A 72,089-nucleotide genomic window follows, 5' to 3' on the forward strand; every position below is an offset into this window, starting at 1 on the left:
GCTCATCGTGCTGAGAGGGGACCCAGAGGACCGGTGATGCAGTCTTTTGGTGCCTGCGGTTGCAGGGGGAAGATTCCGTTGACCCACTGGAGATTTCTTTGGAGCTTCTAGTGCAGAGAGGTGGCAGACTACCCCCACAGTATGCACCACCAGGAAAACAGTCGAGAAGGCGGCCGGATCAGCGATACAAGGTTGCAGTAGTCGTCTGTGCTACTTTGTTGCGGTTTTGCAGGCGTCCAGAGCAGTCAGCGGTCGATTCCTTGGCAGAAGGTGAAGAGAGAGATGCAGAGGAACTCTGATGAGCTCTTGCATTCGTTATCTAAAGAATTCCCCAAAGCAGAGATCCTAAATAGCCAGAAAAGGAGGTTTGGCTACTTAGGAAGGAGGATAGGCTAGCAACACAGGTAAGAGCCTATCAGAAGGAGTCTCTGACGTCACCTGCTGGCACTGGCCACTCACAGCAGTCCAGTGTGCCAGCAGCACCTCTGTTTCCAAGATGGCAGAGGTCTGGAGCACACTGGAGGAGCTCTGGGCACCTCCCAGGGGAGGTGCAGGCCAGGGGAGTGGTCACTCCCCTTTTCTTTTGTCCAGTTTCGCGCCAGAGCAGGGCTGTGGGATCCCTGAACTGGTGTAGACTGGCTTATGCAGAGATGGGCACCATCTGTGCCCATCAAAGCATTTCCAGAGGCTGGGGGAGGCTACTCCTCCCCAGCCCTGACACCTTTTTCCAAAGGGAGAGGGTGTAACACCCTCTCTCTGAGGAAGTCCTTTGTTCTGCCTTCCTGGGCCAAGCCTGGCTGGACCCCAGGAGGGCAGAAACCTGTCTGAGGGGTTGGCAGCAGCTACAGTGAAACCCCGGGAAAGGTAGTTTGGCAGTACCCGGGTCTGTGCTAGAGACTCGGGGGATCATGGAATTGTCTCCCCAATGCCAGAACGGCATTGGGGTGACAATTCCATGATCTTAGACATGTTACATGGCCATGTTCGGAGTTACCATTGTGACGCTACACATAGGTAGTGACCTATGTGTAGTGCACGCGTGTAATGGTGTCCCCGGACTCACAAAGTCCGGGGAATTTGCCCTGAACGATGTGGGGGCACCTTGGCTAGTGCCAGGGTGCCCACACACACTAAGTAACTTAGCACCCAACCTTTACCAGGTAAAGGTTAGACATATAGGTGACTTATAAGTTACTTAAGTGCAGTGGTAAATGGCTGTGAAATAACGTAGACGTTATTTCACTCAGGCTGCAGTGGCATGCCTGTGTAAGAATTGTCAGAGCTCCCTATGGGTGGCAAAAGAAATGCTGCAGCCCATAGGGATCTCCTGGAACCCCAATACCCTGGGTACCTCTGTACCATATACTAGGGAATTATAAGGGTGTTCCAGTATGCCAATGTGAATTGGTGAAATTGGTCACTAGCCTGTTAGTGACAATTTGTACAGAGAGAGCATAACCACTGAGGTTCTGGTTAGCAGAACCTCAGTGAGACAGTTAGGCATCACACAGGGAACACATACATATAGGTCACAAACTTATGAGCACTGGGGTCCTGGCTAGCAGGGTCCCAGTGACACATAACAAACATACTGAAAACATAGGGTTTTCACTATGAGCACTGGGCCCTGGCTAGCAGGAGCCCAGTGAGACAGTGAAAACACCCTGACATACACTCACAAACAGGCCAAAAGTGGGGGAACAAGGCTAGAAAGAGGCTACTTTCTCACACATGACCATGCCCATGCACCCACCCATGGATTTTGATGCAAACTCAGATAAACTAAAAGGTCCAAAATAGTGCGTCTACATGAGGTTGGCATAAAGAAGAAAAATATCTTCATTTCTTCTTGTTACTTTCTCTTTTTCAGCACACATAGAATGAGGAATATGCCTTTTAAGAATTGTTTTTTGTCAAGAATATGTCTTCTTGCACAAAAACAATACTGCCCGTCTGCAGATAGCCTTAGAGCATGGTCCAAGAGTGCATGTGTTGGCGCTAGGCTGCCTGAAGTGCATTAGCACTATGAAATAGCACCTTTTTCTCTCCTTTTCTGCTGTTGCTGCGACACTGTCACCTATTATATCCCGTCTCACCCACATATGTATTTGTATTCTTTGATTTTTCTTTTTCTTTATTTGATATATCCAACTTAACTGCTTTCCCTCTATCTGTCTATTTTTTGGTCTTCTTTTTTCCTGTGTAATTGTCAAGAATTCCACTTTGTCTGAACTCTCAATTTGTCCCCTTCACAGCCTCTTTTCTCATTACTCTCACTTCTCCCCTAAAAGCTCAACATTTTCAACCACATGTTCTGAAACCATCTGATATCCCTATTTTTCTCTCTCTTTTTGTCCTCTTTTATTCTTTCCCATTTGTAATGGCAATCTACTTTCTTAATTGTGCATCCCATGAGCATTATCAGCTACTGTACCCTTCCCAATCATGATTACCACCGTATTTCCATCACTCATCAGAAATCTTTATCCTCACTCTCCACAGCCCTCCAACTCTCCACCAATTAACCTCTATCACTACCTCTTCAAAGCTCTGTTTTTTTTCCTAAGTAAGCTTTTTATTGTGTTTATGTATTTGTTCTGCCATGGAAATACTTCCCGGCTTTATTTTGCTCTTGATCTCAGTCATAATACTTCAGCACGTCTGTCCCTCCATCTCTCTCTTCTTCTCATTTAAACCTTAATTTAATTTTCAATCTATCTGTGGAAACCATTCATGGCCTCTCCCTCCTACTGTAAGATCTCCTGGTGTATCCATTCATCCTTTAGGATGCCAAGTGCGCTGTCTCTGACTGACAAACACATCTCCAATCCCTTCATTTCTCACTGGTGTCCTATTTGCTCTCATCTCTTCATCTCTCTCTTTGCTCAGTCCCTTATTATTTTTTACATTCTTATTTAACTTGTACTTTTGCTCATGCCATCTCTTTCACTTATCTCTGCCCTTGCTCTCCTCCATCTTTCTTCCTCTCCCGTCATTCCTCAACTCTGTGTACATTGTGCCTACTTTCACACACCCTCATTTTCTTCACTTTTTCCACCTACATTATACCCTACTGTTATTTCATGACAACAGTGTTCTCTCTTCTCTTCTAGCAATATTTACTTTGGGTGGCATCCTCTTATTTCTTCATCTCCATTTGTTCCTATAAATTGGGGTCCTCCTTCTCTATTACCTCTCTTTCTCCACATCTCATTATTTTTCCAGCACTATCATTCTCCATTTCTACCTCAACTATTCCCTTATTCTCTGTGTGTGGAACCCTCCACCTGCCAGCCTAGCAGGCTTCTTTCTGATGCTTCTGCTACTGCTGACTCTATGCTTGCAGCTTTAGTAGATATGGCACATTTCTGCTCTCTCGCTTTCGTGCAACACAGCGCAGCAAGTTGCCTTGCTGTGTTGCAATGTGTTGTTCTGCGTGAAAGGTTTGTAAGTCTGGCCCCTAAGTCTGTATTACATCCACCTTACTATCTGAGATGCAAAATAGCAGTCACCCATTCCATTCTAAGATGGAGGCTGATTACAGCCCTTCACTGGTAATGCAGCTGCAAGAAGAAGGCTTAGAGGGTGAAAGCACGAGATGTAGCCTAAGGGCCAGAGTTGCTGACTTTGGAACTGGGAAACTAAAGTTCGAGTCCAAGACTCAACATCCGATGGTTCTGAGCTAATTACCACGAGACAGAACAATAAGTTAATCTCACTCAGTGTAATACAATACTCATGTAAAGCACTCCAAAGCCTGAGGCTGAGTTTGGCCTACATAAAACGGCTAAAAAAATATTAGCATATACAAATATCTTTTGTTCCACAGCTGACTCCTTCAATGTACATATTTGCTCATTTCAGCTTGAAATATAAACACGTTGGAGGGTACCACGTTATGAAGAGGTGTCTCTAAGGCATCCCCCTCTACTGTTGTATTTGCAAATGCAAGGTTTTAGCAGAGGTTGATTCATGTGTTGTTAAAACCAACGCCGTGAGAGGAGCAAGCAGAGGAGATGAAAGGTCAGGTGAGAGGAAACGAGATGGAGATCTCTCAGGAAAATTGTAGGGAGGAAGAGAAGAACGAGGGGAAGGTGTATCTGAAGAGGAAGATCACGCTGCTGCGGGCCATCTCCCTCACCATCTGCACCATCATCGGCAGCGGCATCTTCATCTCTCCCAAGGGGGTGCTGAAGAACTCGGGGAACATCGGCCTCTCCCTCATCGTCTGGCTGGCCTGCGGGGTCCTCTCTATGTTTGGTAAGTCTTTCTCTTGAAATTTAAAAAAGAAGGAAAACAGCATTCACTTCAAACTTGCCTTCTCCTCAGTAAAGAGAAATTGAGTCTATAAGTGGATCCAAAATGGAGGAAAGGGGGTCTCCTCAGCAGTCAGACACGCTCTGCACCAGCCCTGCATGCTGGCTCAACATGCAGTCTCAAAATCTCGACTTGCTTGTGATATAGGGTTTATATAAAATGTAAAATTGTTTTACCACAATGTAATTAACGTATAACGTCAATCTCTTATGTACAACACACAGCTTTGTTCTCAAGCTTCGTTTTCACGTTGTGTCAGCAAAATTCATGTTTCTCAAGGTCTCACCTATTTGGACCGTGATATGATTCTCATGAGAACTTAACCTCGATTTGTAGAGATATTTGTACTAATTATCAAGGTGTCTCCAGAGCACCTGGGATGGAAACTGTAATATGTGACTCTGGGGCAACTTTGAATAATGTGCTTTTAGAGTCTGTAACATTCATTCTTTAATGTGATTGGTTTAATGTGTGAGATCCTAATGTAGTTGTATTCATGTATAGGTTTCTTTGTATTTTTGAGTTACAGGGAAAGGGCAGAAATCCGCAGTATTTACAAGATACTGTGCATTTCTGTCCTCTCCCGCTGCGCTGGCAAACAAAGGGCTGCCTAGCCCTGACGCAGGCCTGCGTCACAGACAGGATTGTTTTTGTGCATGGAGGGACACCTTCCAGCACAAAAAGAATCCATGGAGGCTTTTTCCTCTTTCTATGTGTGCTGCAGAAGGGCAGGATGCACCACACATAGAAAGAGGAAAAAAACGAGGAGAAACACAGATTTAGGGAGGCGTTAGATGTTGACGCATTCCCAGGTTTACAGATTTTTCCAAATCTGGGAATGCATCAAAACCCATTGTTAATGTGTGGGAACCCCACCGCAGTGCCCACGGACTGCCTCCCAGCTGCACTGTAAGGCAATGCAATGACTTGATCTACATTGCCTTGCACCATATCTACAAGGCCACGCAAAGTGGCTTAGCGTTGCCTTGGAGTTATGGGTCTGCCTATGACCACCAGTGCATCACAAAAAGTGATGCAGATACGGCGCACAGGGTTTGTAAATAAGCCCCACCAATTTTGTATTTTTTCTGAAGCCCAAATTGTGAACATGTTACTGAATTGCAATTTGGGCTTTTGTGCATTAAAAAACAGCCATTTTGTGGTTGCAAAGGCTCAAATATTACCTTTGACATCGTAAAATCACTTGATACAACAAGTTACTAGTCCCTAAACATTAAGGGCCAGATGTAGCAAACTTCCAAATTGTGACTTGCAATTTGCGAGTCCCAGCGACTCGCAAATTGCAACTCGCAATTTGGAATGCAGAAAGGTGTCTCAGACACCTTCTGCGAGTCGCTATGGGGTCGCAAAGACCCACCTCATTAATATTAATGAGGTGGGTCGCAATTTGCGACCCCATCGCGAGTCAGGGCACTCACGGGGATGGTGGCCTGCTGGGAACAGCAGACCACCATGTCCGTGACTGCTTTTAAATAAAGCAGTTTTTTTTTTTCAAAGTGCAACCCGTTTTCCTTAAAGGAAAACGAGCTGCACTTTGAAAAATAAACCGAAACATTTTGTTTCGGTATTTTTCAGGGCAGGTAGTGGTCCATTGGACCACTGCCTGCTCTGAGAAATTATTTTTTGTGCAAGACACAAAGGGGAAGGGGTCCCATGGGGACCCCTTCCTGTTTGCGACTGGTTTACCATCCACTTTAAGTGGATGGTTACTGCGCTTTCATTTGAAAATGCATACCATTGCGACTCGCAAATAGGAAGGGAACACCCTTTCCTATTTGCGACTCGGAAATGCATTTTGCGAGTCGGTTCCGACTCGCAAAATGCATTTCAACATAGCAAAGTGGCTTTAGCGACTCGCAAACGTGTTTTTCGCCGTTTGCGAGTCGCTAAACCTTTGCTACATCTGGCCTTAAATCCCTTCAAAAAGGCTCATAATGCATGACTTTGTAGGTAAACAGGCATAGCTAAGGACCATTTTAGCCTTGCAAGACCCTGTCCTCTGCATTCCTGTATTAGCTATGTGGCCCGCTGATGCCTGATCTTTTTGTGCTACCTCCTCCCATTTCTTAAGATGCTTCTGAGGCATCTTGAAAATGTCACCTAAACTGTTGTGTGCAACAAAGAGCTGTGATAAAGTGGTCTCATGCATATGATCTTTCCCCCACCTTTCTTCAGATGCATCTGAAGCATCTTGAAAATGCCATCTAAAGTGTCCTGTGCAAAAAAGTGCTGTGCTAAAGTGACCACTTGCTTATATACCTAAATTTGCCTCATTACAATGCTAGTCCTTGTTTGTAGGCTTCCCTCTTCCTCTGAAAAGTTAAAATGTCCCATACTGATGTGTTGTACCAGATTAATCACATGCTTCTATACTTGAATTCTCCTACTTCCGCCAAGTATTGTACCAATCCTTCTTTGTGCAGGTGCTTAAATGCCTATATCTCTGTAAAACGTGCTATGTCAAAGTGATTTCATGCTTATATAACTAAATTCTGCTACTTCTTTCCAAAAAATCCATTGACCCTTGTGTGTGAAAGTGCTTGGATGTCAATTTCTCTGTTAACTGATGGTCTTTTCTATATCTCATAGAATAAACTCTACCATTTGCACTCTGGGGATATATTTTGACCATTTCCTTATCCAATCAGAGGTTTTTTACAGCTTACGAAATGCAACCCAAATGTTGTATCTGGTGTGAATTTCTGATCATATTTTGCCTATGGCCTGAATAATAAATGTAAGGCTAGAACAACTGAGGATTGGCTGAAAGGCCATTCCCCAGATATTGTACTAATTCTGCAAATGCATTTTCGGGAAAGGACTGAGCAGAGCTGTACAATGTTTAAGCAATGAGCTGGTTTTGAACGTATATCATGCGCGAAGGCAGCCCACAGGAGAGTTGAAGTAAACATCTTCCATATCATATTAGCTCTTCGCAAACAGAGAAAGAGGGGAGATGGAATTTTGTCTGCGGTTTAATCAGCAATGTTAGAATAACTGTAGCCACAATTTACACTCTGGTAGCAGATGACTGTAGGAAAGTACCATCTTTCCTGGATTGTTACCCCCATTTTTACATGTATGTCAGTTTGTTTTTGCCAGTCTCACTGCGATCCTGCTAGCCAGGACTGCAGTGCTCATAGTTTGTGGCCTGAATGTGTAACCCTGTGCAGTGGCTAACTGTGTCACTGAGGCTCTGCTAATCAGAACCTCAGTGCCTATGCTCTCTCTGCCTTTAAAATGGTCACTGTAGGCTAGTGACCACTTTTACCAATTTAAATTGGCACACTGGAACACCCTTATAATTCCCTAGTATATGGTACCTAGGTACCCAGGGTATTGGTGTTCCAGGAGATCCCTATGGGCTGCAGCATTTCTTTTGCCACCCATAGGGAGCTCAGACAATTCTTACACAGGACTGCCAATGTAGTCTGAGTGAAATAACATCCACGTTATTAAACAGCCATTTTTCACTGCAAATAAGTAACTTATGTCACCTATATGTCTAGCCTTCACTTAGTGAAGGTTAGGTGCAAAGTTACTAAGTGTGAGGGCACCCTGGCACTAGCCAAGGTGCCCCCACATTGTTCGGGGCAATTTCCCCGGACTTTGTGAGTGCGGTGACACCATTACACACGTGCACTACATATAGGTCAATACCTATGTGTAGCTTCCCAATGGTAACTCCGAATATGGCCATGTAACATGTCTAAGATCATGGAATTGTCCCCCCATGCCAAATCTGGTATTGGAGTGCCAATCCCATGCATCCCCGGGGCTCCAATATGGACCCCGGGTACTGCCAAACCAGCTCGCTGGGGTTTTGTCTGCAGCTACGGCTGCTGCCAACCCACAGACAGGGTTCTGCCCTCCTAGGGCCTGGCCAGCACAGTCCCAGGGAGGCAGAACAACGAATTTCCTCTGAGAGAGGGTGTTACACCCTCTCCCTTTGAAAATAGGTGTTAAGGGCTGGGGAAGAGTAGCCTCCCCCAGCCCCTAGAAATGCTTTGAAAGGCACAGATGGTGCCCTCCTTGCATAAGCCAGTCTACACCGGTTCAGCGATCCCCCAGCCCCTGCTCTGGCATGAAACTGGACAAAGGAAAGGGAAGTGACCACTCCCCTGTCCATCACCACCACAGGGGTGGTGCCCAGAGCTCCTCCAGTGTGTCCCAGACCTCTGCCATCTTGAATCCAGTGAGGGCACAACGGAGACCTCTGAGTGGCCAGTACCAGCAGGTGACGTCAGAGACCCCTCACCTCTCTAGATGGCCAATCCTCCTCTGAGGGCTATTTAGGGTCTCTCCTGTGGGCTATTCCTCAGATAACGACCTGCAAGAATTCACCTCTGCATCTCCCTCTTCGACTTCTGCCAAGGATCGACTGCTGACTGCTCCAGGACACCTGCAAAACCTCAACAAAGTAGCAAGAAGACTACCAGCGACATTGTAGCACCTAATCCTGCTGGCTTTCTCGACTTTTTCCTGGTGGTGCATGCTCTGGGAGCTGCCTGCCTTCAAACTGTACTGGAAGCCACAAAGAAATCTCTTGTGGGTTGACGGAGTCTTCCCCCTGCTACTGCAGGCACCAAACTTCTGCTTCACCGGTCCTCTGGGTCCCCTCTCATTTTGACGAGCGTGGTCCCTGGAACACAGGTGGTGGATCCCAGTGACCCCGATAGTCCAGTGGTCCATCTGTCCAAATTTGGAGGTAAGTCCTTGCCTCCCCTCTCCAGACAGTAATCCTGTGTACTGTATGAACTGCCGCTGCTAGGGCTTCTGTGCACTTTTGCAAGGAATCCTTCATGCACAGCATAGCCCAGGTCCCCAGCACTCCATCCTGCATTGCTCAACTCGCTGAGTTGACTACCGGCTTCGTGGGACCCTCTTTTGTAGTGTTGAGACGACCGCCATGCTCAGTTTTCTTGAACCTGTGTTCAAGTACTTCTCCGGGTGCTGTCTTCTTGTGCATGGGCTCTCTGTGATATAGCGCTATATGACATAAGTGCTATAGTAGGAGCTTTGCATGTCTCCTAGTTCAGCCTAAGCTGCTCTGGTATAGCTACCTCTATCAGCCTAAGCTGCTAGAACACTACTAATAACTGGACCTGGCACAAGGTGTAAGTACCATCAGGTACCCACTATAATCCTGGCCAGTCTCCTACAATGACCCAGCCCTGTTGGTAGAGCTCTGCCAGACACTTATATCTATCCCAGGGAAATTGATTCTGGGAGGAGATTTTAATTTTCTCTTAAATCCAGAGCTTGACTCTTCATCTAATACTTTTAACCAAAATAACCCCAAACCGCTAGGTCTATGTTTGAATATATGAAGACTCTAAATTTGGTCAACTTGTGGCATGAAAAGTACATGACTCGGAGTGAGTATTCCTGTGCTTCAGAAAGGTAGAAATCGGCAGCAAGACTAGACTAAGGGGGTCATTACGACCCTGGCGGTCTCCGACCGCCAGGGGTAATGTGGCATCCGTACCGCCAACAGGCTGGCGGTACAGAGACCCGTATTACGACCGCGGCGATAGCGCCGCGGTAGCGCCGCAGTCGCACCGCCGGGGCCGGCAGTTTCCCGCCGTTTTAGCCCCGGCAGTGATAATCCGCCAGGGCAGCGCTGCGCTGCCCTGGGGATTATGACCCCCCTACCGCCAGCCTGTTTCTGGCGGTTTGCACCGCCAGGAAGAGGCTGGCGGTAAGGGGAGTCCTGGGGCCCTGCAGCTAACAGGGCCCCGTGCAGCTTTTCACTGTCTGCATAGCAGACAGTGAAAAGCATGACGGGTGCAACTGCACCCGTCGCACGGCCGCAACACCGTTGGCTCCATTAGGAGCCGGCTTCTATGTTGCGGCCGCATCCCTGCTGGGCCGGCGGGCGTAAACTAGGTTTGCGCCCGCCGGCCCAACGGGGATGTTGTAATGGGCACCGGGGGAGTGTGGTCGCATTGGCGGCCGCTTTGCGGTTACAGCTTGGCGGGCGGCGGAATGTTGGTTTTTACCTTTGTGCAATTGATTATTCTCTGTGATTCCGTGTGCTCTGCAGGTGAAATGTTTTATATTATGAGAAGGAATGTTGTAGGAAGTTGGCTCTGTATATACTATCTCAAAGTTAGAGATCGTGTGCACAGAGTCAAAGGGTTCCCCTTAGAGGTTGACAGTGGCAAAATTAGATAATACTAATGCTCTATTTTGTGGTAGTGTGTTCGAGCAGTAGGCTTATCAGAGGGTAGTGTTAAGCATTTGTTGTACACACACAGGCAATAAATGAGGAACACCCACTCAATGACTCAACTGCAGCCCAATAGTTTTTATATAGAAAAATATATTTTCTTAATTTATTTTAGAACCACAAGATTCAAGATTTGAGGTAAGTACATAAAATGCAAGGTACTTCACACAGGTAAGTAAAGAACTTTGATTTAAAACAGTAGTACACACAGTTTAGGTAAAAATGTCAATAAGCTATTTTAAAAGTGGACACAGTGCAAAAATCAACAGTTCCTTGGGGAGGTAAGTATTGGTTAGTTTCTCAGGTAAGTAAAGCACTTACTAGTTCAGTCTCCTGGGCATAGGCAGCCCACCGTTGGAGGTTCAAGGCAACCCCAAGTCCACCGCACCAGCAACACAGGGCCAGAGGTCAAAGGAGGGCCCAAAACACAAAGGTGCTCTGGTTCCAGTCTTCTACTAAGTAAGTTCCTGTGTCCTCGGGGAGCAGACCATCCTATGCCACTCTACTCTACGGCCTCCACTCTAAGCCACTGCACACCACTCTCATCTATGCCACCTCATTCTACTCTCCTCCACACAGTCACGCTATGCCAATCCACTCTACTCTATTCTACCCCACCCCACTCCACTCTATGCCACTGTACTCTATGCCATTCTACTCTAATCCATCCCACTGTATACCTGTCTACTCTATGGCATGCCTCTTGATGCCACTCCACTCTACACCACTCCAATATACTACACTCAACACAATGCCACATAAGGCACTCAATGCCACTCCACTTTATGTCACTCTACTCCACACCACTCCTCTCTACGTCAGTCTACTGTATGCCACTCTTTGCCACTACCCTATACACCTCTCCACAGCACTCTACTCCACAGCAGTCTACTCCACTCCAACCCACTCTATGCCACTCTATTCAGCACCACTCTGCTATGTGCCGCTACACAGTGCGCAACTCTGTGCCACTCCACTCGATAAGACTGTACTTTATGCCACTCCATTTTGCTCTACCCCATTTCACTCTAAGCCACTTCAATCTATGCCACGCAACTCTACTCTACATCACTCTACTCTACACCACTCTACTTTACACCGCTCCATGGCACCTTACACAACTCCAATCTACCCCACTTTGCATCATTCCAGTTCACTGCACTCCTCTATGCCACTCCACTATACCTCACTGTATGCCCCTCAAAGCCATTAAAATATATGCCACTCTACTCCATGCAATACCAGTTTACATCAATATGCCACTCCACTGCAGTCTACACCACTCCACTTTAGCCCGCTCCACACCACTCTACTATATGCCACTCCACTCTATTCTACTTTACTCTGTCACTCCACTACACTCTACTCCATGTCTTCCTACTCCACGCCAGTTTACTCCACTCCACCTCACTCTATGCCACTCTTCTCTATGCCACTACTCTAGACAGCACACCATTCTACTCAAGGCCACTCCACACAATGCCACTCTACTCCACTCCACTTCACACAATGCCACTCTATGGCACCCTACTCCACTACACTGTACACCACTCCAATCTACTCCTCTATGCTACTCCACTCCATCCCACTCTATGCCACTCTACACCACCTGACTCTACACAACTCTATTCCATACAGTACCACTCTACTCTATGCCACACTACACCACTCTACTCTTTAAGTCACTCTACTGGACTCCACTCTATTCTACCCCACTTTAGACCACTACTCTATGCCACTCCACTCTATGCCAATCTAATCCACGCCACTCTATGTCATTCTATGCCGCTCCACAGCAGTCTACACCACTCCACTCTACACCACTCATCGTAACTCCTCTCCATGCTTTTCTACTCTTTTACACTCTATTTTATTCTATTCCATCCTACTCTACAACATTTCACTTTACACTACTCAACTCTACCCCACATCCGTATACTTTACACCACTCTACTTCATGTCACTCCACTCTACTCTACCCCACTCTAGACAATGCCACTCTATGGCAGTCTATGCCACTTAACTCTATGCCCCTCTATGCTATGCCGCGTAAGGGGTGACCACTCTATGCCACTTAACTCCACGCTACACCAGTCTGCTCTATGGCACTCCTCTCTATGCCACACCACTCTATTCTACTCCACCCCACTCTACACTACCACCCTTTATGCCACTTCTCTACTCCACTCCATGCCAATTTACTCTATACCAATCTGATCTATGCCATTCTACTCTATGCAACTCCACTGCACTCTATGACCCTCCGCTCTGTCACTTTACGCTACTCCATTCCAATTTATATCACTTCACACCACTGTACTGTATGCCACTCTACTCTTTGCCACTCCACTTGAGGCCACTCCACTCTGCTCCAGTCCACACCACTCTACTCTGTGCCACTGTACTGTATGCCGGTCTACTGTATGCCACTGTATGCCTCTCCAGTCTGTGCCACACAATCCTATGCCACTCCACTCTATTCCACTATACTCTATACCACTTCACACCATGAACTTTTAGCCATGCTGAACAGCAGCCACACTTGCCTAGGGCTGACTAAATTATGCAGGAAGACAAGGCAAATTATGTGGTGTAATGCAGCACATTTTTTGATTGTATTACTTCATTATTTTGTCATTTTTGCACATTGTAAAACTGGCTGCGCAAAGTTTCCAACTTATTTGTACCAGTTTATTGCCCAAATAAATCAAAAGGGTAAACTACAAGGGAATGTCCTTTCATGGCATAGTATATTAATTAGTAATATTTGCACCAAACTTCGAGGTTAGGTATACTCCAGCTCGGATTACAAACAGTTTAAACATTCAGTGGTTGCTGCTTGAGCTCCAAGTCAATGGATTTATTTTTGACTGAAAATTCCTGATTGGTGTCTGTCTCGGTTGTTTTCATTAGGTCACGTTTGTGCTAGTCGAGCAGGTTTTGAATAGCCTTATGGTTGCAATTAATTGTACGGCTGCTACCACAAGATGAATTTGTTTCTATCTTCTGAAGAGCGGGGTCTTTCGTGAATCTCAAGTAATTACTGCGGCCCTGGTTGCTGGCTCAATCACGACCCAGCTGGGGGTGTAATTGAAACATCCCCCTATGTCAACAGCACTGCACAGCGCTGCCCACCCTCCACAAAGGGCTGGGCACAGGGGCGGGCCAGGCCCTATGTCTCTTCTTTTCCATTTATAATGGAGGCCTGGGCATCTGGGAGGAGACCAAGGCTGCAGTCCATTGTACTCAGCAGCACTGCTTGAAGTGCTAGCAGACAATCCGATCTCAAGATAAGATCTGTGCTTAGGCTCCGCCTGGTCGTCTGAAAGAGGGCCATGGCCACTGAAAGAAACGCCAAAATGTGCTCATTTAACCTGAGTCAAACAACATCCCCCTCCTCGCCGTGTGTTTATGATCAGTTCTCTGTGGGGGACCACAATAAATAGAAGTTTACACGTACTCACCACACATGTACCTAACATGTATCTTAACCTGAGGAAGATTGAAAAGCAGATCCTGCACCAGGACTCTAACCTTTTTGCTTGGGATCAGCTGAGTCCCGAGTCCCAACATGGCTGCCAGCACTTCCTGATTGAAGTGCTGATAGCCAATCAGATCTCATGATGAGATCTGTGCTTAGGCTCCACCAAGACATCTATATTTCTTTTTTCTTTAATATCTTCAAAACTACTGAACAGGTTTACACCAAATTACAACAAGCATTTGCAATGCAATGGGTCTCGTGTTTGCTCGAGTTAGAGCTATTAGCATTGTAAACTCCTAACCAGACTTTTCTTGCCACATAAATTGAAAATGAAAAGTAAAGCAGTTTCACATAACCAACCGGACTTTTCTTGCCACAAAAATTGAAAAGTAAAAAATTCACATGAGCGAGCCGACGGCTGCCATCAGCGCAAAGCAGACACACAAAAGGAAAGAGAAGTTTGCTTGCAGTGAAACACTTGCAGTGAAACGTATTGGCAAAAGTGCAATTATCCATGTAACCAGCAAAAGTGCAATTATCCATGTTACCGGCAAAAGTGCAAATATCCATGTAACCGGGTCCATGTCATGCAAAGTGCTCGACTACTGCCCAGTGAGATCTCACTGCGAAGTAAGGAGAAAAAGTAGTCCATAAACCATACTGAAAACTTGGAGCTTCGTTTTTTTTCAGTAGTTGGTCGGTGCGCTTGAGGAGGGCTAAACACCGGAAAAGGCATGACGTATGCATGCCTTTCACTAATGAAATCAAGCAAATTTTAAAAGCCAAGCCCGTGAACCAACCAAACTGGGTGTGACATGGGCGTGGCATGAGCGTGGTTACAAGCCCGTGGAGAGATTACAACAGGGACAGAGAGCTTTGTGCTTGACCCTAAGAAAGAGATCAGGGCACACGCCTGATCCACACAGATGCTCAGAGTCCAATATCACCCATTTGCACAGTGCCTCGACATTGCACCATGGTAGTAATCGTTATATAAATCTCCCAAGCCTTTATTGTTTATACCCCTTGCCCAGCATGATGCAGTTGTTGGGTAGCTCCTAATGCACGAAGAGGAGAGCGGCTTAGGATCCAGCACGTGCCGTAGATATCAATGCAATGCAGACAGTTCAGCTTGAGGTCACACCCAGGGGCCTGCAAGTGCCCGGTAGAGACAAGGCACAGGGCTGCACAGACATGCTGTGGTTTCCTTTACCCCAAGCGTGACCGAGCCCAACATTTTTAACCCTGAGGACGTCTCCATGGCAACGCTTCCTGTTTTAGGCTCCAGAAACAAAGTTTGCTACAAGAAGACGCAGGCAATAGTTTCTGCACAGCAAGTCCCTCTCCTCCCCTTGAAAGTCATTCTGCAGGAAAAAAATAAGGCATGTTTCTAAAGGACAAAGGAAGAGGGCAGGCATTGTGAAATAAGGAGACCCGAGATCAATCTCCACATGTGGACATCTATGCTTGTGTGATCTTAGGCAAATCAGTGCACCTCCCTATTTTGAAACATGCTTTTTATACTTTGTAAGGAACTATAAACCTGAAGCGAAACACCGCATCGGATATAGGCAGGCAGCGTTTAAGGGCGCCCTTTACCTGAAGAAGGTGAGAGTTGAGGTACATGGAGGGTCAAAGTGCAGTAACATAAAGTTCACAGCACAGCTTAGAATTACCTGTAGGTACCTTGAATAGTTTACAGTGTGGGACGGATTTGTGGCAGGTGAAATGAGGCAGACAACAGGTACTTTGATGCAGATTTTGAAAGTTCCACTACGTCACACGGAGCACTACTGTGCCTCAAACCAGCTCAGGTGCGTAAAACACCAGTTTAGATGTTATGCCCATTCATTTTACCCCCGCAAAGACTGCCAATAGTAATGTCATTTTCTTTGAAACCTACTTGCCAAAATAGGCGTATTCCTTTTAATAAAATATAGAATGTTTTGCTAAAATAAATGTTTTCGCAACCAAGAAAGATCTGCGCATTTATCTTTATGTATTAATGTGTTATCTCAGTGCTGCCACGGCCAGAAAGTTCTCTGAAGTGTCTTCCAGCCCCTTTTAGCTCTATGCAAAATAATTAACTTTACTCCTATAGCGGCTAGAAACCAAAAAGTGTACAGCGGTCTCTATAAATCACTAAAACTATACCGTGCTGCACAACTGCAGGTTGGAGCAAAGTGTCTGACAGATAAACTGTTTATGCGGTACCATATTACTTGGGCTGTAATCCAGACTAGATCTGTGTGATCCTGGGCAAATCACTTTATCACTGTGGGCTTCAGTGCCCACGCCTGCAGAAGCAAAGTGTTCATCAAAAAAATATTCAACCACTCTGTTGTGTTGGGAACTAAGGGGTGTACCATGACAGAGGGGTGTCTGGAAAGTTATATTGTCACAAGGTGAGGACAACCCTGTGATGCGAGGCGTATTTGGTTAAAACGAGCAGGTTGGCTTGGCGCCAACAGGCAATGAATACTAGTGAGACTGTGTGGTGTTGTTTCTATTGCGTTCGCAAACTACTCCGGCCCAGGGCACATGGTCCGATTTGAGGACGCAACAAATTGGCAACGAGGCGGAGACCCCTAACGTCATCGTACCTGACACGGTTCCCAGATACGCAGCACTTGAAGCTGCGAAGTATCGGCTGGGCGGAGCAGACGCCCGACGCAAGTGCTGATCAGAACACCCACGCGGCTGGTTGTGGCCGCGATCGAGGGCCTGCAGGAAACGAGCCACCTCACTCAACGGTGGTTCCAGCAGCAGCGCTCACGCCGGATAGCCGGTTTAAGAGTCACTGGCTCAGTGCAGGTGGAGACAGTCACGGCCCCACCCTCCGACCAGCGTCTGGTTCCCAGCACATGTGGGACTCAACAGTGGGCCGAACGACAGCTGCGGCGCCGCCCCTGGATGGTATCGGACAGCTGACTCAGGACAAAGTCAGGAAAGTGCACACAGCTACAGGTACACCGGTGAGTGGAGGCACGAAGAGGGCACAGGCAACGCCCAGGCTTCTGTTTCTGCTTTGGGGCACCTGAGGACAGGTCAAGACACATAAAAAAAATTTTTTAAAAAAATGCAGCGCTATGGCCACCTTCCCGGCGTTAGAGCCTTTTGTGATGGAAGGGCCCCCATCAGCTCAAGCGGCAAAATGGAAATCGTGGGTGGAGCGGCTAGAAAACTACTTTGTGGCCATTGCGTTAGACCCTGACAGGCAACGACTGATGCTCCTGCAGGATCAGCAGGTCTGTGGCTGAAGAAGGACCTCCATTCACTTATCAAACCCTTAAACACGCAATTACAGCATATTTTGAACCTCTGGCAAACCCAGACTATGAGCGGTTCCTCCTCCGGCAAGCTAGGCAACCACCGGGTGAGTCAGTAGACACATTCTATGCAAGGCTGAGGAAACTAGCCAGCACATGTACATTACCGGACCCGGAGGATGAAATAAGGGCTCAATTCATTCAAGGGTGTCACTCCACAAAACTAAGGGAACATATTTTACAGATTCCTGGTATGACAATGGCTGACATGTTGACCATGGGCAAATCAAAATAACTCTCCAAAGTAAGGGTAGTACATATGGAATCGGCACTCACACAAACCATTAAGGCAGAGCCGGTAAATGCCATCGCTTCAGGGATCACAGCCAAGACAAAAGACAAGGCAAACACAAACCGATCATGCTACTTGTGTGGAGGGATTTTCCTACATCAAGGCAAATGCCCAGCCATAGGGAAACAATGAACTAACTGTCAGAAACTAAATCATTTGGCCAAGGTGTGTCGTTCCACAACAAGATCCAAGGGAGACAGGCAAAAGATGGGTCATGTTGCCAAGGCAATTCAACAACCTGACGTAATCCCCGACATGGACGATGACGATGGGCCTGAAGGGATGGTATATATCATCCATGCCACAGAACTAGGCAGCCAGATCAGGAAAAAGATTCCCAAATGCAAAGTAAAGGTGGCAGGTCTTCAAGTAACAGCACTAATCGACATTCGGGCCTCGATCAGTATACTTGCTCAATCGGCATTCAATCAACTGCCGCATCGCCCCCCACTTCGCAATACAGCAGTGCAGGTATTTGCATTTGGATCAACAACACTGCTCCCACTTGCAGGAGTCTACATGACAGATATCGCTCATGAAGACACAACCATACAAGCCAATGTATATGTCAACAAGATAGGAACTGCAATGCTACTCAGTTGCCGCGCTGCTGAAGAGCTAAAACTGGTGGTATTTGCATTCAGCATACACATAGGGGCGCTGGAGAGCCTCGAAGAGGAGTATGCTGATATATTCAGAGGAATTGGCTGCCTGAAAGACCGTCAGGTGAAACTGCATATCGACAAGTCCATAGAACCGGTGGCCCTCAAACACAGATGCATAGCTTTTCACCTTCGACCACAGGTGGAGGCAGAATTAAGGAAGCTAGAGGAGGCCAACATCATTGAGAAAGTGGAAGGACCAACACCGTGGGTGTCGCCGATCATGGTCACGAGAAAACCAAAACAACCAGGAGAGGTACGCATATGCTTGGACATGCGCCTACCAAACGTGGCCATCAGGAGGGAACGTCATCTCACACCCATGGTGGATGACATAGTGGCAGAAGTCAGTGGCTCAAGGTGGTTCTCCAAAATGGACTTGCGCGCAGGGTATTATCAACTAATGTTAGCCCCGGAGTCACGCGCAATAACAACTTTTTCTAGCCATGTAGGGCTGAGGAGATACTGGCGCCTGAGTTTCGGGATTGCAAGCACAGCGGATGTGTTTCAAGACACGATAAGAGGTGTTTTGGCTGGTCTAGAGGGGGTCATCAACTTGAGCGACGATATTTTGGTGCACGCTCCGACGGTAGAGACACACTTAAAGAGATTTCGAGCTGTGTTCCAACGTTTGCACCTAAATGGACTAACACTACACCGAGAAAAGTGTGAATGTCAGAGACAGGACATTGCATTTTTTGGATATCACTTTTCGGAGAAGGGTGTTCGGCCTGACCCGGAGAAGGTGGGGGACATAAAATCGGCACCTGCCCCTACGTCAGTCACAGGTGTCCGCAGTTTTTTGGGCATGGTGACATATTGCGGAAGATCCATTCCAAACCTGACCTCTCTCACGGCCCCATTGCGGGAACTCACGAAGGCCCACACTCCGTGGGAATGGAATCTGGCACAGGAGACGGCGTTCCAAGCAACCAAGCAGGCACTATCTGCAGAAACCACATTAGTATACTTTGACCCTGCTAAAGACACAGAACTATCGGTGGACGCCAGCCCGGTAGGGCTCGGGGCTGTTCTGTCCCAAAAAGGAACGGATGGTGAATGGGCACCCGCAGCTTATGCGAGCAGAGCATTGACCGTGGCGGAGCAACGCTATTCCCACATCAAAAAGGAGGCATTGGCGGTAAATTGGGGATGACGTCACTATCATTTGTACATCTATGGTCATCCATTCGTGATATGTACAGATCATAAACCCCCAATACCGTTGTTTAACAAGACAGCGTCACAGCCTCCCCCCAGAATCGAGAAATGGATTCTTCAGTCACTAGGATATCAGTTCTCGGTGGTATACCGTCTGGGCACTCAGAATCCAGCTGATTACCTCTCGCGACACGCCAGACCTGTCACAGCACTAGAAGAAGAAGAAGAAGCAGAAGATATCGAGGAATAGGTACGATTAGTGGTGGAGAGGTCTAGGCCGCTGCCCATGTCATTGAAAGAGATACAGGACGCTACTCAAAAAGATGAGGTCCTACAGATGGCCATGTCATGCGTCAGTGATGGGAGATGGCATCTGTTGAAGGAAAATTTGTTTCTTAGAACCGTGGAGGCAAGTACTGCATTGCAGGCACTATTCCGCGTTCGACATGAGTTGGCAGTGTCTGCTGAAGACTGCCTTCTGCAAGGCCATCGTATTGTCATCCCGAAAGTCTGCGACAAAGAACAATTGATTTGGCTCATGCCATTCATCAGGGCATGGTAAAGACCAAAGCAAGGTTGCGTAGTAAAGTGTGGTTTCCTGATCTAGACGCCAGGGTGGAACAGAGGATACAGCAGTGTTACGTGCGCCAAATGGTGGGGCCGGCGGACCCCCGCCACCTATCATTATGGAGCCCATTCCATCCATTCCATGGCAGCGAGCCAGTGCGGATCTAGGCAGCTTACCGGATAGACGGCACATGTTGGCCGTAATGGACGATTTCTCAAAGTATCCGGAAGTGGAACTGCTGGAATTCACCATCACAGAGAAGGTGATACCATGTATGGAAAAGATCATGGCCACCCACGGGATCATACAGGAATTGAGAACTGACAATGGCCCCGCATTCTCGAGCCATGAGTTTGCCTCCTACTTGGCTTTGCATGCAGTTCATCACCGTAAGATCACTCCGCGGTGGCCCCAAGCCAACGGAGAAGTGGAATGGTTTATGAGGACTTTAAACAAGGTGTTGTGAATTGCAGTAGCACAAGGGAGGAACGTGGACTGTGCCATTTTCGAGTTCCTGAGAGAATACCGTTTGACGCCACACAGCACGACCGGAGGGTCCCCAAGTTCAATTTGAATGAGAAGGTAGGTGAGAGACACCATTCCTCAGGTAGCTGGTTCCATGACAGTCCAGGATCAAGTGGAAATAAGGCTAAGAAATAGACGAGCACAAAATGATTGGATGTCGAAAAAGCAACGAGCTCGTGTGAGAGGCTTGCGAGTGGGAGATTTGAACACATTCATGAGGAATCTTTTACTCCGCTCTTTAGGGTCGAGTTAACCCTTTGTAGTTTCCATCAGTCGTACCTCTGCAGAGGAAACACCAGTCACGGGACCCTAAACAATCATCCGCCAAGACGAAGTGCCCTCGAGACACATTCCAGGAAGTCTTTTTTGTGTTTTTTTTCTGTAGGTAACTGGTGGCTTCCGTGGGCACCATGACCCCTGCGTGCGAACCTCTTCCAGCAGTGCGCAGTGCACTGATGGGGATAACACAAAAGAGACACCCAGCATTTCTGAAACTATGAGCAACATTCCTCCCATCCCAATTGCTGACCTGGAAAGACATCTGGAAAAATGCACTTTGATGTCATTACATGTGTTTGTGGTCACGCGCATTTTCGAGCAGTGAACACGCTTTAGCTAATTGCGCGCCATGTAACCGGAAAAAGTGCAAATATCCATGTAACTGGGTGGATGTCATGCAACACGCTCGACTACTGCCCAGCGAGATCGCACTGTGAAGGAAAGAGAAAAAGTAGCCCAGAAACCATACTGAAAACATGGATCCTCGTATGTTTTCAGTAGTTGGTCGGTGCACTCGAGGAGGGCTACACACCATTAAAGGCATGACGTATGCATGCCTTTCACTAATGAAATCAAGCAATTTTAAAAGGCAAGCCCACGAACCAACCAAACTCATGGGAGTGACATGGACGTGTTTACAAGCCCACAGGGAGATTACACAAGGACATAGCGCTTTGCGCTCGACCCTAAAAAGGACTCTTTCTGACCCAAGATCTAGCTTTCTGCCAACTTTGGTGTAATTCCACCCAGCAGTTCAGGCTGTATTCGTGTCTGAAATCCCTACGGGAGACTGCATGGGGAAAACACGTTTTGGGCCCCCCCTTTTACTCAGCCCCTGCTTGACTGATCACCGAACACTTTCAAGACAGCAGCTGAACTAAGCAAAGTATACATTTTGAAACTTTCATGAAGATTCGTCAAGCGGCACCGAAGTTAGTAACAAAACAAAAAATGCTCTGTCTATGGAAACTATTCCCTAACTATATCTACCTGCTGGCGACTGTCACTAGGTAATGTATATATTACCTAGTAGCGGTCACCAGTAGGTAGTTATAGTTAGGCCCTAGTTTCTATATAAAAAGCATTTTCTATACTTGCCTATATCCTTGGCGCCGCTTGATGAATCTTCACAAAACTTTCCCCAAAAATTCGCCAGTCCCGTCCGCTGCTGCCTGGACAGTTTTGGATTGATCCGTTGGGGGAAGGTTTGAGAAAAAGAGGGAGGTCCCAAAACAAGTTTTCCCCATTTATTTTACCTTTAGGGATTTTGAACAGCAATGGTGCAAAAACTACTGTATGGAATTACACCCAATATGGCAGGAAGGTAGGTCCTAGTCCAAAATTAGTGCTTTTTTTGTTTTGGTGTAATTTCGTTCAGTTGTTTTAGACAAATTAAAGAAAATCCAAATTTGTATATCTAGGGACGCAAAGGATTTGCAACCCCTCCCAGTCTCGTGCAGTGATCTGATTGGCTGATGGCACTACAACAACAGAAAGTTAAAAAAGAAAAGGGGCCCACCATGCACTGCTAATTACCCCACACATTACGCCACTCATTCCATCTTTCATGACATCATTGGTAATATCAATGTAATATTTGCAGTCAAAATGTTGCAGAAAAAACTGTGCGTGGCGAGGGTGCGAGTTATAGTAGTTACCTTAGTGCACAAGTTATAGTTAATTGGGGTAACTCTAACTATAACTGGTGAATTTCCATGGTTTCTATAACTATAAAGTCCCTGGAACCTTTGTTTTTTCAGTGAAGATATATATATATATATATATATATATATATATATATATATATGTAACATATTGTCTAAAAAAATGCAGTTAAAGGTCAGTTATGGTTCAGCAAGCACAAAAAGGCCCTAAAATTAATCTTACAGTTTATCCAGTAACTCACGTCCCTGTCATGTTTTGCTCTTTGTACTATTTTTTTTTTTTTTACATGCCATCAGCTGAGGAGTGAACATTCTGTGCTTTTGCCAGACTCTGTGTTCAACAGCAGATGTTGATCAGAGAGCCTGTCTGGTCTTGCACTGGACTTTGGCCCATATTTATACTTTTTGACGCACAACTGCGCCAACGCAGTTGTGCGTCAAAAATTTTACCGCCGGCTAACGCCATTCCAACGCGCCATGCGGGCGCCTTATTTATGGAAAGACCTTAGCCGGCGCTGCGGACTGGTGTGCGTCAAAAAAAATGACTCACACCAGGCAGCGCCGGCGTATGGGAAAATGGAGGTTGGGCGTCAGAAAATGGGGCAAGTCAGGTCTGAAGCAAAATTCAGGCCTCAAACCGGATTTGCGCCATTTTATTTTACGTCCAACCTCCATTGACATGACTCCTGTCTTAGCAAAGACAGGAGTCATGCCCCCTTGCCCAATGGCCATGCCCAGGTCATGGTCATTGGGCATAGTCATTGGGCATAGTGGCATGTAGGGGGGCCCAAATCAGGCCCCCCTATGCCACAAAAAAAAAAACAAAAAAAAATACTTACCCCAACTTACCTCAACTTCCCTGGGATGGGTCCCTCCATCCTTGGGTGTCCTCCTGGGGTGGGCAAGGGTGGCAGGGGGTGTCCCTGGGGGCATGGGAGGGCACCTCTGGGCTCCTTCTGAGCCCACAGGTCCCTTAACGCCTGCCCTGACCCAGGTGTTAAAAAACGGCGCCCATCAGGCTGTGCGCCGTTTTTTAAGGTCTGCCCCCTCCTGTGCGTCAAAATGACGTCAGAGTATAAATATGGGGCACAGGCCTTAAAGTCATTTTTTGGAAGGGAAGGCCTACCTTGCATATAATTAACGCAAGGCTGGTTCCCCCTTCCAAAAAATGACGCACATGGTGGAATTTTTACGCCCGCAGCGTCAGACGTCAAAGTATAAATATGGGGCAGGGTTTGCGCCGATTGTGCGAAAAAATTTTGACGCACATTCGGCGCAAACAGAGTATAAATATGCCCCTTAGTTTGCTAGTCGCCAAAAATAATGCAGATTCATCAAACAGTGGCATGAAACGGAGCAAATCAAGAATAGACCCAACATACCACATGTGGTGTAGATCAATCAGTGATGCCGAAGTCCTTTCTAAATCAGTCTGCTCTGCATTTTAACTCCCCTATTGTATTTGTACAAAACGTGATATACCTGGACTGGGCGAAACATACTAACGCCTACATTTGATGCAGATTCCTCATACAACACTAAAGTTACAAGCAAATGAAAATGTTATTGCCCTTCCTTTTAAACCCCTCCACCCCACAAATGGATTGTCGCAACACTTGACAGCAATGTAAAACCAATTCTCCAAAATGTCTGTGAAATTTTGCAGATTTGTCACACAGTGCCAATGTTTGTAGTAAATGAACACTTGCTAATAACATTGGCACAGCCATGTTATACATTTATTTAAAGATAAATACAAGACGGAAACAGGAGTATAGGTATTAGCTACATCGGATTCCTATCATAAACCTGCAATCCTAAATCTGATATGTGACCCCTGCTAAAGACCGCAATGTGTCTATCAAAAAGTAATTTTAAAGACACACTAGGACTTCACAAGGGGCATAGGGGTATATCATAGAGTATACAATTTATTTTCCCCATGTTCCTGCTGGCTATGTCTTTTTTTTGTACTCGTATTAATATACTTATGACAAGGCAAGGAAAATTAATGTGGCTCAATAACACTTTATTTATTGCAACTGTACTAGTAAACACACTTTCATCCATTTATTTTTACATTTCAGAGATCACATTCTGTTTTATACCCATTGGGCAGTAGAACTGACATGAGGAAAACTTTTTTTTTCCTCACACATTGCATGTAACAAATATGTTACAAAAGGAAACAACTGGAAGTTGTTTCAATGTGATTTTACTTTACTGCACAAATGTAACTCCTTACAACACAATTTTGGTCAAACACCTTATGTTAAAGCAAGGGAGGGAGGGCCATCTTGACCCACTTAAGGCAGCACCTCCTTTGAATTATGGCTGCTTCCCACACTCAACAATGGTAATAAAGAAATGGAATCTGCGCATCCATATCTGTGTCTGTGTGTGTGTGTATATATATATATCAATCATTGATTTGGTATTTGTAGAGTGCTCACTGTCACCCCCAGGGGTCTCTGGGCACTTAGGTGTTGTTCCAGGTCTTGGTAGCAATGTAGGAGAATGAGCATCCCCCAGTGTGGCTGGGAAGAATGTAGGGGGATGGGGGAGGTCAAGCGAGGCAGAGGGCAGGTGTCTTCCGGAAAAAGGGAAGTTTAGTTGATGTAAGATGGCCCTTGGTTGTGTAGTGCTCTAAATGCATACGTGAGAATCTTGAACTGACATCTTTTCTGGATGGGGAGCCAGTGGAGGTCTCTCAGGTGGGGGTGATGTGGGTCAATTTGGGGAGTTCCAGGATGAGTCTGGCTGCAGTATTCTGGATGGTCTGGAGTCTTTCGCTGAGTTGGGTGGAGATTCCGGCATAAAGAGTGTTGCAGTGGTCTAGGCAGCTGGTGGCGAGGACCTGTGTGTGACGGTCTTTCTGGTGTTGATAGGGATCCATCTGAAGATTCTGCAGGGCATGCGGACGGTTTGGAAGTATGAGGAGCTGACTGCATTGATTTGTTGTTTCATTGTCAGTTGGCTGTTGAGGATGATGATGAGGTTGAGTGCGTGGTCTGTTTGTGTGGGTGTAGGTCCATGTTCTGCTAGCCACCAACTGTGGTCCATACGGAGGTGTTCTTTCCGAAGATCAGTACTTCTGTTTTGTCAGGGTTAAGCTTGAGGCAGCTTCCTCTAGACTATTTGGTTATGTCTGTCATGATGTTGCTGAAGTTGTTTATGACGTTGGTTGGGTCCTCAGTGAGCGAGAGGATGAGTTGAGTGTCATTGGTGTAGGAAATTTTGTTGAGACAGTGGGATCTGACGACCTCTGCGAAGGGGGGTCATGTAAATGTTGAACAGGGTGGGGCTGAGGCAGGATCCAGGTGATGTCCTTGGGTGCAGAGGAGAAAGGAGGCAGTTAGATGCTCTGGGTGTGTCCTGAGCGAAAAGAGGTGATCCATTTGAGGGCATTTTGCTGTATGGCAGCGGTGTGGAGTCTGTCCTGGAGGGTGTGAGGGAGACGGTATCAAACATGGAGAGGTTGAGGAGGATCAGAGCCACGGTTTCTCTGCGGTTGAGGAGAGATCTGATGTCGTCTGTGGTGACAATCAGCACAGTTTTCGTGCTGTGGTTGGCATGGGATCCCGATTGTGAGGTGTCGAGAAGTTGGCTGAGTTTCAGGTATTTGGTGAGCTGTTGGTTGATGGCTTTCTCAAGTACTTTGGCCAGGAAGGGGAGCAGCGACATCTGTCAGTAGTTTTTGAGGTAGCTGGGGTCAACTAAGGGCTTTTTCAGGACGGGTCTGACCTCCGCGTTTTTCCATTCATCTGGAAAGATTGCTGTGGAGATGGAGGTGTACAGGATGTTGGTGAGTTATGTGCTGATAGGCTTGGCTCTGAGGTTGAAGAGATGGTGGGGGCAGGGGTCGGTGGGCGCCCCGGAGTGGATCGACAACATGATGGTAGAGGTGGTGTGCGGAGTGAGTGGCGACCAGATGGTGATCGTTCCTGGGGTGTTTGCTGGTTGATTGAAGATCTCGAGACTGGGGTGGAGGGTTGGGGGTTGAAGTTGTTATAGAATGTGGTTATCACACTGTGGAAGTAGCCTGAGAGGCAGTCGCAAAGTTCTTGAGAAGTTTGGATGGAGTTCTCTGTGGCAGGATGGCTGGCGAACTCCGTGACAATCTTGAATAGTTCCTGTCTATGGTTGGCGGGGTGTTTATGCGGTCGGTGATGGCTCCTCTCTTGGCTTCCTTGATGCACCAGTGATAGTCGCTGAGGGCTGCTTTGTAGAAGGCTGTGTTGGAGGGGTCCTTGGTGGCTCACCATCACTTCTCAAGGCAGTAGTTGCTGCGCTTAGTGGTTCTGAGCTCTGATGTGTACCAGCTGGCTAGTTTTGAGGCTTTCTTGGTTTTTGCTGCTTTCAGCAGGGCACTTTCATCAGCTCAGTTCCAGGCGGCCTGGTTGAGATCTGCTGAGGTTTCTGGTTGTGAAGTGCTGAGGGACTAGATCCATTGCATCTTAGTAATTTTTCCCCAGCTGCAATAGGTGGCCCTGTGGAGCTAGGTGGATGTTTGTTGATCTCTGACTAGGAAGGTAAAGTGGATGTTGACTTAGTTGGTTCAGGTGAGGTCTTTGGTGTGGGTAAATTTGAGTCGGTTGCTGGATGTGAAGAAAGCATCAAGTGTGTGTATGGCTTTGTGCGTGGGTGCAGTGACTAGTTGGGTAAGGTCAATGTTCTCTAGGAGGGAGGCGGTGTTGATGTCATCAATGTGAAAGTTGAGATCACCGAGCAGGGCGTAGTGCTAGGAGTCAATAGCCGGGGACACTGAGGTTCAAGATGGTGTCGCAGAAGGCTGGTTGGGGTCCCTATGGTCTGTAGGTAAGGGTGCCTATTATCGTGGTCTTGGCATATGTTTGAAGCTGGAAATTGAGGTGCTCCATGAAGGGTGTAGGGTCGTCGTTGGTGATGGTACATTGGATGGTTTCCTTGAAGAATATGGCAATGCCTCTACTGTGTCTGTTTGTGCGGTGTCTGTGTATCATCTTGTAGCCAATGGGTGTGACATTGGCGATGTCAGGGTGCGCGATGGGGTTAAGCCATGTTTCTGTGATGAAGGTCACGTCAAGGGAGAGTGTAGTGATGGTGTCCCAGATTTTAATGGAGTTTTTGCAGAGGGAACGGGCTTTGAGCAGGATGCACTGGAGAGGTGTTGGAATCAGTGTAGGCTTGTGCGCATGGGTTCTAGTGCAGGCCAGTGGTCCTGTGTGGCATGAGAAGCAGCAGTGGTGGCAGGTGAAGGGACCTTTGGTTGATCCCTCCTTGTAAAACTCACATTTGATGATGGACCACAGGTTCTCAATGGGGTTCAGATCAGGTGAACAAGGAGGCCATGTCATTAGATTTCCTTCTTTTATACCCTTTCTTGCCAGCCACGCTGTGGAGTACTTGGACGCGTGTGATGGAGCATTGTCCTGCATGAAAATCATGTTTTTCTTGAAGGATGCAGACTTCTTCCTGTACCACTGCTTGAAGAAGGTGTCTTCCAGGAACTGGCAGTAGGACTGGGAGTTGAGCTTGACTCCATCCTCAACCCGAAAAGGCCCCACAAGCTCATCTTTGATGATACCAGCCCAAACCAGTACTCCAACTCCACCTTGCTGGCGTCTGAGTCGGACTGGAGCTCTCTGCCCTTTACCAATCCAGCCACGGGCCCATCCATCTGGCCCATCAAGACTCACTCTCATTTCAACAGTCCATAAAACCTTAGAAAAATCAGTCTTGAGATATTTCTTGGCCCAGTCTTGACGTTTCAGCTTGTGTGTCTTGTTCAGTGGTGGTCGTCTTTCAGCCTTTCTTACCTTGGCCATGTCTCTGAGTATTGCACACCTTGTGCTTTTGGGCACTCCAGTGATGTTGCAGCTCTGAAATATGGCCAAACTGGTGGCAAGTGGCATCGTGGCAGCTGCACGCTTGACTTTTCTCAGTTCATGGGCAGCTATTTTGCGCCTTGGTTTTTCCACACGCTTCTTGCGACCCTGTTGACTATTTTGAATGAAACGCTTGATTGTTCGATGATCACGCTTCAGAAGCTTTGCAATTTTAAGAGTGCTGCATCCCTCTGCAAGATATCTCTCTATTTTTGACTTTTCTGAGCCTGTCAAGTCCTTCTTTTGACCCATTTTGCCAAAGGAAAGGAAGTTGCCTAATAATTATGCACACCTGATATAGAGTGTTGATGTCATTAGACCACACCCCTTCTCATTACAGAGATGCACATCACCTAATATGCTTAATTGGTAGTAGGCTTTCGAGCCTATACAGCTTGGAGTAAGACAACATGCATGAAGAGGATGATGTGGTCAAAATACTCATTTGCCTAATAATTCTGCACTCCCTGTAGACACTGCAATTTTTAACAGTTCCTAGGGGGAGTAAGAGTTTGTTAGTTTTTGCAGGTAAGTAAACCACCTACGGGGTTCAAGTTTGGGTCCAAGGTAGCCCACCGTTGGGGGTTCAGAGCAACCCCAAAGTTACCACACCAGCAGCTCAGGGCCGGTCAGGTGCAGAGGTCAAAGTGGTGCCCAAAACGCATAGGCTTCAATGGAGAAGGGGGTGCCCCGGTTCCAGTCTGCCAGCAGGTAAGTACCCGCGTCTTCGGAGGGCAGACCAGGGGGGTTTTGTAGGGCACCGGGGGGACACAAGTCCACACACAAAGTACACCCTCAGCGGCACGGGGGCGCCAGGGTGCAGTGTGCAAACAAGCGTTGGGTTTTCAATAGAAAGCAAAGGGAGACCAAGGGGTCTCTTCAGCGATGCAGGCAGGCAAGGGGGGGACTCCTCGGGGTAGCCACCACCTGGGCAAGGGAGAGGGCCTCCTGGGGGTCACTTCTGCACTGGAGTTTGGATCCTTCAGGTCCTGGGGGCTGTGGGTGCAGTGTCCCTACCAGGCGTTGAGTTCTTAGAAGCAGGCAGTCGCGGTCAGGGGGAGCCTCGGGATTCCCTCCCTTCGTGGTGGGGGCTCCGGGGTGGGCAACTCTGGCTACTCACGGTCTCGCAGTCGCCGGGGAGTCCTCCATGAAGTGATTGTTCTCCACAAGTCGAGCCGGGGGCGTCGGGTGCAGAGTGTCAAGTCTCACGCTTCCGGCGGGAAACGCAAGTTGTTTCAAAGTTGCTTCTTTGTAGCAAAGTCGCAGTCTTGGGTGAACAGAGCCACTGTCCTCGGGAGTTCTTGGTCCTTCTAGATGCAGGGCAGTCCTCTGAGGATTCAGAGGTCGCTGGTCCCTGGGGAGAGCGTCGCTGGAGCAGTGTCTTTAGAAGTGGGAAGACAGGTCGGTAGAGCTGGGGCCAAAGCAGTTGGTGTCTTCGTCTTCTCTGCAGGGTTTTTCAGCTTAGCAGTCCTCTTCTTCTTAGGTTGCAGGAATCTAGTTTCCTAGGTTCTGAGGAGCCCCTAAATACTGAATTTAGGGGTGTGTTTAGGTCTGGGAGGGCAGTAGCCAATGGCTACTGTCCTTTAGGGTGGCTACACCCTCTTTGTGCCTCCTCCCTGAGGGGAGGGGGGCACATCCCTATTCCTATTGGGGGAATCCTCCATCTGCAAGATGGAGGATTTCTAAAAGTCAGAGTCACCTCAGCTCAGGACACCTTAGGGGCTGTCCTGACTGGCCAGTGACTCCTCCTTGTTTTTCTCATTATCTCTCCTGGACTTGCCGCCAAAAGTGGGGGCTGTGTCCAGGGGGCGGGCATCTCCACTAGCTGGAGTGCCCTGGGGCATTGTAACACGAAGCCTGAGCCTTTGAGGCTCACTGCTAGGTGTTACAGTTCCTGCAGGGGGGAGGTGTGAAGCACCTCCACCCAGAGCAGGCTTTTGATTCTGTCCTCAGAGAGCACAAAGGCCCTCACCACATGGGGTCAGAAACTCGTCTCTCAGCAGCAGGCTGGCACAGACCAGTCAGTCCTGCACTGAACAATTGGGTAAAATACAGGGGGCATCTCTAAGATGCCCTCTGTGTGCATTTTTTTATAAATCCAACACTGGCATCAGTGTGGGTTTATTATTCTGAGAAGTTTGGTACCAAACTTCCCAGTATTCAGTGTAGCCATTATGGAGCTGTGGAGTTCGTTTTTGACAGACTCCCAGACCATATACTCTTATGGCTACCCTGCACTTACAATGTCTAAGGTTTTGCTTAGACACTGTAGGGGCATAGTGCTCATGCACCTATGCCCTCACCTGTGGTATAGTGCACACTGCCTTAGGGCTATAAGGCCTGCTAGAGGAGTGACTTACCTATGACACAGGCAGTGTGAGGTTGGCATGGCACCCTGAGGGGAGTGCCATGTCGACTTAGTCGTTTTCTCCCCACCAACATACACAAGCTGGCAAGCAGTGTGTCTGTGCTGAGTGAGGGGTCCCTAGGGTGGCATAAGACATGCTGCAGCCCTTAGAGACCTTCCCTGGCATCAGGGCCCTTGGTACCAGGTGTACCAGTTACAAGGGACTTACCTGGGTGCCAGAGCTGTGCCAATTGTGGAGACAATGGTACATTTTAGGTAAAAGAACACGTGATGGGGCCTGGTTAGCAGGGTCCCAGCACACTTCTCAGTCAAGACAGCATCAGTATCAGGCAAAAAGTGGGGGGTAAGTGCAACAGGGAGCCATTTCCTTACACAGGGGTCAGGCAAAAATGGGAGCAGGAAGAGGGGGAAACTGCAGGGGAAAACAGCAGCACAACTTGGGTGGACTTAAACTACGTAACTACATAAATTATATTAAGAGATGCCAAAGTAAGTAAAAGCCAAAGTAAAACAAATGTAAAATGCCAGAATTAAAGGCCACCAGGGCAGGAGAGGTGCTAAATTACCACTACAATAGGTGGGCAGAGGGCATAGAGCAGGATCAAGCTGGGGATCTCAAGGACTGGAAGCAGAGTCCAGGTTCTGAGGAGCCAAGCAGGGGGAGCGGCACAGATGCCAGAGATCAATGGGCTACTGTTGGAGCCATGCAGCAGCCTCCATGAGTATATGTATATATATATATATATATATATTTATAAATGTATATATATATATATCTGTATATATATATATATACTGATTACTAATATATAAGGCTGTCAAGACAGCTAAAACGTTCATCAGGAAACAGTCTGTAGGCCAAAGCTACAAAGCTCATCAAAAATTAGAAACAGTGTGCAATGTACTGCTCACCTATCACTTCTTCTCCTCGTTGAATACTTTTTATATGTTGAAGCTTAGCATTCACCTTGTTTATCTACTCTACTGGTGCTTTTATTCTGTCTTCTTTAATTGTCACTCCTTCATTTGTCACCCCAAAGATTTCAACAATTTTGTCATCATTCCTTTTTGATTTTTGTTTTATTAGGTGCTCTTTGTTATGCAGATCTTGGAACAACTTTCAAAAAGTCCGGGGGGCATTATACCTACATCTTGGAAACCCTGGGGCCGCTGCCAGCCTTTCTTAGAGTGTGGGCAGAATTTATCTTGATACGGTAAGAAAATATTAGCACCACATGAGTGCCTAACTGATTTCCATTTCTATAGAAGGAGTGCCAAACAAAGAAACATATGCTGCTAGAGAAGCTAGGATGAATCGCTTTGTGATGAGAATGGGTGAAAAACAGCACCATTTTGTGGGTTTTGTTAGGAAACTAGCTTTCTGAATCCATTCTACCTTTTCTTACTCTACACATTTGCAGAAATCCACCTACACTCCTCATCACGTCAATTTCTGCTCTTTCATGAAACAGATAGCTCATTCTACCTTTCACTATGTACACTTTAGGAAATATTTACCAGATCTCTGTTATGTAATCCTCATTCTTTCCCAAGCTGCACTGTGAACAAACTTCCCAATCCCTGCAGCAAGAAAGATATCTTCTCTTGTCATGTCTGATTAGCTATCTTTCTTCAGCATGATTCCCTCTTCAGGAAAATCAGTTTGTGACATAGCCTTATCTTCTCAACCTCTTGCTCTTTTTAAACTCCATGTTAGCTAATTCCCTCAAGCACACATGTGCCCTACGCCTCTTTTGATTAACTTTCAGACAGGTGTCTTATTTGACCAAAGAACAATGCACACATGATTTTAGTCCCAACACTCTCAATGTTCAATTCATCTTATTCCTTTTCCTCAATAGGGAGTTTCTCTTCCAAAAATATGAACAGACGTATCACTAAGAGCCAAAGGTGCAGACAGACTGATGGCAAAAGTGGCCAAAATTGCACACTAACTTTGTAACTTGATCTGTTTCCTTTATTGCAACAGGTCACAATTCAAATTCGCCGGTCGCAGGGGGTTACAGAATGACCTCTCTAATGAATATTAATTAGGCAGCTCACTATTTGCAACCACCTGTGATTGGTTATAAACACTAGATGGTAGCCTGCAAGGAACAGCAAGCCACCCCTGATTGTGCATTACCGTATGGGAAACATTTGTTTTCCAATCAGCTTAAGGTCATAAAAGAAGCGGGTGCCACAAGGCTAAAAGAGCAGATGATGGACGGAATGCTGAACAAATCTAACATTCATTCCCAGTCACAGATCCGGGTTTAATCCATTGTTATTTTGCTCACAACCAGGCTAACAAAGGGCAGTTAAAGATAATCATAACCTGCCAAATATCACTATGAACAGAAGTGCTGCAAAGCTGAGATCAACTAGGTGTCAGGAAGTTCAAAATGATGTTTAGAAAAGATAAAATAAAAGACTTACCAAATCCACTAAAGATAGTCATCGTATCACAGCACTCAATGAATTGGTTTAAGAAGATACGCCCAGGCTTGTGCTTACAGAGCTGTTCATTCCCGAAGTAGTTTGGCCCCAAAGTTGCTGAGTGGGGCTCAGAATAATTTCACAGGTCTTCAAAGAATAAATATCAGAAAAGTGACTTTCGGAATAGTGAAACTTTTCAGATGGCAGCTAGGAAAGAAGCCACAGTTCCAAATAATGTTAAGGACGATCCTAAGGCTAGCACATCAGAGGACCTTAGAGGAGTGTTGCGTAAACATGATTACCAAGCAGCATCAGAGAGCCTGTTCCTCTCAAAGACAGTAAGTTCCACACTGGTCTACAATGCTTCCGCTTTTCTGAAACCACCACCACCTTTCGATGCTGCCAAAAAACTAAATATTGGCGATAGATAGACTGCTTGGATAGAGACTTTTGATGATTTCATTGATGCATTTGAAGAGACTGATCAGATGAAGATTATCAAATATTTCAAAGATCTTGCTGGTGATGGTGTGAAAGAAGTCATAAAGAAAATGACGAGACCTGGCAGAGAAGTCACATACTATCAGATTAAAACAGAAGAGTTAAATCTCAAATTCAATCCAGTACCAAATGTTGATTATGAAAGAAACACTCATCAAACACAGTAAGTTCAATAAAATTAACGATGAAGAAGTTATGCGTCTTAGAGTTACTGATGGATGTTTGTCAGATTCATTCAGACAACGACTGCTGAGAGAAGCTCTCAGTCTGGAGCGAGGGCTAATGGGTGACAGAGCTGAAGAGCATGCTGAATGACAAACTACTGACATGGATGGCAGAGGTGCCAGAGTGAATCAGTCATGAGTGTGAAAAGTGAGCCAAAGAAAAAGACTGAAGGACATAAATTGATGTCTACATGTAAAAAAGAAGTTATGTTTTAGATGTGGATTATTGTTACTCAAACAGGACATTATGGAGTGTTCTACTTGGGTTTCTCCTATAGTGGTATTGCCCAAAAAGGACAGTTAAGGAGCTGTACGCATATTTGTTGACATACATCAGGCAAACAAGGCAATTGAACGAGAAAGAAAACTAGGTCCACGCATTGCTGACATGAGAACACAATTAAATGGTGCCAAGGTCTTATCGCACCGTGGTTAAAATAAAGGTTATCAAATTGCAGGTACATGAAAACCTTTTCTACACATTTTGGTCTGCTTCGATACAAAAGACTTAGGCCCTCATTATGATGTCGGTCGGTTACCCTGCCGACAGCCGCTCTGAAGGTCGACTTAAGACCGGCAGCGCGGCGAAGCCCCCGCCGGCCCTATAATGATGATCCCGCCGGACCAGAGGTAAACAGGGCCTTTACATTGACGCCGACTCCAAATGGAGCCAGCGCCAATGCGGCAGTGCAGCGGGTGCAGCAGCACCCGTCGCGCATTTCACTGCCTGTAATTCGGACAGTGAAATGCACGACGGGTTGTGCATGTGGGCCCTGCACTGCCAATGCCAAGTGCATGGGCAGAGCAGGAGCCCCCAGGGGGGCCCGAGTCACCCATTCCGCCAGCCTTTCCCTGGCGGTTTAAACCGTCAGGAAAAGGCTGGCGGAATGGGACTCATAATCCGTAGGGCAGCGCTGCATGCAGGTCTGTCCTGTCAGATCTGAAACACCGCCAGGCTGTCTGGTGGCGCACAGCCTGGTTGTGGCGGCGTTTCCACTGTGGCGTTCTCACCATGGTCATAATAGGGTAGTCCGCCTGCCACTACTGCGGCGGTCCGCACGCCACAGTGAGCTTCAGCGGTCCATGGACTGCCAAATTCATAATGAGGGCCTTAGTTTTGGTGTGTCATTGGCTGCAGAACTTTTCCAAGACATCATTTGACATATCATAGAGCCTGTTGTGAATGAGTTCAATTATAGAGATGACATCTTCATTTTTGGAGCTACACAGAAGGAGCACGATAAAGCTCTCACACAAATATGTCATTTACTTACTGATGCAGGTTTGACTCTGAATGCAAACAAATGTGAGTTCCACAAGAGCAAGTTAAAAATCTTTGGCCATATCTTTTCTGATGGAGGTATGATCCTGCAAAAGTATAAGCATTTTCAAATGCTGAACCCCCACATAGTGTTTGTATGGTGCGTTGAAGATACATACAAGAATTTGCTACTATAAATGCTCCATTACGAGAGTTGACGAAAAAAAATGTTTAATTTCATTGGTCACCAGAATGTAAGAGAAGTTTTAAGAGAATCAAACAAGCAATTGAAAAAGCTGCTAAAATTGCATACTTCAATCTGAAGCTTCATACCGAGGTTGTAGATGACTCTAGCTCAGTTGAATACTCAAGGAACTCAAGGCATGTCATCTATGCAACTGTCATCTATCCTACAAGTGTTACTCAACACCCTCTGAATCCCTAAGCATACATGGGAGAGAATAACCATCAACTTTTTCAGTCAACTCGAAAATGGACATCACCTGATGGTGATTGTGAATGAATACTAACGTTTTCCACTTGTTCAAGATCTCTCATCCACAACTTGTGAACTAGTCATTGAGAGATTAGATGGCATCTTTGTGACATGGGGCATTCCAGCCATTTTGAAGCCTGTGAATGACCCACCTTTTAACTGTCAAGAATTCAAAGAATTCCTGGAGCATCTGAATATAAAGCATCAAAAGAGTACACCTTTGTGGCCGCAGTCCAACAAACTTGTTGATGGTTTTATGAGAACACTAAATAAAGCAGTACAGTATGCAACTCTTGAGAAGTTGTTTGAAAACTATATTAAATTCCACCCTACAAGCTTATTGTTCAGCACCTCACTCAACCACAGGCGAAATTCCTGCAACTTTGATGTTAGGGGGAGCAATGACAACCAAGTTACCTCAATGGACTAGAGAGAAGAAATTGAGAACATGATTCGTACAAGAGACTTGGTGAACAAGCAGAAAATGAAAGCCTATGCAGATAAGATGCAACATGCAAAGAATATCACTTTTAAGTGAGGAGATTATGTGATCGTTGGACAGAGGCGAAGAAGAAAATTTGATGCTCCGTCTCCATATGATGCTGTTGTTTTCCACGTGGTGTCCAACAAGAGACAGTTGGTGACTGCCCAGTGCCTTGGGAAGTCTGTTACCAGAGACTCTTCTCACTTTAGGCTTTTGATTCCTTGGTCTTCAAATTGAGATAGTGAAGAAAAGACTGAACCTGAGAAATCAGTGACTGCTGTTACCTTTTCACCATCTTCAAAAATCTCTGACACTGAAGATGACAGCTTCCAGCAACCAGATTGAGTTAACTGATCAAAGCACCAGAAAGGCTGATTGAAGAAATATAGTTGTACATGTTAATATATAAATATGTGTATACAGATTATGTAAAAATTTAATTTTTTATTTAACAGAGGGGGAGATGAAGTGTCTTTCGAATTTAATGACGGAACACTTTTGATTTCAAACTGACTCGGTAGAAGTGTGACATAGTGATTAGAGCATAATGCAATGAAATCTTTGTTTAGAATGTTGAATTCATAGTTACTCTCAGGAAAATAAAGACATGTAATTTTCAGCTCTGTATGTGGGATAGTCATTGGCGGGTTCCCAGACCTGGCTTGCAAGTGGCTACAAATGGCCTTTAACTTCAATTTCCATTGCAAACCATTATTAGAACATTGGAATAATGAGAGTTCCATTGAAAACAATTGAGCAGAAGTGGCCTATATAAACTGGTATAGGCCACCTGCTCTCAAAATTTTAATGCCCTAAAGTCCACTGCCTTTCTCTTTACCCTGCCTCTCCAAAATATATGGATTGGGCAGGGGAAGCAAAAGACAGAGACTGTACAGCTGAACACACAGAGCTTTCACATTTCCCTCCTCCTGTAGTTCAATGTCACTGGGACTTCAGAAGAAGGGAGGGGTGAATAATGCTCAGCTCCTGCGTCTCCCTGTCTTGACTGAACTACAGATAAGCAGTTTATCTGGGAGAATCTGGCTTATTTTTGACAGCATGCTTTCACACCTCTTGCTGTGAATGACAGCACGTGGCTGTTAACAATTGAACATTTATAGCAAGACCTGTGAAACAAAAGCTTATGGCCATGGGAGTTTTCAACCCTCTCGGTCTCTGATGCCATTGTTTTTTTAACTGGGACGTTTCACCCTGATGAGGCAGAATGTTCTAATAGCTTTATAGCCTGCTTTAGCTGGGCTGTACCTTCCATTAAAGGCCACTCCCTTATTAAACGAGCTCGCCTTCAGCGCAGGACTTTAATGCTGGAGTGAGCCTATAATGGTAGGTATACCCCACTACAGAAGGGTATAAAGCTCTAATGCACACCATTGTAGCTCCTTTTACTCACCCTCCTAATTCTGATACTAAAAGGTAGCAAAAAACACATTTGTGAGTTTTTAAGGCTTTTCCAGCTTGTTAATGAATTGAATACATTGAACATAACCTTTTTGCATTTGCAAACCCTGTGATTTTGTGAATCGCAGAGTTTCCAAATGCCAAAGTGCTTAGTACATTAGGCCCTAATTTTCTTAGAACTGTGTAATAGTCGAAATTTTCTTATGCCCACCCATACTTCTATAATACAATTAATTTCAGTTGTATCTATCTGATGGCCATTTCCTGTGGCAGAAATTATCCTAACCCTGATGCTCTAATTGTATTAAGGCAACTATGCCTTAATACAGTATCTAAACTCATGTGAGCAACATAGGTTGAATTTCCTTGCCTTACAAGGAATACAGTGTCCTTAAACACCTGGTCCTGGACCTATTGCTCCACACTTTAGGTAATAATTTGACTGTAACTTAGTTTTGAGTTGAAAATTAAATGATGGTAAAAATATTCAATTAAATAAATAAAAAATTGTTACGTTTGATAAAAAAGAAATTCCCACCTAGTGTAAAAAATGTTTTTTACTATTTATTATTAATGATTAAAAATGGTACATAGAATTATCTAAAAGTAATCTAATTAAAGTGAATATAATGTATTGTTACATTATTTGTTAAATGCAAAAAAGTAATTAAAATATATTATAATTAAATACAATGATGTGCTAGTTTTATATTTTTTTTAATCATTTTATAAAATGTATATATATTTTTAACAAATTTAAATAAAGTAAATTAACATTAATGATTGTGAAGTTTTATATTAAGTCCCTACTTTTATTGATTTCTATGAGAGGATGTTGTAGTACTAGTGGCTGGCCATGTGTGGTGTTGCATGTATTTCAGCTCTGAGCAGGAGTAATTTACTACTCTTTAGGGTTCATTTTATTAGTTATAGAAACTTCAGAAGAGCAGTTTGTGGATAGCAATGGGCTTACTTTTTTGGGGGGGTGTACACTTCCCACCCTAAACCTCTCCCTAAACTTCACTTAAACAGTCCTTACTCATTCCTTATCCCTTCTCATTTAATAGTAAGAATTCTTGATTTTAAAGCAACTCCTGTCTGTCCCTCCAACATTTACAACTAAAATGTATAAATATGTGTGCGGAGACTCCGAAGTCGATGTGGAGATCTCTGTGCAGAAAAAGATAGGCGAGGCAGAGGCACTAATTCTGCAGGTAGGTTTTTAAACAGTAGTTTGTAAAATGTTTGTAGTCAAAAAGTAGTACTACAAAACATACTACAAAATGCAGTTTTTTAATAGACCCCTTATGTTTTGCTGTGACCCAAATACATATTAATAAGAACCATTATCCTGTGAGACTTATTTGGAATTACGAACCTTTTGATCACGTCTGAGGGATTCTCATAATCTGTTCAAAATTACTTACATATCAAATGTAATTAGAAAGGCATAGGACAAGCTGAGAGATTTCCGTTTTATATGCATTAGATAAGATCATATATTATAAGAAACCCATTAGTGATTGTAGTGCAAATGACACAGCACTCAAAAAAGTGCTTCCATTTACAACATATATGAACAAAGACACTGTACAAATCTCAATGCTTCTGTCCAACATTTAAAAATAAGCATAGAGAGTATGACTTGCTTTAGCATCACTAATGGAACAAATAATAAGAGGCAACCAAAAGGGAGGGTTTGTCGATGTTTCGACCCTGAGTAAATGTAAAAGTCACTGCAAGATGTAGTCATCTGACTACCAACCTGCACATAAAAAAGAAGAATAAAGAAAGTCCCTCAATCCTGTGCTGTGTGAAATCAACTCAACGGATCATAATTCCATATCTTACTCACCACCCCAATAGAGGATGCACCCTACAACAAGGAATGTTTCACAAACAGCCCAGAACAATCTAGGGTGAAAATAACTGAGATGTAGGACCTAAGTTCGAGTTTGGTGGAGAAGGTTACTCCATCACAAATGTGACAAATATCCCATTCCCCATATTATGATCCCATAATAGCCTATGGAGATTGTAATATGGCCGACTGGATATCTGTCTAATTTATGACAGAGTAACCTGTCCATCAAACTAGAAATCAGATCCGTAGTCTTATCCTGTATCCAGTGACTCTGATCTAATGCAGCCAAATCTGTGCTAACACCAGCAAAAGGAGAGTGGGTAAAATAACCTGTCCACACTTACAGATGTTACGGTTAGATTATCCTATACAGTCATCTCTACTATTAGTGGAAAACCATCTGTGATTGACCAAGCACCATCCATGTGTGTATGTGGCACTTATTAGTAGGTGGATAAAATCCCCTAAACCCTACGAGGGCTAGATTAGTTACCCTGCCTATACCAACTCCATTGAGACGCAGAGTGCCGCGGAAGCACCGCCAACAGGCTGGCGGTGCTTCTGGGGCAATTCTGACCGCGGCGGTAAGGCCGCGGTCAGAAAAGGGAAACCGGCGGTTTCCCGCCGGTTTCCCGCTGCCCCAGGGAATCCTCCACGGCGGCGCTGCAAGCAGCGCCACCATGGGGATTCCGACCCCCTTCCCGCCATCCTGTTTCTGGCGGTTTTCACCGCCAGAAACAGGATGGCGGGAACGGGTGTCGTGGGGCCCCTGGCTGCAGGGGCCCCCTAACAGGGCCCCATTGAGATTTTCAGTGTCTGCTTGGCAGACACTGAAAATCGCGACGGGTGCAACTGCACCTGTCGCACACCAGCAACTCCGCCGGCTCCATTCGGAGCCGGCATCCTCGTTGCTGGTGCTTTCCCGCTGGGCGGGCGGGCAGCCTTTTGGCGGTCGCCCGCCAGCCCAGCGGGAAAGTCAGAATGACCGCCGCGGTCTTTTGACCGCGGTACGGTCTTCTGGCGGTTCCCGCCAGGCCGGTGGCTTCTGCCGCCGGCGGGGGTCAGAATGACCCCCATAGTGGCCGAAGTGAACCATGATGATTGAATGGTTGCCACCATGTGAAACCATGTGAAAAGTCCTACATGCTCCCTATAATAACTCCAGTTACAAGAGTATTTCAAGAACAAATTTCTCCGATAAAGGTGGAAGGCCATCAGTGATAAAGCACCATCCAAGTGTGCATGCAACATACTTATTAATGTGGGTGACAGCCCCAATCTGTGCAAAGGCTAGGCAAGTTATCCTACCTCTTGCGACTCAACAAACAATCAGTGACAATACTAGTTGGCCGTATTACAATGACAATACTGGTTGACCGTATTACAATGAATTGTTATTTGTCTATCTATGAAGGATGAAACAGACTTAATATGTGAGATTCTGCCCCAAACATACAGTCTAATCCTGAAGTCCACATAGGCTCATCTCCTGCGATAGGGAATCCCACCACACACTCATCATTACTCTCACATAGTGAGAAAGAGACCGAAGGAAGATGCAGCAGAAGTTGCTGTGTTATCTTCCTCAGTTTTTGCACAACTAGACCATCTTGGATATAGGACCAACGCTCAGACATTCTCCTATGTGCGGAAAGACCAAAAATAACTAGTACTGACCCAAAGGGTGCACGCTCAGTCCCCAACATTGTGATTTACTAATGGAAGCAGTGCACAAGTATGTGCTTTCGTGAACAAGATATAGTAAAGACTTGGAACACTGATTAAAATCACATATCCTACATGTGGCATGTTCTATCTACCTGAAAATTATTCAGTATATAAGCATAATTGTCCATGTAGGCTTACTGGGCTGTCCTTGTACTTTTTAAACACATGACCCAAATAAAGGAACAATAAAGGAGAATACAAAAGTTGATCTGTGACATTTTTTTGTTTCTGCTAGACCTGCAAGTACCGCTGTTGTGTCATTGGCATTTGGACGTTACGTAATCGAACCTTTCTTTGCCCCCTGCCACGCACCTATCTTGGCTGTAAAGCTCATCACTGCAGTAGGAGTCTGTAAGTATGTGTGTACACATATGTATGCATTTGTACGCATAACATTACACACCTCTAACACTTGAGTTACTGTTGGTCTAGCCAATTATATAAGATCACTACAAATCATAGATAGCCATTAACCAGGGGCAAAGTTAATTATGTCACCTTTGAAATTGAGCCAAGGCACTGGTAATTACTCTGGGCCACTTCTCAGTTCATTGTTATTTTGCAAACCTCGCCACCTCAGTGTGGACCAGCCATATGCATATCAGACTTGACCTTACTCCAATTGTAACAGTCCAACCCAAACGTCAAGGCTGGTTCCTCCCTGAACCAGAACACAACCCTTGACCAGTTTAGCCCTAGTTATAGGCTCATCAGTCTGGTTCCATTGATAGAGTGTGCATGGGACCCACATCTGGGCAGACCTGTCCCACTTAGGGTGACACACTATAGTATGCAAAAAAGTGATGGATAAACATTTGAATTAATCTCACCCACTGGTAATTACTAGGGGCTGCATCACAGTCCATCATTAATTTGCTATCTCCGTTTGGACTCAGCCGAATGCAAATCAGCCTTGACCTTGCTCCAATGGAAACAGTCCAGCCTGAACTGCCAGGCGAGGTGGTGAAGGCCAGTAACAGGACCAACACTGTGTGAGTCTTTGATTTTAACTGAATATTCTTGTTTCATTTGGAACGGCTCTTAAATGTATGATGTAGGACAAGGCCTTTTGGTGTAATGTGATTAGTTCTTGCTGAAGAGAACATCAGTCTCTAACGGTGGAGCACATGCCCAACTGATCCGATTGTATTCATTTATGTTCAATATACATATCAATCAATCAAATCAATCATGGATTTGTAAAGAGCGGCTAATCACCCATAGTGTCTCAATGTGCTGAAAGTAGGTGTGCTGCTCAGTCGAAGAGCCAGTTCTTTAAGCCCTTCCTGAACTGCTTCAGTGATGCGGTCTGCCTGAGCTTGAGGGGAAGTGTGTTCCTAGATTTGGTCATTAGTATTGACAGAGGCATACTAACAACGAGCACACATCACAAAACGACAGACCGAAATAGCTTACTACTTTACGACAGTTATCACCCAAAAGCATTGAGAGATAACCTACCATTTGGCCAATTCCTACGGTTACGCCGTAACTGTAGTAATACTCGCTCTTTTGACACACAAGCTACAGAATTGAATCACAAACTATATGATCGTCACTATCCTGCAAGAGTGGTTAACATTGCCTACAAACGTGCTAAATATAGTGATAGGGAGCTACTACTACAAGTGGCACCTAGACGTGGAGAGAATAAACTAACTTGTGTCACTACCTTTACACCACTGTCTAATACAGTCAAGAAAATCATCAATAAGAGATGGGAGATCCTCCTTAGCGGGGGTGAGAGCATCCCTAAACCATTGTTTGCCTTTAGAAGGACTACCAACTTGAGAGATATACTGATTCACACTAGACCGAGACCCCGTGAGACACCTAGCAGACAAGGCACCCTTTGGGAACTACCACCAGTAACGGGACATTTCCCTTGTGGGAATTGCAACGTGTGTTCTTTAACTAAACAAACTGACTCATTGGAACTTGTCCCTATTGGGCATTGGCGATTACTTAGACATACTAATTGTAATACCCGAAACTGCGTGTATTTGATAACATGCCCATGTGGTCTGCAATATGTAGGGATGACCACAAGAGCAGTTAAATTAAGAATCAATGAACACCGCACCAATATTCGGTGTGGACGCACTTCGACCAAACTAAGTATTCACTACATCGAAGTACAGCACAGCCCGGATGACATGTGGTGGATTGTACTACAGACATGCCCACAGAAAGACGCTGGGTCTCTCTTTGAGCTAGAACAACAGTGGGTATTCAAGCTTGGGACCCACCGTAATGGTTTAAATGATGATATCCCATGGATTAACTTTTCCCCTTGATTTAAGAACTACTGAGAAACCAATACAGCAGTTGTTTCACTTACATGGATATAGTTTCACACATGTGGTCTTTTACTCCCTATAGAAATACGTTTCTCAACCCCTATATAAATGCCCAGGACATCTATCCACTTTCGTTTGATATCCAGCGTGCCCCGGTGACATGACCCTATTTTTACGTTATAATGGTAGGAGTATACTTAATCCTACCTTTGCTGATGACGCTACACTATCAATAGATACATCGAAATTTCCAAGATATAGGACAGGACCTGATAACTTTGACTCCATTGTATCAAGTAGACAGATCTTTGTTTATTTACTTTTCACAGGGCATGTCTTTGTCTTTTTCTTTATTTGGCCCGAGCACTAATGTAGATGTTTCATCATGGCCGCCACGTTTTTCTCCTGGCTTTACCAATAGAGCCCTGTGCTCGCGTGCCTCTGATGCTGAGCGCCCGTGACGAGACGCGCTTCCGTTACTTCGCAACGCGCAAAGTAGCCGACTTCCGGTTTTCGCTCCATTTACTCTCCCGCTACTGCGTCTTCCCCGTCATTCCGGGAGCGCGACCCAGGGGTAGGTGGAAGTGTCGTCTACTGTTCCACTGAAGTAAGTGCTCTAAATGCCCATGTTTTCTAGTGCGTTTTAGCATTTAATGAGGCTATTGACTTGCGAATATTAACTGTTTTGGACTAGCATACTCTGACTGTGACCTAATAATAACGAGGCAACTTAGGTCACCTCTTGTGATTGCATTAGACTCACGATTACTATTACCCTGAGGCCGCTTCTCACTTTTTGACCATTGTACTTTGACTGTGACCTATTAATACGGAGGCAACTTAGGTCACCCTCCACAATTGCATTAGATAATGAATTTACCATTCAGCCATTTTTGGTCATCTATAATGAGGTGGTTCCTACATTTGATTATCATAGGACCTTAACTATTATCAATAGTTTTATATCATGGATGTTTGATGATAATTGTCCTCCAGTTTGTTTCCATCTGTTTTAACCAATACACTCAATACAGGATAACGATTATCCGTAAATGCGGGGCTACTCTCTGTGTGTGTCTGTTTACCTATATCTGTTGGCAACGATACTCACGTGCACCAACTTTAGGGTTGTGCAGGATGTTCTAGTGACTCTCAATTCTTTTTGTCGTTTTTGTTCTGTGATTTTTTGTTTTTCTATTTGATAAATAGTGTTTTGTGGACCAGGACCACGGTCCGCGTGATCCCATGAAGCCCTTTCTTAAAGTAGGAGGGTAAGCACATTTTGTTTGTCACACTGGCACAGGTGTACGAATTTTTATCACGATCACAGAGTGCCACACATATCGAATTTACATTTAATCAAGTGTAATTCATGATACAATGATTAGAGCATTAACCAATGTTGTAATTTTTATACATTTCCAGGGCGACGAGTAGGAATGACATACTGGGTCATAAAGGACTCATGTAAGTGACTGACGACAGTAATACTCCCTTACTTTTGATTGTCAGTTGATATAGGCAAGAGCCATTATAGTTTATTTTAGGAGAAGCATGTTTTTTTTGTATTTTTGTTACTAGGTCCTGAAGAAGCGTCGTCGGATCCTTTTGGACCTTATAGACGCGAAACATGTCGACCCATTGTTGAGGTGGGCCTTGTAGTTCTTTGTCCACCTCGTCATGTGCAATACAGTTTGAGAGTGGTCGAACATTACTTCGACTCCACCCTCCTGATTACAGTTTTAATCTTGGCCTTGACCCTATATTAATAAAGTTAGTTCTTAGCAAGGGTCATTGAGCCAATTTTACCTTTCCATTTCTTTTTGTTCTCTCCTTTCTCCCTCTCCCTCTCACTTACCTGTGGGAAAGGGTGGCTTCATCAAAAAAAAGATCTACGGCAAAGAGCCCCCCGAAAGGGTGGTGCCCGCCAGACATTGCAGCGCCAGTCTGGTGAGGAGCTGGTCCAATGATGAAGCATTACACCCAGATGGGTGTGTGAGGACTATTGCTCCTACATAATAGGATCCCACATTACTCCCCCTGTTTTCTTCTTGCTCTCTAGGAACAGTATATCACATTATTAGTAACTGTTATTGGAGGACATACACTGGACCTCACAATCCTCCTAATCCCCTTATTTTTTGATGAAGTGTGTTCTATGTCTGGGCTTCTAGGTAGGAGAAGGATCTTCCTCCTGCAGTAGTTTTCTGGATCTTGTGGACGGCTGCAAGGGTGAGTTGGGAGAAACAGAGACGTCTGTTGGGTATGGTAGAGAGGGGGGTCGGTGGTTAAGGTATGCCAATCTTATGTTGTGTAGTGCCTTGAAGGTGTGGATCAGGAGTTGACTGGGAGCCAGTATAGGTCTCTGAGGTGAGAGGAGATTCGGCTGTGACGGGGGATGCACAGGATGAGTCTGGCTGCTGCATTCTGGACTCTTTGTAGCCTTGATTGAAGTTTCTTGGTGATGCCAGCATAGTTTGCGTTGCTGTAGTAAATTTTCCTGGTGATGAGTGCATTGGTGACTGTCTTCCTTGTGTCCGGGGGAATCCATTTGAAAATCTTCTGCATTAGACAGAGAATGTGGAAGCTTGATGAGGAGATGGCGTTAACTTGGCTGGTCATTGATAGAGAGGAGTCCAGGATGATGCCCAGGTTGCCTGCATGGTCAGTGGGGGTAGGAGTGTAACCCAGAGTGGTTGGCCACCAGGAGTCGTCCCAGGCAGAAGGGGTGGAGCCGATCATGAGGATCTCGAGGATTTCTGTCTTATCCGAGTTGAGCTTGAGACAGCTGGCCTCCATCCAGGTGGCGAGTGCTCTCATCCCACTGTGGAAATTCCTCTTGCTTGTGCAGAGTCCTCGGACAGGGAGAGGATCAGTTGGGTGTCGTCGGCATAGAAGACTGTGTTTAGCTGGTGTTGTTTGGTGATCTTAGTGAGCAGGGCCATGTAGACACTGAGAAGCGTTGGGCTGAGTGAGTATAAGGCATGAGAGCGGTACACCAATTTACATGGGGAGTTAGGCGGTAAATTGAGGTATTGGAGAAGTGATCAACAACAATTTTGAAAGGTTGCCGATAATGTTATCACAGTATTGGAGACAATGGGATCACAGTCATGTTAGACTAGCAGGTGGAGGCCAAAGCTGGATTTAGTTTCACCATTGTGAGAGCCAAATAGTACTCCTAAATTTGGACACCCCAAATTTAACCTTATTTGGTTTTCTAATGGTTTACAGGAATGAAAACTGTGTTAAATCTCAATCTCATGAGGCACAGTGTTCCTGCATTAAGGCACCTCCTAGAACATCATATTAGCAGTGAAAAAACTGTTCAATAAGGAAAGGGGTCCACTCAATAACTGAGTTCTAGATTGATGTGGATTTCAAGGGTTTTATTACAAAAATTCAAAATAAACCATACAGAGTCAATGCAACAAAGGCTCTCAGGTACAAACTTATAAAGAGAATGTCCCAATAAGCAGCAAAATTGTAGAATAGGAAAGTCTTCTGGCTGATCCCCAAAATCAAGGGATCCTTATACACAAATCTTGTAAAGCAAATTCATAATTTTGCAAAATCATCATGCTGTGAGCACAAATATAATTTCTTCAGCAAATCAAAACACAAGACTAATAAACCTTAACACATAAGCACTATCCAAATTCTACAAATATTATTTACCCTCTGTGCTAATGTCATCTGGAGATGTTCTTACAAATGATAAACAGGCAATAAGACATTCAATTAGTGAATGTACTCAGTGAAGAAACAAATCTTATTGTAGTGTATAATATGTAGAACGCAGGAACCACAGAGCCGAGGAAATTCTTGAGATACTCATTTATTCACATTCATTTTCATTTAAAGAAACTCCAACCACATAACAGCGTCCTGTCTCCCATCTTTATCTCTCTCCCACTTCCTACATTCCATTCTAGAATTTCCCTTTCGTCCATTACCATAGTGCTACTGAAGAGGGAAACTAGGGGCATACGAATCAAAACTCCAATACAAAATGAACAGAACAAGAAAGGGAAAAAATATACAACCCAATAAACAATACTACATTACCCCCCAAAAGAAAATAAAGAACAGATCGTACACTTAAATATATACAACATTACATCAGAACAAAAAACTTCAATTTAGTTTCACAATTCTGTTCATATTCTGTTCATATTCCAAATGCGACCATCATCAACTTTAATAGCCCTTTTAAATACCTTGATCACCTTGAATACTTTTCTGAAATGAGAATGTTAATTTCTTGTTTTCCCTGGTAATTTTATTTTCACCGAATCTCCTACCTTCACTTCTATTTTTATTAACTGATTTACGCGTCATAAATATGTTTTCTTCTTTCCTGAATGTGCTTTTCCTTTCTTACAGCAATGTTTTTCTGTTCTTTACAGTCATTCACTTCTTTAGCGTACAACTTAACCCATGGTGGACTTATTTCTGTATGTGGTACACGTTTTCTAAACAACACACAAGGAGGTTGACCAGTGCTAGTGTGAGGAGTATATCTGGATTCTTTTACTTTGGATTTAACCAACTCTATCCAACTCACACCCATCTGTTTAGCCATTTGGTTGGTTTCTTTTAAAGTCCTATTAAACCGTTTAACCATACCATTTGACTCTGGATGTTAGAGAGCACATTTTTTATGTACGATACCTCTTCTACACAGTCTCTGACATTCCTCTCCACTACCAAGTCCATACCAGGCCACCGTGCTTCTTAATCTTTCTTTTGTTTTCCATATACCTTGATGACCTGAATGTGCCAGATTTATTAAATGCTCTCCCAAATTAGTGGGAGGGATTAACCTACTTCCTCTCAAAATTAACCCTCTCTCCACAGAAAGCTCATACAAAACCTTCTTAAACAATAAATTATTTTCCTGACTCACAGAAGTATTACCTGACACTAACAAGTCCCTGACTTCAATTCTTCCTTTCTTAATTCCGCAATCCACTCCTTTTCAGAAATGCAACCATCAGTTATCCCACATACTTTTATTTCATCATCAACCCGCTAAGACATTTCTTCATCTTTAACATCCCGACTTTCCTCCTTATCCTGGATAGGCAATCAGCTGTTTTATTTTCACACCCAGGAATATATCTAACCACAAATTGAAAATCTTGCAGTCCTACAATCCATTTGCATATACGTGAAGAAACACAATCCAAACCATTTTTCCAAACAATTTTAATGGCCCAATAAACAGCTAAGGCCTCTTTTTCAATTGTACAATACCTGATTTCTGCCCCTCTAAGTACCCTAAAAGCAAAGGCTACGGTGAATGAGAAGACTACTCACCTGAATTCCAGGTTCCGCGGAGCAAAGAGAATTAAACCCTCACTCCAAAACACTATTCTCTTGTATCTGAAATGAACAGGAAATGAGTGAATAGCCTCTGGGGAAAGGGATAGGGAACAGGGATTTGGGAAGGGAAGAAAAACAAAACACTGGTTTACGAAGGAGCGTCACTGTTGTTCTAAGAAATTTGCCTCAGGGCTTGGTGCAGGAGTTTCTAAGACCAAAAAACAAATCAAAAACAAAAGAACTACAAATATCACAGAGTCTTTCAGCAAAAAAAACAATAATTATTATCATTCGATTGGGCAATCAATGAGTCTTTCAGCAAAATCACAATAATTATTAGCGCTTGATTGCTCAAGTATTAAGCACGCTTTTGTAACTCACAACAAAATCGTTATGAAATCACTCTTATGAATTTGTCTTTTGTTATTCATTTTCACACAATAGACTCGCTCCAAAACAATCAGAATAAACGTCTAATTTTGCATAGATATCAAGCGATGCTTTCAGGAGTTCACAACACTTAACTTCAATGCTGCTTTCAAAATACTTCTCATGCTGTCTTTGAAAAATAGTCTTGTATCACGGGTTTCTCAGCATCCATGAATGTCTTTCATAACGCCCAACAGGTCACTAACCTCAAGAAGGCTGAAAACAGGGAGACAAGAGGGGAATTACTCATGAACCAACTTCTCCTGGAATGTTTTGATTAGTTGAGGAAGATGCAATACTGCTCGTAAATTCTCCAGCCGCTGCGAAAGTAACCTGCTCAAGAGTGGGAAGCTCTGATGAAGCCTCGCACTGAAAGGATAACTCCTGAAAGAATCATGGAACTCCAGCTGAACCGGAAACACCTGTGAGCAAAGAGAGACTTGAAGCCAAGCACAGGAAACACTTTGGCAGTTCTATTTATAGACTGGTGTGCAACGTGAGGGGTGTGTATGCTGTGCTGGTGATGAGTCATCAGGCACATGCTGGTGATGAGTCATTAGGCACATGCTGGTGATGAGTCATCAAACACTTCTGATGATTCATATGAAGAAATTCGATGTCTCGATAAACCGCTTGGCATACAGTTCACAAATGGGACAACACTTGCTTTTATCAATATAAACAAACAGGCAATGTAATATTCGGTCTTCAGACGGAAGATCGTTTTCCTCGCAAGTTACAGGGAAGTGCTGTGCTGTAAACACATTCATGACATGTTTCAGCTTGCTTCATACATGCTGATTTATTTTGTGAGGGCGGAGCAAGAAGCGTGCGTGTGTAGGTGCGAGTCCTAACAGTGATTTCCTTCTCATTATTTATCTGTTTAAGAACGCAACCCAAACCCTTGTCTCAAGCATCGTTTATAATACAACAGGGTAGTCCTGGTTGAAAACTCTTAAGAGATTGAGCAAAAGACAAAGGATGTTTTATATCTTCAAATTCATTCTGACACTCTTCCGACCAATGTAATCCCACTCCCTTTTTGAGTAACTCCCTGATGGAACATGACCTCTTGGCAAAATTTGTTACATATCTAGCAAATAATTCTATCATTACTAAGAAACCTTGAACCTACTCTTTCGTCTTTGGATTAATAAGGTTAACTATGGATTTCACTAAGTCGTCTTTAGGTCTCACACCATCAGCTGATATGATGTGATTCAAATAAGTTATTTCTGATCTAGTGAATTTACACTTTTCACCTTTTAAAGTAATACCCTTCAATCGAAAAAATTTCAACACCTCTTTGACCTTCAGAATGTGATTTTCCAACGAATCTGTGAAAATAAGAACATCGTCCTGAAAAAACTTGACTCCATCAATATCGCCAAGCATCTCATTCATAAGCCTTTGGAAAATCGAAGTAGCAGAGCAAAGTCCAGGCATTCTGTTGAATTTGTAAACACCCAAAGGAGTCACAAAAGAAGTCAACATTTTAGACTCATCACTTAACTGTACCTGATGATACGTGGGACTTAGATCCAACGTAGTAAAACATTTTGCATTACCTAAAGAGCTGACCATTACAGTGATATTGGGCAGCAGAAATTTGTCTTCAACTACTGCCATATTAAGATGCCTGAGATTGACACAAAGTCTGATGTCACAAGAACTTTTCATAGCTACTACAATTGGGGCAATCCATTGGGCTGCCTCCACCTCTTCCATCAGATTGCAACCTTTTGAGTTCCAATGTAACTTTCTCTTGCAAACTGAAAGGAATGCTTCTGACTTTACAAGTAATCGGTTGCGCACCTTCTTTCAAACAAATACGATGTAACCTTTAATGCACCCTACTTTAGAGTTAAAAACATCAGAAAACTCATTCATCAAATCATCTCTTATATTGTTAATTGTTGTAACCTGAACCTGAGCTACTGAATTGTGATTTAAAATAATTCCCAACAGTTTTTGATGAGGCCAACTCAATATGTTATCACCTATTACAGGTACATATACTTTTCCTAAAGTCTTGTTGTCTTTGAATACAATACTAGCATCAAAATGCCCTTTCAATTCAATTGATTTTCCACCATAGCTGTAAGGCGTAACATCTGGAACATGAAGTTTTACCCTTCCTTGAAAATGTTTGAGATAATCAGCCTCAGAAACAAGTGAAAGTTTTGCTACTGAGTCCATCATCATCAAGATGTTAATGTTAATGCCATTCCCTTCAACAATGTCAGATGGATACTCACAATGAATGCTAGAACCACAGGTGACATCATTCACAAATTGAAGGATGAAATCATGTTCCTCCTCACACTCAATTTCATTAATTTTGGTCTTAGATTTCGTTAAAGATTTACAACATTTAGCAAAATGCCCTTTCTTCTCACATCTATTACAAACAATATTCAGGGCAAGGCAATCTTTGGAATTGGCCAGAAGAGAGAAGGATCCACATCTATAACATGACAATTTTGCTTTAGTAATCATCTGATTCTTACTTTTAGATTTTACATCAAGAGCCTGCACATTATGAGAATTTTCTTTTGATTTTTTTACTTCATTGATGCATGTCAGAATGCTCAACTTGTTTTGCTATCATTAATACCTCATCTAAAGTGAGCTCACTTTTAGACCAAAGTGCTTCTCTAATTTTGTCACTCTTGCATTCAAGAATAAATTGATCACAAATCCATTCGTCCAAACTCTCACCAAAATTGCATAAGGAAGCTAGATTGCGTAGCGCTGTCACAAAATCTTCTATAGATTCATCATCATTCTGTTTACGCTTTCCAAAGTAGTATCTTTGAAGCATATTGGAGATAAATAATGTTTGTCCAATTTGAGCAAAGTAATTTCAAACTCATTCAAAGGGGTATCTCCTTCTCTGCCCTCAGGGGAAGTAATAGATGGTAGTGTTTCCAAAACGTCCTGTCCTTCTGCTCCTAGACAATGTTGTAAAACTGATGTTTTCCTTTCAGCTGATAGATTACTATCACAAACACATAAATATGTTACGAAAACTTTTTTCCATTTCGGCCAAGCGATGGGAGGAGTCCCAGAAATTGATCAATAAAATGGAGGTGGAGTAATATTTAGCATTTTCTATGAGGTACTGAAAAGTAATAGGCAATATCTGCTGTTAAGGAAGAAAAATGAAATAGAGTTTAATAAAAATAATAAACTAAAAAAATAAACCTACAAAACAAATTACATAAACATCTGTTAAGCAGTAGCATAAAAACACAGAAAACGCTGATTTCATCAAGAGAAGTAATAGTCTGTCTTCTGTAAATGAACGAGTTGAAGGGTCCTTTTTCAATGTTCAGTAAACTTACTAACAAGTTGAAGAGTTTAGTCCTTCTTCAATGTTCATGCAGTATACTGACGACCAGAAGATGCAACAATCAGAAAAATAAAGCACAGACAACGTAGCTCAGTAAGCTTGAAAAACTGTGAAATAACTATTGAAATCCAGATAATCATTGCTATTTAGGTATACATACATGAGGCTTCCGTGACATTTGAAAAATAACGTCTTTGAGTACTATGCAATTTGCAAGGAGGTACTCCGTGACACTGTTCATGACTCCGTAGTCGGTAGTGTAAAATATCAACTGAAAACATGCTTGGTAACACCATTGTTACATGTACAGCTGCACATTAAGGGCCAGTTGTAGGTAGCCTTTTGCACGTCGCAAACTGTGAAAAACGCAGTTTGCGACGTGCAATAGGCCAAACGCGATGCACAACCACAAATTGCGAGTCGGTACCGACTCGCAATTTGAGGCTGCGACTCGCAAATAGGAAGTGGTGTTCCTTTCCTATTTGCGACCGCATCGCCATGCTGAGTTGCTTTGTGACCGCGAATGCGGTCGTAAACCAACTCGCAGTTACCATCCACTTGAGGTGGATGGTAACTCATTCGCAAAAGGGAAGGGGTCCTTTGTGAATGCCAAAAAAAATGTTTTTTCAGAGCAGGCAGTGGTCCTATGGACCACTGCCTACTCTGAAAAAAACGAAACCAAATGGTTTCGGAAGTTTTTCTTTTTGCATCTCGTTTTCCTTTAAGGAAAACGGGCTGCAAAAAGAAAAAAAAAAAAACTGCTTTATTAAAAAAGCAGTCACAGACATGGTGGTCTGCTGTCTCCAGCAGGCCACCATCCCTGTGAGTGCATGGACTCGCTATGGGGTCTCAATCTGCGACCCACCTCATTAATATTCAGGAGGTGGGTCTTTGCGACCCCATAGCGAGTCGCAGAAGGTGTCTGAGACACCTTACTGCATTTCGTTTTGCGAGTTGCAATTTGCGAGTCGCTATGACTCGCAAATTGCAAGTCGCAATTTTCTACCTACCTACATCTGGCCCTAAAAGTTATAAGAGAGAATCGGGAATTGAAATGAAGTCGGGTTACAGCGTGATAAGCGTGTCCAAAGCAGCGCATCCAAAGCAGCAGAGAATGAGGAATTTAAATGAAGCAGCGTGCCCAAAGCAGCGCGTTCAAAGCAGCGTGTCCAAAGCAACACGAGGAATGCTGTGCGGGGACAGAATATTTACATTTCAATGCTTGCCATTACCGGTGTTGCTTAGGAAATTAGCAGAAATGCCCCAAAATATAGAAGAAGAAAAAAGAAAAACGGAAAATCATGAAGAAATGAAAAACAATTACACAGTACCTTTCCTTTAAAATTCCTTTGAGCATAAAGTATCTGTGTTGAAGTTTCCCTAGGGTGCTGAATATGATGCAAAGACTCAACCAGATCGTCACCAAATTGTAGTGTATAATATGTAGAATGCAGGAACCACAGAGCCGAGACAAGTCTTGAAATTCTCAGAGGTATTTATTCAGATTCATCTTCATTTAAAGAAATTCCAACCACATAACAGCTTCCTCCCTCCTATCTTCATCTCTCTCCCACTTCCTTCATTCCATTCTAGAATGTTCCTTTGGTCCAGTACCATAGTGCTACTGAAGAGGGAAACTAGGAGCATACCAATCAAAACTCCAATACAAAATGAACAGAACAATAAAGGGAAAAAATATACAATACCAATAAACAATACTACACTTATGTCCGCACCATACAACGCGCTTTGTGAGCAAAACAATTTGCCATTGAAATTAACCAATATGATTTCAGTTTAACTGTGTGATGTGGAGCCTGTGGGAGGAGATGTACACAGGGGAGAGAAGCAGGAGTGAATGACAGAGATGGCATCCATTTTGTCTAAAATGTTGTCTCACAAGGAAATGTGGCATAACTAAAACACATCAATAGTTCAGTACAGTTCAATTAGGTTCATTTTGTCCTATTAAAATAGACCACAAAGGGGCAGTACAATAACATACAACAGGATATCCAAACATAATACAGGTGCATCTAAAATCCTTGAATGAAAATACACTCATCACACATATAAAATACTGTCACAAATACAGTACATAAAATAGGATCAGTTGGAAGGCCTACCTGCAAATTTGTAAAATACACGTATGAGTCAAAAAAGTATAATCAAAGTAATTTTTGCTTCACACTATATAAATGGTATCTTGGCCAGCATGGGGGCTCAACTTCAAGCAAGAACAGGAGACTGTGCTTGTTTCTTTTTTTTAAACTTTTCCCGAAATTCATGGATCCTCTGCAATTTTCATGGGAAACCCCACTACCAGACCTAAGGGGTCAGGGTATTTCTACCCTGCCCCCTTCTCTTTTTTTTTTTTTGGGCTACGTTTGAGTCCCAAAATGACTGGCAACACTTCCTTGTTGGAGTGTTGGTAACCATGGATCAGTGTCCCTAGATATACAATTTGTTTTTTCTTCAATTACTCAAAAACTACTGAATGGATTTCCAGCAAATCACAAAAAGGGCAGAAAAACCATGTCAGGTATAGAAAGGAGGCATCTCTTTCACCACAGCGAGTGCACACATCCCACCTAGCTGCTTCGATCTTGTTAAGATGATAAGGTGTGACATAGGTGTGGTACACAAAATTAAAGTGTAGGAGCTTAAATTTATTGTTGCATGAGATGGCGCACACCAATGACAATGCCCTAGCCAAATCAGCATCTGTTACTGGTTCCCCCAACTCCCGCTCCCACCCCCGGCACGCTTCATAGGGTGTATCAGGCATATCCTCCCTAAGAGAAGCTGCCTGGCTGCCCAAAGGACTCACCTGGACTGCTTTGCTGTAAAGTACTGTTGCCTTGCTGTTGCCCTGCTGCCTTGCTGCCCTCTTGCTCTACTGAGAAGTGCTCTCCAAGGGCTTGGATTGAGCTTGCCTCCTGTTTCGTGAAGTCTCAGGGCCAAAAAAGACTTCATCTCTGCCAAGAACTCCCTGTGCGTCGAAAATCAATCCACAGCCTGCCGTAATCAACGCACAGCCTGCCCTGCCGTGAGAAAATCACTGCATTGCCGAACCGGAACGACGCAGCGTGGCTCTCTGAGTGAAGATCTACGCAGTGCCAGCGTTGCAACCATAACTTCGACGCACGGCCCACCAGATCAATGCATTGCTGAACCTGAACGACGCAGCCTGACTTCCTGCAAAAGGAATCGACGCAGCGCCTGCCGTGCGACAGAAATTTCCCTGCATCGCCCACTGGATCAACGCAGCTCCTGTGACTTCACCCTGCACGCCCAGGATTTCTCTGCATCGTCCCCAGGGCGTCCAAGTACCCCACAACCCGAAGAGGATCCAAGCCTGCACGCCAGAAATTTACGCAAAGCCCTTGCCCTTCACCCGGAGAAACCGACGCACACCTCCCCGTTTTCCACACATCTCCTCCTCTGCAGTCCCGTGTGGATAATTTAGACGCAAACCAGGTACTTTGCGCTCACAAGAGACCATTGTTGTTTTTAAGAACTAAAGACTCAATTTATTATTACAAAAGTAATATTTCAAATTGTATTTATCAAACTTGATAGTTTTGACCTTAATCTACTCAGATAAATATTCTATATTTTCCTAAACCTGTGTGGTGTATTTGTGTGGTGCTTGCACTGTGTTATTGCATGATTTATTGCATAAATACTTTACACATGGCCTTCTAAGTTAAGCCTGACTGCTCAGTGCCAAGCTACCAGAGGGTGGGCACAGGATAATTTGGATTGCGTGTAACTTACCCTGACTAGAGTGAGGGTCCTTGTTTGGACAGGCCGTAACCTGACTGCCAACCAAAGACCCCATTTCTAACAACCCACCGAATCTCCCATGGAGCCAGCTCCACATGTAACAACAAGGCTAATGGGTTTACTGACACCCTTGTCTAGTTACCCTTCCAACCCCCCAGGAATCTGAGAGCTCACCTCCCACCCAAGCTCGTATTATGGGCTCAGTATAAAGGAGGTGGACCCAGGCACAGGCAAACTAATTTTGAAAATTTCATGACGATTCGCCAAGTGGAGCAAAAGTTATTGGCAAAACAAAAAATGTTTTTCCTATGGAAACTAGGTCTTAACTATAACTACCTACTGGTGACCACCAGGAGGTAATTAATATATATCTACAAATATATATATATATATATAATGTCTATATATATTTATATACACATATTTATATAGATATACATATATATAGATATATATTTTTACTGACAAAAATGGGGAAAAAACAATTACAGAGACTTTATACTTAGGCTCAGATTTTACTCACACAAAACCATTGAAATTCAGCAGTTACATACCATACCAGATTTTGCAACTGGGGAACCAAGTTTGAATTTTGGCATCAGCTGAACATCCTGTGATTATGGGCAAATCACTTAGGCCCTCATTACAACATCAGCGGTCTTTTCCAAAGCCGTCGCAGCCAGTGGACCACCAGTGCTGCCAGTCTGCTGACCGCCATATTTGGAGTTGGTGGAGGACTTCTACCCATCAACAGGCCGACGGAGTTGAAGAGGCGGGTGCATCCCCAGCACTCCCATAGCAGCCAGACTTTGCCCGCCGTATTACGAGCCATAATACGGCTTGGCAGAGTCTTGCTGGCGTGGTGGTGCTGGTGGTGCAAAACCGCCAGGACCCATCCCCTCCCGGACGACCAGGTAAGGTGATCATCCGAAGGGAGGGGGGTTGAGGAGTGTTGGATGCATGTGTGTGGTGTGTGCATGTATGTGTGTGAATGGGGGTGTATGAGTGCGTGTTTGTGTGCGAATGAGTGGGGGTGTCTGTGAGCAAGTGTGTGGACGAGAGGGGTGGAAATGTGTGAGTGCGGGTGTGTGAATGGATTTGTATGGTTGGGGTGCACTTTTGCATGTATGTGCCGGAGTGTGCGTCAGTGCTTGAATGCATGTTTCAGTGTTCATGTTTGAGTGTATGTCTCCGAGTGAATGGGGGTGTATGTAGCAAGTTTGTGGGAGAGTGGCGTGTGTGCTTGTAAGAGTGTGGATGTGTGTGGGTGCCTATGTGTAGACGTGTGGGGGTGTGTGCGCCAGCGACAGCAATGGGGATTCCTGTCGCCAGGTGCGTTTCCGTCAGGGTTTTCGTGGCAGGGTGACCGCCACAGAAAGCCTGGCGGTCTGCAGCCTTATAATCCGGCTGGTATGGTGAGGCCTGCCGCCGGGTTGGAGGTGCTCACTGCAGGCCACTTTTGTGCGACCGCACCGGCGGACCAGGTGGTGTTGTGGAGGTTTGGCTTCTGCCCCACAACTTGTAATCCGGCGGTCTTCACCGCCGGCTGCGCAGCAGTAAGACTGCCACAGCGAGGCTGGTGGTCTGATTACCACCAGCCTCGTATTGAGGGCCTTAATCTCCTCACGCCTCAAACCAAAATGAATGTGTCCTTGACTAATGTAACTGATGCTCATGTAAAGCACTACATTTAAGTAATATTTGTGCTACATTTAGCTCTTTTTTCTCTGGTGGTCATTTTGCAAGACTTATTTGTTATGAAGCTCCCTAATTTCCTCATTTACTGTAGTATCCTCAATAGAAAATGCTTTCAGTTTTCCACTTCAATTCCATTAATATGGAGTTCAGATGTGCCACACTTTTGGCATAAATTCAGAATGTTATCACTCTAGTTGGTCATTAGAACACTGTAGTAAAACTGCTGATCACCAGGAAGTTAACCGGCAGTCTGCTAGTGGTATTAAAAGTGTATGTTTCAGTCTGCGTGTCAGAATGTTTTAATGAAATAGAAGAGGAAGATATTTGTGAACTCACCTAAAACATGCCCTAATTATTCTTTACACAGCACTAACCATCATTTTCATGATAAAATTAATCCCCTCATTTGGTTCTTTTCCAAATTAAGGGGGTCATTCTGACCCTGGCGGCCAACGACCGCGGAAGCACCGCCAACAGGCTGGCGGTGCTTCCATGGGCATTCTGACCGCCGCGGTCAGAAACGGGAAACCGGCGGTGTCCCGCCGGTTTCCCGCTGCCCCTGGGAATCCTCCACGGCGGCGCTGCAAGCAGCGCCGCCATGGGGATTCCGACCCCCTTCCCGCCAGCCTGGCTCTGGCGGTTTCCACCGCCAGAACCTGGCTGGCGGGAACGGGTGTCGTGGGGCCCCTGGGGGCCCCTGCAGTGCCCATGCCATTGGCATGGGCACTGCAGGGGCCCCCTAACAGGGCCCCATTCAGATTTTCAGTGTCTGCGTGGCAGACACTGAAAATCGCGACGGGTGCAACTGCACCCGTCGCACCCCATCCACTCCGCCGGCTCCATTCGGAGCCGGCATCCTCGTGGAAGGTGGTTTCCCGCTGGGCTGGCGGGCGGCCTTCTGGCGGCCGCGGTACGGTCTTCTGGCTGTTCCCGCCAGGCGGGCGGCTTCTGCCGCCCGCGGGGGTCAGAATGAACCCCTAAATGTTTTATGTTTTACCAGTTTGATTGAATCGAGATGGCTTTAAGTGTGCCACACTTTTGTCATAAGGAAGACCGTTAGTGCTCTAGCTGTTCTTTAGAACACTCTGGGCAGCGTTGCCAGATTGGGCTATTTCCCGCACAAATGGGTGATATTTTTCCCATTTGTGTGGGAAATAACTCTCGGGAGTGGTGCACAAATTTGGGCTATAGTGGGCCCTGTGTGCGCAAAATTACCGGATGTGGTGGCGTCGCCAATCAAAATACTGCTCCGTTCCTGGAGTCAGCAGAGCAAGGTGTCAATCATTCATAGCGCGAAAGCGCTACCTATGATGGCCCTGCTAAATGCTGTTGGCCTACCCCCAGAGTGACTGGACCAATGTGATCACCAGGGGCAAGCCTGTTATTTGTTCTTTTTTCTTTCTTTATGAATTTCCTTGTGAATGTGGGCAGACCCTGGCTGTCTCTGCTTAATGCAAACCTGAGAGGCTGTGTCCCATGATTTCCAATGGTTTAAAATAAGGTAAGATAACTTGTGGTTAAGTATCTGGCAAGAGAACTCTTTTTTATCTAGTCACAGTTTTGCCTCAACATAAAATAGTGGAGAGGGTCATTGTGACTGCTGCAAAGCACCACTTTCTACCTTTCCCAGGGGAAAATACTGGCCATATTTTCACATTTGAAGATTCTGTAAAGCCCTGGGCATGATAAATAAATTTAAGTTTATATGAAATCCCTTGCATTCATTTTCAGCAGGAGGAAAAATACTGGCTGTAGGCGATTTTTTCTACTGACTTGGACACTAAAATACTGGTCATGCCGGTTCAAATTCAACCAGGTGGCAATCTTACTTGTAACATGCATCTCCCAAATTTGTATTGTATGCAGCTCAATGAGTTACTGCATTTGTCACAGAGATCCTTTAGTTACTAGCAGTGAATAAGTTAACATCCTTCTAACATAGCACAGAGAGCAATGAACGGACATCAAAGAGCTGTATGCAAACTGAAAGGCATAGCTTTGGACCTTTTTTCCCCTCAAGCGTTCATTATTCTAAGGTTTATAAAAGGGGTTATTTTGTTTTATAATGAAGTGTTATCAGCACAGACAACCACTGCAAAAGTTCAGACTTTGGGGGCTCGTTTACAAGCCCCTAGCTCAACCAGAGCATCAGTTTCTGCGATGCTCCGGTGGTGATGTGCCATTTTCCATATTTATAAGGCGGCGCTAAGCCAGTTTTTGTAGCCTAGCACTGCCTTATAAATAAGGACCCCTCTGGTGCAGTTTTCTGCGGCAGAGGGGCGTGCCATGGGTGTTGCTGTGGGCGTTCCACCACAACACCCATTGCTTTTGACGCTGCCCCAGAATTACGAGAAATCGTAAACCTGAGGCAGTACCAAATACTAACACCACCCTAGGGGAGGAGTTAGCATGGCGAAACAAGAAGAAATACTTTTATTTCTCCTTGTTTTTTGCCATTTCTATGTGTGCTGCATTCTGCAGCACACATAGAAGGAGCAAATCGCCATTCAAGATTGTTTTTGTGCAGGAAAGTATTCCTTCCTGCACAAAAACAATCTCCCATGGAACGCAGCCATCCTTGATCCATGGAGCAAGGATGGCTGCATTGACGCTAGGCAGCTAATTTAGCACCGGCGCAGGGGGAAACACAGGGAGGCATCGTATTCTTTTAAATATGGCGCATCCCTGTGTTTTGGAAGGGTTGGAGCAAAGCGCTGCCAAATTTGCAGAACTGCCGCGCTCCGACATTTTCTAGTAAATGAGGCCCATTGTGTTTCTCCAGACCAAGTATTCATAACCTATAATGCCTACCAGTATGGGTGACATGTGACTCCTACACCTTATAACACTCATTACCTTACGGTGAAACCATACATGTATTGATTTACACGCTTGGATGATTTATTGTCTATGTAAATGTTTGTATGTAGTAAAGTAGTTTGATACTATACATTAGGATTAATAGTGTATAAAAGAATTTGAATAAAAAATAAATTAGTAAGTGGTGTTTACCTCATTAGTGTAATTACTCATACAGACATACATTTGCTATTTTTACATTGTATTCATGTCTCTTATAAAGTCAAAAACCTGCCTCCAAATCATAGTGTTGCTTAAGCTCTTGTGAAGTGATAAGCTGAGTGTCTTTGTTTCCATCCATTGCATATATATCTAAGTGTAAGGCTCCAGAATCCCCTGACCCAAGATGGGATTCCGACAAAAGGAGGGCTAATTGCTCTTTAACTGAGACCTTTGTTTTGGGTCCAGATGTAAGTGAGAATAAGAAACCTCCTACAGGTTGCTTTGCTGAAAGTAAAGCAGTCATTGTGTGGCTGTTGCTGAAAGAGTCATAGTGTCAGCAAATTACACTGACAAATTCAGCTTATTTCATGGATGCTGCCCCTATCCTAGATACAGTTCAATACTAGTTGGCAGACTCCCCTCATTTCCTGCACTGATTACATGAAATAAGTACAGAAGGAGAACGTGGAAACTGGTAATGAAGTGGTAGGAGATGGCATGTGAGGTATGAAAATGGAGTATTTCAGAAAGATGTGGGGTTAAAAGGGGATCTACAAGCCTAGCCTCACCTTTCTCAGAAGGGCTTTCAAAACTAGTAATGACCCAGCATCCTGCTCACACATTAACATCAACCCACAATCTGAACTCATCCAGACACCAGGAGGAAACTCAATTCACAGTATGTACTATACAATAGTCATATGTTGCATTACAATAAAACTACAGAAACATGGAAAAAGCAAATACTCTGCCAAGATTGGGAGCTTTAGTCTATTGTTTTACGCAACATGAAGGCAACTACACAGAGACTGTTACTTTCAGTGCCAGATTATATGGTCATGGTGAAGAACTTTGCAGTGGAGGGCATAGAAGGGATTAGCTCAGAGAAAGTAACTGTATCTTTTCTGGCCTCTTCATGACATTTTAAGTGAAGGGTGTGAGCCCTCATCTTACTGTGGTGACCCTCGCAGCTGTCAAACAGAACTCCTCTCCTTCGAGTCTTTTATGCTTTCACACTATCACTTTATATTTAAGCTCACTTGATAATTGTCTACCGCAATGTTTATTTTTGTTGTCCTATATCGTGATGAATGATTTATAAAAGAGGCTTTATTGTTCAAATTTCTTCAGGCAAATTAATAGAATGAAAACCCTGCTATACAAGTCCTACTGGAATTATTTTAACACAAGAGTTGTTTCATTACACATATACATTTGTGTGTTGTGCAAGATCCATTCTATACCCTTTTTTGGAGCCACACTGCTGGAATAGCTTTGAAGTTCTAGTTCTTAGATTTCGTTAAGGTTGATTATAATCTGCTCCTGCTCCAGGCTTGAGTGTAGATTTGTGGTCACAGAAGTGCCAATTAAAAGATCACAGTGGGGCTGGTCTTCAAAATGAGTGTTTTAATAAAATTTGGACATGATTGCAGAAGTCCATTGGTGCCCACTGTACCTATTTCATCCATATGTATGTTGAAAAGACTTTATAGGGTTATCCTTAAAATGTTTTCTGAAGGCTATTTTTGCATAATTTCAGAGTTGCATATTTGGGCTGGTTTTTGGGCTGATACTACTTATGTTGGGCTGAATTTGGGTTTGTACTTGGACAGCTTTGGGCTTCGGACGGATCTCAAAATCTGGCAACACTGACTCTGGGAGGATGCAGCAGAACACAAGAGAATCAACTGACAGTCTGCTCCTATTAGAAGTAGTTCTACTGAGTGTTTTACTGAGAATGTCAGACTTTATTCTCATATGGCTGAGAAAGATAATGTGAATTTACAAAAAAATATGTTCTCATTTTAGCGTCTTGCACACCTTCCATACCCTCTATGACAAAATCATGAGAAAAACGTTTAGTTTCAAACATGATTCATGAAATCCCAGCAGAACACTTTTTCACAGAGTAAAATCACCTTAGAACACGCCACAATTCCTGAAATTAGTTTGGCACCATCAACAAATGATTTATATTGCAACTAAAATCTGTTATCACCCTTTATATGTTCTCCTTTTTGTGATTTTCATTTATTACAATGCTTTTCAAAGGAGTCTGTGTCCCAGAGTCCTGGAACGCCTGACACAACATGTTTTATATATATATAGCTATATCTATATATATATTCACTGAAAAAAACTATTGTTACAGGGACGTTATACTTAAGATCACATTTTAAATGTAGAAAACCATAGAAATTCACCTGTTATAGTTAGAGTTTTCTCAAGTAACTATAACTCGTGCCCTAGGGGAACTATAACTTGCGCCCCCACCATAAACAGTTTTTTCGGAAAATATGTTACTGCAAATATTACAATGATATTATCAGTGATGTTGTCAAAGATGTCATGAGTGCTGTAATTTGTGGGGTAATTAGCATTGCATGGCAAGGGCACAAGTTATAGTTACCTTAAGGCACAATTTATAGTTACTTGAGATAACTCTAAATATAATAGGTGAATTTCTATGGTTTTGTAGGTTTGAAATGTGAGCCTAACTATAACGTCCCCGTATCTTCTTGTTTTTCAGTGAATTTCTATGGTGTTTTGAAATCTATTTCCTAACTATAATGTCCCAGTACCCTTTGTTTTTGCTAGTGAATTTGGGCCTCCCCCATATCAAAATCAGCATTCTGTCCCGGGGAGGGGGTTTGATCTCCCCCTGCATTCATTTTGGGCAAAGCCGCAGGGAGGTGGCAGTCCCGGGGCTGTGGGGGAGACTGTTAGGCCTCCCCCACATCAAAAAAGCATTTTGCCCCGAGAAGGTGGTGGTCCCCAGGGTGCGGGCCCAGGCAGCCCCCTGAAAGTTTATCTGAAATCACCGCAGGGAGGTGGTAGTGCATTAATTGATCACATTTAGCAAACGTTTGCCCCCCCCCCATTACTTACACTTAGTGCCCTTTGAAAGTGGCAGTCCCCGGGGCTGCGGAGGAGGCGTCGGGCCACCCCCACATCAAAAACGCATTTTGCCCTGGTGAAGCCGAGTCCCAAGATGGCTGCCAACACTTCCTGGTTTGAAGTGTTGGCAGCCAATCAGAGATGTGCATTTCCCTGCACACGCTCATCATTATTTGCGAATACATCACGAAGGATCCGCATTCCTTGAAATATAAATGTATTTTCCCTTTAATATCTCAAAACTTTTGGATGGATTTACACCAAGTAAGAGAAAGCATAATCTGCGTACTGAAAGCTAGCTTTCTGCCAAATGTGGTGTAATTCCGTCCAGTGGTTCGGGCTGTAGTCATGTCTAAAGGTCCTATGGGAATTAACATGTGAAGCACAACTTTTTGACCCTCCCCTTTTTCTCAGGCCCCACTTGACGGATCACCCCAAAACTTTCCATGTACAACAAGAATCACCAGGCCACTGTTTTGGGAAGATTCGTCAAATGGTGCCAAAGATGTAGACAAGTAAAAAATCACTTTTGGAAACATGGTCCTAACTATTACTACCTAGTAGCAAAATGTTCCCTTTCGTTTAAGCTTTAGTTCTCGTTGTCAGCCCTTTAGACCATTTAGAAGGTGCTATCATGTATATTGGTCCCAAGATGGCTGCCGGCACTTCCTGATTGAAGTGCTGGAAGCCAATCAGATCTGTGCTTAGGCTCCCCCCAGTTATGTATATTTCTGTTTTTCTTTAATTACACAAACACTACTGAAAGGATTTACACCAAATAACAAAATAAGGAATCTTTCTGGCCCAAGAGCTACCTTTCTGTCAAATTTAGTGTAATTCCATGCAGTGGTTCAGGCTGTAGTTGTGTTCAAAAATACCTATGGGAAATTGCAGGAAGGAAGTGTTTTGGGACCCTGCCATTTTCTTAGACCCCACTTGATGAATCACCCTGAAACTTTGAACATAGTAGCTGAACTGGCTGTCATACTAGTTTTGAAAATGTCATGAAGATTCATCAAATGGTGCTGAAGTTATTGGCAAAACATATATATATATATATATATATATATATATATATATATATATATATATAGATACACACTGAAGAAAACAAAAGTTACTGGGACGTCATAGTTAGGAAATAGAATTTTTTTTAAATGCAGAAATTCCCCTGTTATATTTAGAGTTATTTGAAGTAATTAAAACTTGTACCCTAAGGTAAATATAACTTGCATCCCTGCAGTTTTTTTGGGAAAAATGTTTACTGCAAATATAGCATTGATATTATCAATGATGTTATTAAAGTGTTATATGTTCTAATATGTGAAGTAATTAACAGTGCATGTCGAGGGCACGAGTTATACTTACCTTAGGACCTTACCTCTGTACAAGACTGGCAGTATTCACGAAGTAGTCCCAACCCTAGATATACATATTTTCATTTCCTTTAATTTCTCTTAAACTACTGAGCGCATTACATTAAATGACAAAAAGTGTGATCTCTGGACAAAAAGCGACTTTTCTACCAAATTTGATGTAATTCCATCCAGCAGCTTGGGCAGTAGTTGTGTACAAAACCCCTAAGGGAATTAAAATGCGAAACAGACAATTTTTTATGCCCCCTTTTTCTTGGCCCGCTTGACGGATCACTGCAAAACTTTCCATGCACAACAAGACTCTTGGGCAAACTTGTTTTTGGAAAATTTCATGAAGATTCACCAAACAGCACCAAAGATATAGCCAAGTCAAAAACGCTTTTTCTATGGAACTAGATCCTATAACTACAGATATATGTATGTATGTATGTGTGTGTGTGTATATATATATATGTGTGTATATATAGATATACACAAACATATATATAAATATATATATATATACATATATTCCCTTATTGACTCCTAAGTTCACCCACCCCTAAACCCTAAAATACCCTTCCACCCTAAAAACGCACTTACCACTCTATATCCTTACCTGCCCCTAAACTCCAACAACACCTTTACATCCATATACCCTTGCCAGCTCTAAACCCTAAATAAATCCTTACCACCCAATACCTTTCCAACCCCTAAACCCTAAAGTCACCTCTACCACCTTTTACCGTTATCCACCCCTAAAAACACCCTTACCATCTAATACCCTTACCCACCAAACCCTAAAGAGACCCTCGCCACACAATACCTCTAGTTACCCCTAAACCCTAAAAAGACCCTTACCACCCAATAACCTTACCTACCTCTAAACCCTGGAAATGCCCTTACCACCCAATACCCTTACCCACCCATAAACCCTAAAAAAAGAACCTTACCACCCAATACCCCTACCACCACAAAAACCCTAAAAACACCATTACCACCCAGTACCCTCATCCACTCCTAAACCTTAAAAAACACCCCTACCACCCAATACCTACATCTCCCCCTTAAGCCCTAAAAACACCTTTACTACCCAATAGCCCTACCCACGGTTAAACCCTTAAAACACCTTTACTACCCAGTAGTCCTACCCACCTCTGAACCCTAAAAACGCCCTTTCCACCAATACTCTTGCCCACCCCTAAACCCTGAAAACGCCCGTACCACCCGAAACCCTTATTTACTCCTAAACCCTGAAAATACCTTTACCACCCAATGTCTTAACCCAGCCCTAAATCCTATTAAACTACACCTACCACCTCCAAACCCGAAAATCCCCCTTGCCACACAATACCCTTAACCACCCCTAAACTCTAAAAATGCCCTTACCACTCCTGTCAACCATAAAAATGTCCTTACTCTAATATATGTAATATATTGTCAACAGCTCCCTGCATGCAGGAACAATGCTGGCTCCAACAGGATGCCGGGAGCAGGCAGGGACTGCGGGCCTTGAGGCTTCCCCCCATGGTCCCTTCTACGGCCAAAAAAAGAAAGAAGCACTTACTTCTGGAAAGTACAAATCATCCAAGTGTGTTTTATCTACAGTTCCACCTTCAAGAGTAGGGGTGGGCGGTGACCTCCGCTCCGCTCACGGAGTTTACAGTTTTCCTACTCTGCGCTCCGCCTAGAGCACAGAATTCTGAAAAACTCCACATAGGGGAGTGGAGAAGAGTTTTTTCCTCGCTCACGGTCACCAATGTTAAGTTTGCGAGCATAAGCGAGGAAAATCTTACTCCAGACTACCTCCCAGCAAGATTTCTCAACACGGGAGGTCGCAGATGCTTGCTACCGCTCGCGTTGAGGTACTTTCTGTTCGCGTTGAGGAAGCTGCCACTCAAGTAGAAAATCTACTCGAGTGACAGAAATTAAGCAGTGTCCTCTTGAGCGAAGCGTGGTGCCGTTCGTGCTGATTTTACAACAGGGTCCAAACACCCGGCACTAAACATCAGTGCGAAAAGTGTAACGTAACACACTCCGCCGCTTTGCGAAACACCATGTAGTGCGGCAGAGTTTTTTGGTCACTTCGCGGAGTTCCGCAAATCGGATCTCGGTCCAGGTCTATTCAAGAGTTATCTAATAAAGACACTTGAGGAACAATCACATTGGTAAAGGTATAGACGCACAAGGAAACTGGAGATGCGCTATACATGTACCCAACAGGATAGCACTTACTAATTAGCCAGTCGATAGTACTCCATTTGGGAAGACATTCTGCAGAAAACGCTGGCATCTTCTTAGATAAATATATAGGGCAGGATTCATTCTGGCACGAAGCTAATTTCACAGAAAATAAACCTCAATGGGAAGCATTTACAGATATAAACAAAGCAAGTGCCCAAGTTGAAGCTCCACTTCTGTAAAGCACTAATCATCCTAATTTAGTGCACATGGCCAAGGCAAAGCAAGTGTGTTTTCTCTGCATTTCCACCTAAAAAGGTATGATTAAACTTTGAAGGAAGTGTTTGCATCCTTGTTTTTCGTGAGCGCAATATGTCATGTAATGACTGTGATGTGTGGGTTTTTTCTTGTCATCTGCTGCTGAGACTAGATATTGTGTTATCACTTTTTGAAGGAAAATGGACAGCTTACTAAAAGGAACCCCCGAACGTGTTTTCCACCAATTTGTGAAATGTGTTCTTGATGAACAGGAATATGATCACATCTGCACCAAAGAAAGAAGCACTACATGAGTGCCGTTCGGTAGACCGAAGGGCCTGGCAACAGGCCAGGCCCTGAGGCCAAACCCCATGCCACGCATGGCTGTGCATGGCACAAGGCTGCGTAGTTGTAGGGCCCTGTGGCCAACCCCTTCCATGCACGGGCAAAGGTAGTGCGTGACACAGGCTTGGGTGGTTAAAGGGGGTTGGCTGCAGGGCCTGGCCGCAGGCCAGAAGGCGGTGGTTGGATTAACAAATAGTGATAAAATTACTTTACATTAAAAAAAACATAGAAATTCACTGGAAAAAAAAAAGGTTACAGGGACGTTATAGTTAGGAAGAAGAATTAAGAAAAACATAGAATTTAACTTTAAAAAACCAAAAGTTATAGGAACGTTATAGTTAGGCTCACATTTTAAACATACAAAACAATAGAAATTCAGCTATTAGAGTTATTTCAAGTAACTATAACTCGTGCCCCAAGGTAACTATAACTCGCACCCTCACCATCCCCAGATAGTACAGCACTCATTACAAATTCTTTAATACCATTTATAATATCACTGCAACATTTGCTGTAAAATTATTCATGAGAAAACTGTGCATGGCAAGGGCACAAGTTATAGTTACCTTAGTGACCATGTGAGTGTTTTTTATTTTCATTGTGCTTCGGATCCGTGGATCCTTCGCAAAGTTACACTGGTGGCCGTGCTGAGTGCCATGATGGAATCACGGATTGGCAAAAAAAAATTGGGCAATTTCCTCCAGGACCCCTCTATCTGTTCTTTGGAGTCAGGATACCTGTATACTGACACTTTATCTGTTTTCCCACTTTATTTTACCCTCCCTCAGTCCAAGTGAGAAAGAAGATGGGAGTAGTAATTTTCCTTTCAGGTTGCAGCTAATCAGGGCCTTGATTTTCCCTCGGATTCACAGATCCCCCTCCAGTGGATCTTCGAAGGATCCACATCTTAGATATATATAGTTTATTTCTCTTAATTATTCTGAAACTATTGAATAGGTTTACACCAAATTATGAAAAGAGCTCTTTCTAGACCAAAATATGCCTCTCTGCCAAATTTGGTGTAATTCCTTTCAGTGGTTCGGGCTGTAGCCATGTCTAAAAATGGAAAAATCCACATAGACGTTGCTTGGGAAAAAAATGTTTTTGGACCCCCCCACCCCACCTTTTACTCATCCCCCACTTGATGAGTCACCATGAAAATGTCCAGACAGCAGCTAAAGTAACTAGAACACCCCAGGCTGATATGGCCACCAAGGAGGTATGTCTAGGCACGGTACCTCCGCCCACTAGTTTAAATAATAGCTTAAGTAATCCTGGTAGGGTGAACATGACCCATTCACCCTTGAATACACTCATTTCGCCAATTGATCTCTTACATCTCCCTCCCGCTGCAACACCTTATGTAGTGATCTTGGCTAACGTTCCCACTCTACCTGACCATAACAGGGAAACATGGACTGCATTGAGGAACAATCCCCTGAACTGGATTGGATCCAGAATGGAAACTGGCATGGTCGGTCCCCTCTTTGAAGATATAAAGATGGTGAGGAGAGTCAAGTGGGTTGGCAAGAGTCAGAAATCATTACTGGGAGATTGTGTAGTGCTTTCTTTTAAAACCCCAACCTTGGTAGAATGAATTTTGCAAAAAGTTGGTGCTGGGCAAGTATCTTTATACAACATCTCGTTCCTCCCGCTAGGATATTTCTATCAAGCAAATGCAGGGAGATACCCACCTAGATCCCGGTCACAGTTATTAACTGAGGAAAGGAATGTTATTAATAGCACAATACCTACTTATAATAGATATCAAACTCTATCATCCTTAAAAGGCCTAAATCAACTGAACAGTGATAAGCCAGGGATTTGTAACAATAAAGTAACTAGGATGAAAATGCATGGCAGGAGTTACAGGGTACTTGAAGGGGGGGCAGAGGGTAAAGTCTGTTGCCCCTCTATTGTAGCCATCCTCCATATATGATGAGGCAAAGATGGCGACTTTTAACACTTGCGCAGAGAGATTAGCAATAATTACATTGGATTTTTTATACTGGAATGTGGCAGGACTCCGCAATAAGATTAACAACACAGAGCGGATGGAATTCATAGGAAGGTTTTGCTGTCTGTGTCTACAGGAGACTTGGCCTCTGAACCCCATTCATCTTAATGGATTCAGAATATATCACACACCAGCTGTTGCTTCTAGACATGGTATGCCAAAGGGGGGGGGGGAGGATATCTACATATATCTCAAATAAGCTTCCATTAACTAAAATAAATATAACTTGCGATCCATGTTACCAAATGCTTGTCTGTAATACACAAAGATCGATCCAGCTAGTAATCATTCATTTTTATAACAATGCTTCTTTGTGTGAAGCCCCTAGCATCACAAGACAGCTGGGAAATGATTTAGAGAATGTGTACGGCAGTACTAGGAGAGAGTTGATTATCTTATGGGGTGGTGATTTTATTATTTATGTAATGCACCCTCGGAAAAAGTTTGCAGTCTAGCTGAAGGGGCAATTGGGCACAATTCTACTTCATACATAACCAATATGGCAGTGCCATGAATTAATTAATGCATAAATGTGACTTATTAATTATTAATGAAATGTGTACTAATAATCCACAATATAAACCCACCTTCAATGGTAGAGGTGGCTGTACTGTAATAGATTTTGTTTTAATGTCTAATCATTTCTCCCACTATGTGTGTAACCATCAAACACATGGTATAGCAATTAGCGATCATTACCCCCAGAGTTTCAAGCTCTCTTTATTTCCAGGTAAGCGGTGCCAGAAGGAAACCCCCAAGTTGGTTAATAACATTGAACTGGCATCTCGAAATGGGTATTCTTTACGTTGGTTCCAGATTGAACCACAAGGCTTCTTGAAACAGCTAATTAGCGATCATACTTAAGACTTTAGGATATGCCTTGCGGACAATGCAGATCCATGAATGCAGATCAGGGCCTTTACCGCGATTAAGAGGGGGGTAAAAGAGGGTCTTAGTTTGACTAGGGAAAGCTTTGGGCTTTCCAAAAAGGAAGGATGGTTTGACTCGGCATGTACGAAGGCCCACAAAAGCCTAAAGGAGGCCGTAAGTAAACCGCTAAGATGTAAGTTTGAGGTCCACGCACTTAGGCGAGAGTACAAAAGGGCAGTAAAAAAAGAAAAGAATGCTTATGAGAAGAAACCTGGGGACTATTGCATGAGGCGAGTCTTAAAAATGACAACACACCATTTTGGAAGGTAGTCAATTCACTACCACAGTGGAAGATGGAATCCCTTAGACTGGAGATTGCCGTAACGGAGAGACAGTGGGTTGACCACTTCTGTGACATATATACTTCTTCTACTACTAAACCCGAAATAGATCAGCATGCTCCCCTAGCGGGTTTAACCAACTGTGTAGATAACTTTGCTATTATCACACCCCCTTTCATCTTCGACGAAGTTGTTGGGGCCATTAACGCAAATAAAAGTGGGAAAGCCCCAGACCCGGATAGAGTCCCAGTGGATGTGTATAAGACCAGCATCCCGCAGCCTTGGTCTTGAGGACATGTTGCACTTCAGCTTCAACTGTGCAGAATCTACCATTATTCCCATATTTAAAAAGAGTGACCGCCTCAACCCCTCTTGCTACAGACCCATTTTGCTCCTTGACTCATTAGCTAAAATAGCCGGACAGATTATCCTAAATAGATTACGGGATTGGGTGGAAACAAACAAACTTCTGTCGAACCTGCAATATGGTTTTCTGGGAATTTATATCTGGCCTTTGTTGACTTGATATCAGCTTTTGACTGTCTTGTTCATAGCAAACTATGGGGTATCCTAGCGGATCAGGGGTAGACCTGACATTAATTCATTTCATAAGGGAGTTGTATTCTGGATGTAGAGCTAAAGGTAGATACGGGGCAAGTGGGGAGTGCACTAGATCAGTTAGTGTAGAGAGAGGGAGTTAGTAAACAAATGCAAGGATC

The 72,089-nt window shown here is 44.2% G+C and overlaps 1 protein-coding gene across 1 annotated transcript; it reads left to right on the plus strand.

Annotated features, from left to right (window-relative positions):
- The first annotated feature begins 3,916 nt into the window (after positions 1–3,916).
- LOC138287136 (cystine/glutamate transporter-like) lies at positions 3,917–42,181 on the plus strand. The gene is made up of 4 exons (XM_069227495.1): positions 3,917–4,260; positions 31,857–31,983; positions 41,421–41,536; positions 42,033–42,181. Exons 1-4 carry the CDS (start codon positions 4,017–4,019, stop codon positions 42,179–42,181), a joined length of 636 nt encoding a protein of 211 aa, XP_069083596.1. The 5' UTR covers positions 3,917–4,016.
- The last annotated feature ends 29,908 nt before the right edge of the window (positions 42,182–72,089 follow it).

This window comes from Pleurodeles waltl, chromosome 4_1 (genome assembly GCF_031143425.1).
Source record: "Pleurodeles waltl isolate 20211129_DDA chromosome 4_1, aPleWal1.hap1.20221129, whole genome shotgun sequence".
Classification (NCBI taxonomy): Eukaryota; Metazoa; Chordata; class Amphibia; order Caudata; family Salamandridae; genus Pleurodeles; species Pleurodeles waltl.

Coding starts and splice junctions, on each gene's coding strand:
- LOC138287136 (XM_069227495.1), top strand. CDS start 4,017: ATGAAAGGTCAGGTGAGAGGAAACGAGATGGAGATCTCTCAGGAAAAT. Junction 4,261..31,856: donor CGGGGTCCTCTCTATGTTTG/GTAAGTCTTTCT, acceptor TTGTTTTATTAG/GTGCTCTTTGTTATGCAGAT. Junction 31,984..41,420: donor GCAGAATTTATCTTGATACG/GTAAGAAAATAT, acceptor TGTTTCTGCTAG/ACCTGCAAGTACCGCTGTTG.